At 36.7% G+C, this 51,910-nt stretch overlaps 2 protein-coding genes across 8 annotated transcripts in view; one reads left to right on the forward strand and one right to left on the reverse strand.

Annotated features, from left to right (window-relative positions):
• Positions 1 to 241: 241 nt before the first annotated feature.
• On the reverse strand, positions 242 to 36,900 carry nckap1 (NCK-associated protein 1). 7 transcript variants are annotated; one of them, XM_059358955.1, is made up of 33 exons: positions 36,607 to 36,900; positions 29,912 to 29,929; positions 24,795 to 24,905; positions 21,299 to 21,391; positions 21,135 to 21,191; positions 19,734 to 19,876; positions 19,498 to 19,588; positions 18,385 to 18,522; positions 18,125 to 18,173; positions 17,868 to 18,024; positions 17,101 to 17,157; positions 15,463 to 15,559; positions 14,485 to 14,591; positions 14,214 to 14,346; positions 13,535 to 13,616; positions 13,359 to 13,417; positions 13,036 to 13,181; positions 12,781 to 12,913; positions 12,520 to 12,639; positions 11,194 to 11,333; positions 10,595 to 10,726; positions 9,709 to 9,927; positions 8,820 to 8,950; positions 8,620 to 8,717; positions 8,164 to 8,257; positions 6,859 to 6,941; positions 6,689 to 6,769; positions 6,487 to 6,580; positions 5,495 to 5,554; positions 5,004 to 5,120; positions 3,773 to 3,882; positions 2,708 to 2,797; positions 242 to 2,601 (listed from the first exon to the last, which is right to left on the reverse strand). In XM_059358955.1, exons 1-33 carry the CDS (start codon positions 36,712 to 36,714, stop codon positions 2,485 to 2,487), a joined length of 3,465 nt encoding a protein of 1,154 aa, XP_059214938.1. In that variant the 5' UTR covers positions 36,715 to 36,900; the 3' UTR covers positions 242 to 2,484. The 7 variants fall into 7 exon arrangements, with proteins under 7 accessions (XP_059214938.1, XP_059214939.1, XP_059214940.1 ...); XM_059358956.1 differs by having other exon boundaries at positions 21,299 to 21,385; positions 36,607 to 36,898; XM_059358957.1 differs by lacking the exon at positions 29,912 to 29,929 and having other exon boundaries at positions 36,607 to 36,899.
• A 2,040-nt stretch (positions 36,901 to 38,940) lies between these two features.
• The window catches only part of LOC131958686 (dual specificity protein phosphatase 19-like), a 16,959-nt gene continuing 3,989 nt past the window's right edge, over positions 38,941 to 51,910 (forward strand). Inside the window, exons 1-4 of the mRNA XM_059323839.1 lie at positions 38,941 to 39,116; positions 39,476 to 39,728; positions 48,887 to 48,933; positions 51,648 to 51,800. Coding sequence (XP_059179822.1) covers positions 39,500 to 39,728; positions 48,887 to 48,933; positions 51,648 to 51,800 — 429 coding nt within the window. The 5' untranslated portion in view covers positions 38,941 to 39,116; positions 39,476 to 39,499. The remainder of the gene's footprint in view (positions 39,117 to 39,475; positions 39,729 to 48,886; positions 48,934 to 51,647; positions 51,801 to 51,910) is intronic.

Raw genomic sequence — 51,910 nt, forward strand, 5'->3', positions numbered from 1 at the left:
AACGCTTAATATTTGTGTTATATATTTAAATATCTATATATTTGTTTCTCATTAATTCAGTTTACTTTTAAGTGCCTATCATGACAGCAAGCCAGCCTGTTGACATACAGAATCAAACAGGGTTAAGACTTAATTAAACTGGTCCGTCTGTTCAAATAAAACCGTTGCCACTTACCCGGTTCTCACCTCACAACATCCCAGCCGAGGCCTTGTGCACGAACCAGCGTCACACACTCACAGCTCAGGTCTGACACAGCCCTAAAGTTTATTTTATTCATGTCATTTAAGTTACACGGTGGAATCAGACACAAAAAAAAGGTTAGAAAGAAAAAACAGCAACCATTCCACATCAAATGGCAGAATGAGGCCATGGATCTGTCCTTACATGCTTATAATGCATACTACCGACTACACATACAGTAGAAATAAAGACATGTAATCTACTGTAAAGTGCACACATATCATTTACTAGATTTAAGTGTATTCCTGCTACATACTGTAAATGCTGCTTCCAGATTTTGACAGTCCTAAGTAAGGGTGTAGTCTTGAATAGTATGCACTATGAGCTTTTAGACAGAGCCCTGGTGTTAGTAAAACATTAGCAGCGGGCTGGCATAAAGGGAGCATGGTTTGTGTCTCTATATGTAGCCCTTGCCATGCCTTGACTGAGAGAAAAGATAAAAAATAAATCAGACTGCACTTTGTAAAAGTCGTCCGTCTGTCTGGAGGCCGTCTGTCCTAAAAGGTCCCGTACAACCATCGCGAAAATGTAACTGCTCATATGGAGAGTTTCCCTTTCAACTGCAATTGAAACTAAAATCCAGTGAAAGCATCACCAAGAGTGTATATATATATATATATATACATTTATTTTTGTCTTATTGCAGCTCCAGGTTTTTGTTTCACAGGTGTGAGATCAATTAGGGTTTTTCTCTGTGGAGGTTAAATTTTACTTTAATTACTCCTGTTAAAAGTTAAGACATGTATCTAACCACAGAGTGTACGATGGTGGACCCCAGCTGCTTTAGTAAGGCCTGTTGGTGGCCAGCACTACAAGACTGCAACTGTAAAAAAAAAAAAAAAAAGAGAAAAAAAGAAGAAAAGACAGAAAAGCAAAAATTCCCTCAATAAAGAAAGTTTTGTTATTTTAGAAGCCAGAGGCTGCTGTGTTTTGCAAGAGATCATATAAATTATATTTTGCACTGGCTTTTTAATTTTCTACTTTACACTGTTGGAGAAAAAGAGCAGCACCTACTGGACCTCAATCAGAGAGAGTTGACTAACAACAGCTGAGGAATCTCTGGCAGCAGGATGGGATGCCTGCTTCACGCCTATAATCGTAATTTTACTGCAGTACTTTTTAAAAGTTTGTTCCCACTGTAAAAGTTCTTGTGTGACCCTTTTTTTTTTGTTACCCGCAGAGTCAGGCGGATTGTTTTTGTCCAAACACTTAAAATGGCATTTCACCCATTAATACCCAAACACTCCACCACGTCCAAGCCCTGATACACAACTTTTTTTTCTTTTTTAGTGTCAACACATTTGGCAAATCGTCATCATCATCATTGTCGTCATCATAAAAATAACAAAACATAAACATTAAAAACAGACAAGTTCAGTTCACATCAAAGTAGAATACAGATATTATATCTTTACCCACAAAAAGTTCTCACGACTAGCTTGAAAAAAGAAAGAAAACATCACCATGTTATACAAGAATGTTTGTTTTTGTATGTTTACTACGAAATGTTGAAAGATTAGCGTGTGTAGAGTATCTGCTCGGTATGTCTGTCAGTGTGTGTATTTAAGTGTAAACTTACGTTAACAAGCAACATGTCTTTCATTATCAACACAGGAATCCTCCTCCATAAAAGCAAAAAAACCCACATCACATCAGCATCATTTGCATTCCCAAAGTAAGCATCCAAATCCATCACCACATAGAAGTCATCAGCTGGCCACTAAAAATCTCAAATCTTTCAGTGAAAAAAGAAAAAGAAAATAATAATATTTTAGTGTCAACTATATATATACTATATATTTATATTTTTGTTCTTTTATACCAACCAAACATATGGTATATTACGTGTTGCGATGGTTATGGTCCCTGGCAACATCATGAAAAAGTACAATGATGAAAATAAAGACACTGATCCCCCAACTTCATCCAGCTCATGTGTATGTGTTTTTGTTTCTGTTCATATTTAATTTTCAGTGTTTTTCTTGTGTGCACTGATTTCTGTATGTTCTCTTGGCGTTCAGTGTATTTGTTCTGCATTTAGAGTGAACTTTAGTGTGTCAAAACAATGACGCTTTTTGTCTGAATAGTGCGTTGAGGCATTGTAGGCATAGTTTAGTGTGTTTAGTTTGTATTTAGTGTATGCTGTTAGTGTGTTTTTGTTGCTGTGTATGCATCTATATACGAGCTCTGGCGCTCTGATGGTAGACAGCACGGTAGGCCTTCGCTGTGTGTTCAGTGTGTGTCTATGCGTTAGCACTGATGCTCTGTTTGTAGACGGCGTGGTAGGCGTTTCGCAGCAGGACGTAGGGGAAACAGGACTCCAGCAGATCCATGGTGAGGAAGGGAGACTCCTGCACAATCTAAAACACAGACACACATTTAAGATAATAGAAATAACAGAACTAAATTGCAACACATTTTGTCAGACCAAACGAACAGAACTACAGGTAAGAAAGCGTCTCCCACCATGTCCAGCAGCAGGTAGACAGATTCTCTGTTGCGCGTCGTCATCTTGTCCGTCTCCTGTCCAATCTTCAACAGGCTGGACGAGGCCAGCTACACAAGCAGACAAACAGGTTAGAGAGATTGTCTTCATAGAGAAAATGTAATTTTAATGTGATTCAGTGCATGTCTACATCAACTGTCTTTGTGTTAATGTATTAAAGAGGTTATGACAAGATGATAAAATTAACAAAGGAGCAGTACATCTGATAGATCTCGGCATTTTAGCTTTTTTTTCCTCTCTTTTTTTTTTTTTTTTTTTTTTTTTAAATCAATGGCATTGTCTTTTCAGGTCTGCTGTATGTATTTTAAATGACTTAATTTCATCTGTCATGTCATTCTATGCATCTTTTCAATTTAATAATCTAATTTTTTTTCACTTTTATCAATTTTTTAGTCCATTTTGTTTCTATTTTATGTTTTACTGTTATTTATTCTTTGTTTGTTTTTATCTAATATGTAATGGAGTTAATCATATATTTCTGATTGTTACTATAATTACTCTTCCTATGGCTCTTAACTGTTTATTTTCTTTAATCTTTCCTTTATTTATTATTACATTTTTATATTTTTTTATTGATTTTGTGCATTGGTCTTAAGTTTTTAAATTGGTTTTGACTTTTCTATTTATTTAAAAAAGAAATCTGAATCACTTGTCTTGTCTTGCTATCATCAAATATCTGTAAAGCACTTTAAGCTGTAATAATCAGTATGAAAGGTGTTATATAAATTAAGTTTGGAGTTTATATAAGCTGCTACAGTGACACAGAGGGGAGTGACATGCAACAAAGTGCCCTGATCTGGAATAAAACCAGGAACATGTATCCCTCCAACAACTCTGTCCTTTTTTGATAAAAGTAGATGCATTAAAAATAAAGGTGTTAAATGTCTCCACTACACCTCAGCCATTACCTCAGCTCTTATTGTGAAATTTCAGCTTGCAGCTCAACATGACTTTGCAGATGTATGATAGGAGCAGGATGTAAAACTAACTGTTGGTGATAAAGTGTTTAAATCTTTTCATCTTACAGCCAGGAACTCCTTGAGGCGGTCCTCTATGCTCCCCTTGTGGATGGTGAAGAGAGCAGCAGCGATCTGGTTGATGGCTTTGGCCAGGCAGTGGATGTTGTTACAGTGGCCTGTAGGGGGAAGCAAACACACGCCGTTAGCGAGAGAACAAGAAGACATCATCTGTATTTGAAAATCAATTAACTCCAGTTTAGTTTCTGACATGTGTGGCTCTTTAAGACTTCCACAGCAGAGAGATTCTCCAGAATACAAAAGCGGGAGCTGCAACAGTCCGGTGGGGAAGATATGGATTTCTTTTTTGTATTTCATGCAGATGAACGCCATTAAGAGTGTATGTGAGATGCATAAGAATTACGTGAATATAAAACATGTAATTGTAAGTTCACAAAATGGTTGGTGTGGCTGCAACGGCGCCATGATTTGAGATGTGCTGTCGGAAAACCAATTGCTCGCCAATATGCAGTCTGCATACTAACAATGGTGAAGCCCATTACAACTCATTATCCTTTTCAAATGTCCCTTATTAACAATGGCGCCTCTCATTTCAAGGTTGTTAAGAGGCAATGTCTTGATAATTCATCCTTGAGTGACAAATCTCTTTGATACCTTATCAAAAGCCTCATTTAACTACAGCGATGTGTCTCTGAGGTTTATGTAACTGAACACTTCTCTTTACTGAAATACCTGCAACAAATAAGGTTAAACAGGACACAATGGGTGAGCTGACCTTTAAAAATGTATTTATAATTTAATAATTTAAAAAGTGTAGGTAATGAAGATGATGATATGGCCCTTGTGCACACAAATGAATCAATCTGAGGGCACAAGGTCGATCTCATTTGCATGCAAAACAGTCTTGTGCCACTGATGCAGTAAATTATGTTTCTGATAATGTGTAGTATTCTCCTGCACAGCTTTCAGGCTCTGAACATAGAGCTTGATATTTTCATTATTTGTGAAAGAATAATAAGTTATTAAGGGGAAAATACAATTATGCAAAATAGATTATATTATTGTGGCACAAACATACTGTAGTTTGATATTATAATTGTTGTTTTTGACCAAATCTTTTGTGTTTTTGTCTCCATTTTCACTCCAGAAACTTCCTGTGTGCAATTATTTGAAAAAACAACAACAAAAAGCTGTGTTTAAAAGGAGAAGATAAGTGACATTTAGTCGACATATTCAAAGAAAAATCAAACAAAAACTGAATACCAGCATGGCGGCCTACCTTCTATGGCGGGGCTGTACTGTGACATCACGTTGCTGGCCAGCGTCGGCAAAGAAACCGCCACAAACACCATCAGCAGACAGGCGATCTTATACTCCTCCTCTGGACTGATGTTCTCTGCACACACAGACACAAGCTCTCTTCAGACACGGAGTATGTAACATTGCTGGTTTCATCTATATGTTAAAAAGGTGGCTATTTTTGTCCTTAATGTTCCTTATGAAGTTATTCAAACATGACAGGAAATTTACATAAAGAGCAGAGAAAGAGACAGAAAAAAAGCAGCGAGTCAAAGTCATGATAGCCAATGAGAAGAGAGTTTTTACAATTATACAACACAATTACTGCCAGTACACAAATACTGAATAATAGAAAGTTCAGTTAAGGCTCCTAAAGCATTTTGTCGGGTATTTCATTAAATCATACATGTTGGCTCAAATGAACAGGGAAATACTTAATCTGGTCATATTATTATTGCAAAAGGTTTTTACCCCCAATTCTCTTTGGCCCAGGTTGCAGAGGGAGGGCAAAAATAGTCTTTAGAGATTGATCTGTTATGAGAAGACAGTGTTTAGGTTGAGTGCTTTGGGGCATTCATTCTACCAACCAAATTCTAGTCTATAATTTAACATATTGAAGGTTTCTTTGAATATTTATTAGTTACTTTCTCAAATAATATTCATGAGTTTCTTGTTAAAATCTATATGAACCATTCTTCACATCGGCATAATTGTGATTCACCACACAGCACTAAAAGAAAATATCATTTTTAAAGCACTTCTAGCAAACTTCACAGAGAACAATGAGGGCAACACAGCCTCATCGATCTGCTTTAACTGAATATTCTTACGTCCAGCTCCGCTAAAAAGACATAATATCAAATCCATCCGCACATTAGCTTGTCGTTCACGACCCAGCCTGATTGTACCAGCACACACAATGTTATCTTCGCTTCACTTGTCACTCAGCTTTCGTGGTCAGTGTGCAGCCCCAGTTGATTATAATGGACACGCTGCAGCAGACTTGTCGCGCCACGTTCATGCCCCAAGTATTTCTCCCGAAGCTCCGCAGTCGATTAAACACGAGAGCGGAAGATAATATTAACGATCGTGTGACATCTTAGCAGGGGTGCCCATAATTCTGTAGCGCCGCTTGCCGAATGAATATAGGGGAAACAATGGAAGATCGATCTCCTCACCGCATGGAGATTGTCTCTTTCACAGCGTTTCCTATTTTATTAAACTGATTTTGAGCATAAGAGACAATGGATGAGATATTAAAGTTATAAAAGTTATTCAAGAAGTCAGTTTAAGACATATGCAATCAATCTTTCTCTCATGCAGCCTTTACTTCCATTCACACATTCAATTCAGACTGAATTGAAAGTGATGCAGAAATGCCTTATTCACACACAAGTCTGCATGCACAAAGAAAGTCATCAATAAGAGGTGGGATGTGTGGAAGCTGGATTCGGTTATCTCACCACTTTTCTGCGAGGACAGAGCCACCACCAGAGCCGGGTCGATCTCGCAGGGTAAACCTGCTGCTGATGACAGCTCGTAGACATTCATGGCCACCTGGAAACAGAGGTTCATACATACACATGAGGAGAGAGCGAACACAAGTTAACACCGACATCAGGTTAGGGGTTATTTTATTTTTATGTGTCTAGACGTGCGTTTCACCTTCATGTCCGTCTCTCTGGGAATGTGGTCCTTGAAATCCTCCACTGAGCTGACCAGGAAAGGGATGTGGCAGGATAAGACCTGGAGGGAGCGAGAATGTGATGCAGAATCAGTGCTCTGTAACATATATAACAAAATATAAAAAGTGTGAGTGTTTGTGTGTGTCTTACATCTCTGAGAGCCTCCTGAGCCAGAGAGCGGAAGGACAAGATGACTCCAATGATGGTCATTCTCTTCAACACACTGTCCACTGCTACACACACAAAAATACAGAAATGTGTCATTCAAACTTAAATTGGCAGTCTGACAGGTTGATTGTTAGATCATTTAAATGCAGTATATGTAGTTGACGCTAGTCAATAGTAATTCAGCAGCTTGAAAACTTAATTTGCTCCTCTAATTTGTAAGCAACTGAAGTTTAATTTCATTAGGCTTTTGCTGTGCTAACAGAGTTTGTATTGACTTTGAATTGACTTTTAAGTCAAGTCTGCTTAGCCAACAGGGCATTTTTCACCACTGTCCCAAAAAACTGTTTTAACTAACCTGAAGTACATGGAAACCATCCCAAAATCAAACTGTTGTTTCTTTCCTTTGTTATTATCATCTATAGTTGTCTGTGGCATGATAAAAAAACACCATTAAAAGGTTGAGCACATACATAATCAACTTAAATTTATTTTAAAAAATGGTGTTAAGTATCTGTACTTTTACCTCCAAATTGTACTTCTCTCATCCCAGTGAGCATAACTTTTTTAACAACAGCTGGGGGTTTATTTAACATCAAAATGTCTCAAAGAGCTCAGTAATAAATCTGCCAAATAAAGGTTTAGTTGCTACTTTGTGAGTTCATACAAATAAACCTGATTGTGTTAAATGGGCACATTATATCATCTTATATCATCGCAGGCCTTAATTGAACTGAAAAACAAATCATATAGTGTGTGATTCCAGCAAATATGATTGTTGTCCAAAGAATCTATAAAATATAATGAAAGTTATGATTTTCAGCCAGAGTAACATAAAAAGACTAAGCCAAGTAGTCGTCTCGAGCCCTGTAAGCCACTATTAATGTTATTAGCAGTTTATACCGAATAAAACAAATCTTTAACAAACCAAGAAAAACAGACATGTTTTCTCAAATAAATGCTGTGAAGCTTCACACAGACAGAAAACAAGTCAGGACAGCAGACTGACAGCAGAGTCAACAGAGGAATGTGACTCTTCTCAGAACATGAACGTCGTTAAGCACAAGCTGTCAAGCACACACGCACTATACACCACTGACTTTTTTTTCTTTCTTTGTTTATTTATTTATTGCCTGTTAAGCGTCTTTGAGTGTTTAGAAAAGTGCTACATAAATGCAATGTATTATTAAATCTCCTGAAAACATTTCCAGGCATAGAGAACCAGACCAGACTCAGCTGTGGTGTGAAACTCTACCAAACGTGTGTGTTCAGGTGTGTGTGTAAAATTACAGGTGAGTTTCTTGAAGAGGGCAGCCATGTGGTCGGGTTTGTCAAAGCTCGTCCTCATCTGGGTCAACACCTCCATGTTTTCTACCACCAGTTTCTACATGGAGACAAACAAACAAACAGTTATATTAATAAATTAAAAAGTTGACTTCATGCTTGTACAGTAGGATTATTTTCTTCTTTTCCAATGTTTTATAATAGATTTTAGATAAGTGTTAAGTCATCGTAAGAGATCGCTATATGTTCTATCTTTTTTTCAGTTATAATGCATTGTAATTGCATTGCATTGTAGTTAATTACTGGCGCACATATTGATGAATAGATCAGTTATTAAAAGCCGTAAAGAATAGAAAGTCTTTTACACATCGCTTCAGCTGTCATAAGTTAAGTCTAAATAGTAGTTACTGTGATAAGTTTTATTTTGTAAGTTTGAGTTTCTCTCTGTTATTGTGTGTTTACCTTGAGCTCAGCGACCTGTGATGAGATGTGCCACATCAGACTCTCGCTGAGGAACTTCATACCGTACGGCCCCAACAGCTCAGACAGTGAACGCATCTCTGTGAAAACACACAAATCATTAGGTAAAAAGAACAACAGCAGTCAAACCAGGAACTGCCATCAGAATTATTTACACAGATAGTTTGTGTGCAGGTTGGTACCGGAGATGTCAGAGTATTCCTCAGCGTTGAAAGTCAGCTCGTTCTCTGTGGGCAGGTTGACGAAGGCCTTCATGGCGGGGAAGTAGGCGATGTGTCCGTTACTGACCTGACGGAGCAACGTCTCCAGATACCTAGACACACACAGTATCAGTTACATGTTAAAGTCCTCTCTTTGATGAGTAAGTCCTAATTCCAGCAGGTTTTCTGTACTTTAACAGGAATCGTTTGAACTTCAAGACACTTCTATAAAGATACACAGGACTTTTCAGTTTTTCAAACATATTATGATCTCCATTTGCTGTCTTTCGTTGGGATTCTATCAAAGTCTTTCGGTGACAAATTCCTTTGGCACAAAGATGCACTGATTTCAATTGCTTGTTTTTAAATAATGGTGATTACTGAGAGATGGAAACCCTGTAAATTCCTCTCCCGAACCGTTCTCTCAAATCACATAGAACAAAAACATACCCAAAACCATGAGCTTTAAAGGCCAATGCAAGAACAAAGCGTGTGTGCCCATAGAAGTGAAATCTGGTATTTAGTTGCAAGTGTGTTACCAGTGTTTCCTGCAACGATAAAAATGATCTCCTTCTGTACAGCGATAAAAATGAGAGGGTTTTGTTTAATTAGTAGTTGTGATAAAAGAGTTTTTAACAACTTGCAATCTGTGAACACAGACTCCGGGGAAGAGTTGTTTGAGAGAGACTCAGATTAAATACTGGCACAGCCTGTACAAATACAATGCATAACTCCATGTATGCTTTTATGAATGGCACTTAATTTATCCATTCCTCTTTACTGTCTGATGTTTCATCATTCCAGCTATAATATTTTTGAAGATACTTTTGCTGCATATATTTTTAAACTGTCACTGCTCAAGCAAGCGTACCAGTTTGTGTAGAGACTGGTGATGGTGGGCTCCCCGTGGCTGTCCAGGTGCTGCGTCTGCTGCAGGAGGACGTTGTTGAAGACTCGGGTGATGTCGATAGTGACGTAGTTCTCTATGGACTGAAGCACCGTCATGTAGGCCCGGACGCTGGTCAGCAGCTCGCTGGGCTTGGCTATCTCCTGAGTAGCCTGGTTGTACATGGTCATCCCCACTATAGACCTGGACACAGAGGGAGTAAAGACAAGTTGACTTTAGAGTTCAGAAATAGCACATTTTAAACCTCACAAACATTTCTATAACCCTGACTCCAAAAAAAGTGTGTAAAACAGAAGGCGTCAAATATTAAAAAAATGTTTATTGTTTATCAAAAATGAATTTGCAACTGACTGCAGTCTGTTTTTATGACGCTTTTCACAGTGTCAACTATTTTGGATTCAGGGTTCTAAACTCTCTTGACATTAACAAGAGAAAACTAAATTATTTTAGGCTCATACTTCCTTTCCAATCTCCTACATAGTATTTTGCTAGCAATAGTGTTAGCCATCAAGCTGGTAAAACCTTCGAGTGCATTAAATAGAAATCAGTGCAACCAGCAACTAAGAAATTCAAGGAAGGACTCAGTTTTTAAGTTTTGTTACAATGTGTTCACATATTGACAAATCCAAGTGAATAATATATGTATACATATATGAATATATGTATACCCTGACCTTTGCACTGCTACAAATGGTTGCTTTTCCTGTTTATTGACGGTTAAATGTCTGGTAGTTAATTAGCTTAAAAGGTAGACATAAGGGTACAGCAACCTGTCCCTTTTGTGTCTGAACTGGAAAAATAAGCTTTAAGAGTGAGTCTGTGTGTTTAATCTCCGTTTGTTTATATTTACTTGGTAAATCTGATCTCCAGGTGTGAGGTGAGGTACTCTCTCGGTGTGAACGTGTGCTCCCACACCGCCAGGTTGGGAACATAGTTGATGGAGAAGCAGAGTTCAGATAATGCTGTATGGAGTTTATCCAGACTGGGAATTTAAAAAAAAGAAAGAAAAAACAGTCAAAAGCGACTCAATAAGATATACAGTACAGCAGAGATAAAGTGAAAATAAACAAAGCAGAGTATAACAAGGAAACTAAAAATAAGCAATGTAGAGATGCGGTATATATGCAGATGACAGTGAAAAATCCTCCAGTTGTTTAATAGAAACCACTGATACATATGGCAAATGTTAATAACAGTTTATATGAGGATAAACAGCTAAATATCACTGCTATGATTACTGCTGCATGAGTAAAGATGGATGTTTAATGGTGTTAATGGGAATTCAGTGAAAATAACAATCAAAACAAGGCTATTAATCTATTATTCATCATTATGACTGAGTCAGAAGTAATTACTTATGAACAGACACATAAAGAGACAAAAAAGAACAGAACAAGGAGGAGCTAAAAAGAGAGGAGAAAGGAGATTAAGTTTGCTTATTTAACTAACTTGGTGACCAGTAGTCTGTTCTTCCTCATGCTCTCCACTCCTGGTTTCTCTCTCTCCGGCTCTCCCTTCTTCCCCGTCGCCTTCTTGCTCTTCTTGTTCACGGCCTGGCTGATGGTTTTCGCACAGTGCTTAGGAAGCAACTAAATGGTGGAAAAGTAGAAGAAGATTAAACAGACGGCGGGGAGAGAAAGACAGACCAGCACGGATAAACAAGAGATTGAAGGAAATGAAAGACAGATGGAGAAAGAGAGATTATTCACGGCATGGCTGATTTTCTTAAAACAGTGGCTTTTTAAGAAAGCAAAGAGTGAAAATAGCAGACTGAAAGAGATCAGTTTAAGAAGCTTTTAACGGCATGCATCGACAAAGGACTTCTAACATCAACATGACAGCAGGGAATATTATGCAAATGGCCAGTTGTTTCTGCTCTGCCACAGACTGCCACATTAGAAAAGTTTGTTAGTTTAAGAAAACTTTAAAGACTTTATCAGTGCAAGTTTCTTTGGGATAATTGGTGAAATTGTTAGAAATGTTAATTTCTTTCTACATTTAAATACCAGCTGAGTCCAAATGTGACATTTTAGTGGCGAAACAGACATAACTTTTAACTAATTTGTATTTAGGTCTCGAAAAACCAGGACATTCAGTTCTCACAGAAAATTCAGAGCAGCGTGCTCTCAAAGTTTTCATTCTTAACTCAGTAAATGTATGGATGAAACTATAAAAGCCCATTTCATGCCAGCTAAATAAACAAGTTCATAAATAAGATAGTAAGTAAGGGAAACATAATACTGAGAGTCAATTATGACTAATAAGCTTTCTCAAAAGGTGCTTAGTCATTATTTTCAGAAGCCAAGTCAATATTTTGAGTAAGTTTCTCACTAGAATAATTTACAGGACCCTTTTTGTTTTTTACATCACAGTCAACATACAAGATATAAATTATGCGATTTAGAGGTGCCAGTAGCAGCCTCATATTTTCCATATCGTTTTTTTAAAATTATTGTTCTTTTTTTATTTATATTTATTTGTAACTAATTGTTTGTAATATTTTTTGTGAAATACTAAAAAAATATTAAAAATGATTCTTATTTTACATGAATCCTAGTATTTTTATGTATAATATATTATATTTTGTGTATTTGATAGGAGTTTCTGGAGCTGGCATGAAAACAGTTTCACTGCATATTGTACTATGATTTATTGTGTATGTGACAAATAGAGGCTGATTTGATGTATAGATTCTCTCAGCTAACTCTGAGCACATAGCAAATTTCCCAAAAACTAACAAACTATTACTGTTACACTTTGTGTGTGTGTTCCTACCTGGTCGCTGAGTGTACATTGTTCAGTGCAGATGTCAGTGATCAGGTTTCTGGCCTGTTTGGCCATCTCATCCAGAAACATGTTACACAACGACAGGCTACGATCCCCTATGTGGTGACGCTGCAGAAAGAGAAGCAGAAACACACACACACACGAGGTCACAGACAAAGTCATTATTGTTATCAACATAACATAATTTAATAGCAATAACTGAACAGCAACACAGTTTCTCAGTGCATCTATATACATGTGTGTCTTTACCTCCTCAGGACAGAGCTCATGTGTGCAGGACATGAAGTGTGTGCAGAGCAGAGGGAAGCAGATGGAGTGTCGGCTCTGGGAGGGAAGCTCCAAACACTGCTGGAACATCTTTTCAAACGCACGGCTGTAGAAGCTACAACACACACAAAAAAAGAGCGAAATAGGTGAAATTAAGGCATAAACAGATACTTCATTCCAAGCCAAATGTATTGTCTGAAGTGTGTGTGTGTGTGTGTGTCTGTGTGTGTCTCTCACCAGAAAATGGACAGGTCTGACGTCTCCACAAGCATTTCCACCAGAGAGTCCACCATCTTTGTATGGAAGATGATGGTGTTCATCATTTTACCGAGCTCCTTGTGATCGGCGATACCAAGGCTGGCTTTAGAGACGCTGGTGTAGGCCTACATAGGGGAAAAGCATTCTCATTATTGAGATCATTTTGTACTGATCAGCAGCAAAGTAGTTCTATTTAAAACTCTAGCTGACTGTATTCACACCAACATTCCTCTGGAAGAACATATCCCTGAGGTTTACGTAAATGTTTTTAAGGAATGAAAGCGCTGGATTTGTTTGCACACCTGCAGTCTGAACCAGTCCAGTCTCATGCCTCTGAAGTCAAACACCTCTCCATCCTCCACTGCAACACAAAAGCACAACAATTCACTCAAAATCACACGTTATCTTTAAAACTGGTTCATGACTTAAGCTGTTTTTCTCTCCTACTCCTCTCAGCTTTGGAGAAGGAATGGTTTACCTTGTTTGACACTAAGAGAGGTCATAGTGTTGACAAATGAAGACATGATTATAGACTCATCCTCTGGACACACAGACAGGTTCTATCAGAGAAAGACGGGAGAAAACAGGTTAGAAAGACAAGTGCAGTGTGGGTAAATGTGTCTTCTAAAAGACTGTGTTAGAGTCAGCTTAAGCCGTAATAAATGTGACATTTGAAGGCTTGCAAAACTTCAATTTTGACATGAAAGCTTTAATAAACTGTATTCAAAACAGTGGCCCTTGAAGAGTTTTTGCAGCTTGGATAATATTCCCAAAATGTTTTTGACGTTTCAATGTGTAATATCATAGATTTCCATAATGCAGGCAATAACAGTATATGTGTGTGTACAGGTTCTTTCTCTGGGCAATGAGTACAGTTAACTCTTACAAGGACCAACCTATTAAATATTGTGCAATAATTAAATGTATTCTAGTGCAATAATAACATTAATTCTAGAGCAATGATTTAATTTTACTCTGGTGCAGTAAGTGTGTTTGTTTGCTGAAGTTGTTTTGCTTCTGTGGTGTTTTCCTGTCTTTTTATTATACTGAAGTAGCACTCCTTTAGCTGCATTCTGGAAAATGAAGGCTTTCTATTCTGTTTTATTATTTTTTTCCAGAGCTGTGTGTGTGCATTCAGAGTGTGCATGTGTTCATACCTGCACGAGTTCATTCAGTACCACAGCATCGAACCCGGACAGGTACTGGACATAGTATCGCTGCATCACTGGACCGTACTTCCTGACGTGAGCTCTGAGCTCCTCCATGTAGAAGATCAACTCTGCTATGTGTCTGTAAAACACACACACACAAACACACAGTTAGATGAGCAGACCTGGGACTAAAGCAACACAAGCAGCCAAATAGAAAATAATTCAAGGCTGCCACGATTGTGTTAGTGTGGATAAACAGGTTTGTATGTTCACATACTTGTCTATGAAGTCGTCTGTGCTTTTCTTTTGGATGTTGTCTGCGTGTCGAAGCAGCCAGATGATTTCGTCACGGGCAAATGACAACGCCATGAACACGAACAATGCCTAGCGGGACAGAAAGAGGCAGAAATATGGAGGGAAAGGGGAAGTGGAAATGTCAAAAACTCCCCAAGATAAATACTTCCAAGATATATTACCAAGAGCAGTTGGCAGAGGCCACTTTCTCACAGTCTCTGAACCAAATGAGCAATATGTTTACAGAGTCCGTCTGGCTCAGCAAATAGATTCTGTTACATATTGATGAGGGTCTCCATCTGGCCAAAGGAACCTACAGGGCTTTCTGAAGTACTAAACTGAAAAACTTATGCAGAATTATTTGAAGGGATACTTAAACCTAAAAGATGAGTATTTGTATATTAATTACCCACCCTGTGTTACCTTTAACTCAACAAACAACTGTCTCTTTCACATGCTTTCATGGTGAATGAAGAATACAACAATGTCATAAATCCCTGAGAAATTGGAGGTAATGAGGGACATGTTTAACAGCAAAACTATATCAAAACATATTTAAAATCTCTCACATAACTCGTGCAGTATAATCAAAGTCTCAAGTAGCGAGTCATATGCTCTCAGTACATCCAAAACACATGCATTTTCATATTTTTAGTGATTGACTCTTCGGATTCTCTGTTCACTATGGAAACAAGCAAGAATATCAAGGTTTTATTTCAAGAATTCACAGTAACACTGGGTAAGTAATTGCTATACAATAGGTCTTATTTTAAGGTGGTATTATAGTATTTTAGAAAGTTACTGTTTGAAGAAGAGAGTTGAGTCATAATAAAGAGATATTAGTTATTTAAGATGTAGGTGGAGTTTTCTTTGTTTTGTACTGCTCATTTAGCTCATCTAAAACTGAATCAAAGGTTATTAAAGGGGTAATTGTTGTATTTAAGATGGTATTTTGTATTACCTTAGGACCGAGCAGTCCAGGCTGATCAGCTAAAACAGTAGCCAGCTCCTTCAGAGCTGATCGGAGAAACTTGCGTCTCTCTCTGTGCATTGAGCCTCTGCAGAGAGAGAGAGAGAGAGACAGAGACAGAGAGAGAGAGCGAGAGAGAGAGAACAGATGGAGGAAGTCAGAGCACAGCATCAAAACACACGAGCATCCCGATTAAACGGTATTTTGACACTTTCAGGACAATCCTGCAAGAGGACAAAAGTAAGTAGATGACAGTGACGGCAGAAGAATGAGAATAAAGATAAAAGGGGAAGACGGAATAAGTAATGAGGATAAAAGCTGAGATGAGACAGAGGGGGAGACAGGGGGGGGGGGATAAAACAGGGGGGAAAAACTGAATGAGGGATAAAGAGGGGAAGAAAGGTGATGACTCTGTGTGAGACTCCCTGAGAGAGAGACTAAAGGCTGGGAGCAGAGCTGAAATAATGTTTAAAGAACGGAGGCAGAATCAAAGATAAGATGTGGGAAGTGAAATAACTAATGAAATGTAAATTATATGTACAGTTGAAACCAGAAGTTTACATACACTATATAAAAAGACACATATGCTTTTTTTCCCTCACTGTCTGACATTAAATCAGACAATCATTTTTCCTGTTTTAGGTCCGTTAGGATTACCAAAATTATTTCTATTTGCTAAATGCCAGAATAACGAGAGAAGGATTTTTTTAGACAATTTTTTATTACTTTCTTCAAAGTCAGAAGTTTACATACGCTAACCTTTGAATTTGAATTATGCCTTGAAACAATTTGGGAAAGCCCAGATGATGCTGTCATGTCTTTGGAAGCTTCTGATAGGTTTATTGACAACATTTGAGTTAATTAGAGACACACCTGTGGATGTATTTTAAGGCACACCTGAAACACACTGCTTCTTTGTGTAACATCATGGCAAAGTAAAAAGAAATCAACCAAGATATCAGGAAGAGAATTGTGGACTTGCACAAGTCTGGTTCATCCTTGGGTGCAATTTCCAGATGCCTGAAGGTGCCACATTCATCTGTTCAAATAATTATACCCAAGTATAAACACCATGGGAATGTCCAGCCATCGTAGCGCTCAGGAAGGAGACGGGCTCCGTGTCCCAGAGATGAACGTGCTTTGGTCCAAATGTGCATATCAACCAAAGAACAAAAGCAAAAGACCTTGTGAAGATGCTGGCTGAAGCTGGTAAGAGTGTGTCATTATCCACAGTGAAACGAGTAGTGTACCGACATGGGCTGAAAGGCCACTCTGCCAGGAAGAAGCCATTACTCCAAAAGAAACATAAAACAGCCAGATTACAGTTTTGTCAGACCACAGGACATGTCTCCAAAAATTAAGGTCTTTGTCCCTGTGTGCATTTGCAAACTGTAATCTGGCTTTTGGCAAATACAAATAATTTTGGTAATCCTAACGGACCTAAAACAGGAAAAGTGATTGTCTGATTTCATGTCAGACAGTGAGAAAAAAAGCATATGTGTCTTTTTATATAGTTTCTGGTTTCAACTGTATTTAATATGAGTGTGTGTGAGGAACAAAAAGGTAATATTGGATGAAAATTCCAGCTGGGAAACAATGAAGGGATTAGTAAAAAGGATGAATACGTACGCATGAGACAGGGCCTGTTCCTTGCACTCTCTGATGTCATTAATGCGTTTGTTGTACCTGGAAAAAAACACACAAGTAGAGAGGACACGTTAAAGAGCAAGTATAGACTGAGCAATTGATAAATACAATATGATATTGCATATTGTAGCTCCACAAGAAATACATTTCAGTCGGCATGCAAAAAAAACGTTCATCTTTTGCATCTCTTCAAGCCAAACGAAGGAAAAATTTCCTCCAAACTTTAAGCTATTGATTAAAGGCCGTATAAATCATTAGACAGAGGAAAAATTTGCTATTCTACTTACAAATGTAATGCCATATGGCAACATTTTTAATCTATATAGAAGTAATGAAAGCAACTGATATCGTAGCTTTGAATCATTAACCCCATATGGCATATAGTTTTCTTTTTTATTTATTTGTCATTATTATTATTTTAACTTTATTTTAAATTATAGTTTATTCATTATTTTTTTTTTCCTTTTTTGTCTCAATTCTTGTCAGATTAAATTTATATATATGTACATGTACGCATACATTTAAATCTAATGTTTTAAATGCACTTTCTATACTATCAATGCCAATAATAACAACTTAATTAATTAAAACAGACCAAAAAAACCAGAACGAACTGACAAAGACATGAAACTGATTAAATCAGCTAAACTGCATGTTTCAGAAGCTGTAAACTACAGAAATTTAGATTTTTTTGTGGTTACACTTTTAGAATGTCTCTGCCCATGTGTATCTCACATAGATGCCCTTACCCCCTAATGTTCACAAACAGGTCCTCTGCAGCCTTGTGGATGTGGAAGACTTCATCCCTGAACAAACAGAGGCAGGTGGAGCTCTGCAGAGCCAGCTTCCACAAAGACAAAGCTGCTGCGTCGCTGTTCAGCACCGAATGACACAGGATGAAACCAACTGGAGAGAGAGAGAGAACGGAGAGGAATATATGACTAAGTGCAATCAGAAGAAAAAACAAACATTATTAGACCTGAACTGATGTTGCTCAAGTACTTACAAACAATCCACTTCTCCATTGCATCCAGTGACAGGTATTCACATGGCATCTGAAGACAAAGAGGATCAGATTGTCAGGACATGATTTCACAGTTGGACTTAAACGCATCCTCAAAGCTCTGGCTCAAGCTATTTAACAGGTTTTTTTTTTAAATTATGCATTACTAAATATTGAAACATCAGCAATTTCAAGACATTTTTAAAATATTTTCCTTGGATCACAGATGCAAGCCATTTCAGTGCAGTCTTCATTATACTAACAGTGTCTGACTGTGCAGGGTTGAGCATGGTGGAGGGGGCAGAGATGAGAGAGAGCAGCTGGGCGTTCCTCCACTGGTCGGCGGACAGATTCCTCCTGGGATAGACCATCTGAAGACTGATCAACGCATCTGACAAGGACTGGAGGAAAGGAAAGACATGGGGGAGGAGAAGAAAGGCAAGAGAGAAACAGCAGGAGGGAAAGAAGGAAAAGAAAGGAGAGGAATATACTGAATTAATTACTTTTCATAGTCTTACAGATGAATTATAAAGCAAATTATTGGAACTATCAGAGTATCGTTAGCCATTTCATTCTAGTTGATCACCATGTATCACTGTATTGCATCAGTCTTTCACCACATTACTTTATTTTCTCTTCAATTAATTCAGCTGCCTATGACAGAGCAGGAAATTGTTTCACTCTGACTGACTGATCTAAATGTGGCACTATAGGTTCTATGGCAACTGTGCCTCTCTCCATCACATCTGCAAACTTTAACAACTACTTAGAAGTTCACTCTGAGCCATTTTAATAAGGGAGTCAGTGTGTACAGAAGAAGAGGCAGATGGAAAGCTAGAATTACCACCTCGCGGCTGTATGCCTCCGCCAACCAGGCAAATAGGATGCAGTTTACATCCATGTCTGTCTAGACTTATATAATATATACAGTGAGAAGACTGACGAAATGTAATAAAAAGGTATTAACTTAGATGCGTCAGAGACATCTTAAACCTGGAACTACAGAAGATGTATACAGTCACCACAGTATCAAAGTAATGCCAGAGATAGAATCACCAATTCACTTTCCGACCAAATGGTCACAATCTCTCCTTCTGTTCCAGAGTTTTGCCAATGAATAACAACCAGAAAGGTGTTTTTGTGCAACATTATGATGTGTGGAATTTGTCATAATTATCCTATGAATTCTTGACCAAAAAAATTTGAAGAAATTCCCTCCAGGCATTCCAAGATATTTCATTCATGAGAATAAAACGGACGGATGGACCACCTTTAAACAAAACGCCTCGGGGCCACAACTTTTGCAGGCGTGGAGGCATTAAAAAAAAAAAAAAAAAAAACCACACCACTTCTGAATATTAACACAGTTCTTGTACCTTTCCGTGTGGAACAAACTCCTCCATCAGCTTCTTCAGAGGGTTCTCGTAATCCACGATCATCTGGCCCAGCCTGGGGTACTCCCGGTCACTACGACACACACAGAACCACAGTTACTACCAAGACCATGGCCATCGTTAGATGTTTGAACTATTAAAACTCTGATTGTTTACCCTACAGACGATGAGTCTGAATTGTATGTGAATAAAGTGCTCTAAAGTGCTGTTTCAGTTACCTGGCTCCATGTGTCATCTCATGGGCGTAGTTGTACAGTCCTATGATGGCTTTCCTCTCCTCTATGCGAGACAGTATTGTCATCAGAGTAGTGTAAGTCACCACCAGGTCCAGGTAGTTCTTGGTCAGGTCAAAGTTCACCGTCTGACAGGAAACACAAAGTGACAAAATGCATGCATTAAAGTAAAAAAACGGGAATTGACTGACTGAAATTGTATTTGCGCTTCAGCCAAGTCACATGCAGTGTGTGAAACATGTTCCAGGTTACTTGACACCTGCTTAAGAAATACTAATCCATAAGAATTCAGCACCAAATGCAGCCATCACATTTAAATGCTCAACCAATACTGTTTAACAGGAGGAGGTTTTTAAACAGCTGTTCTATTGCATCTTGCATTTTTTTTGTCTTTTCATTATTTTTTTTTGCAAAGCTTGTCATTACTCTCTAAAATAATCAAGCATCTACATAACTTTTTATTACATGCTTTTATTTTCCTAATTATTTCAAGTAAACCTTTTATATATAAGAAAATAGAAATAAATAAATACATCAACAAACAGCCCCAGGATTAAATAACAATGGGTGCAAATCTCTATAGTGCTTTGTCTTATTAAAAAAAACAACAACAAACAGAACAAGCATCAAACACACATCACCAACTTAGTGATCTTTGTTTGTTTACAACAAGCACTGGACACTCTGAGCACAGTTAGCCATGCCGCTTAATTCACGATCACTACGTTTATGATCAGCGGAGACGCTGTGAATAATTAGCCATGCTGCTTTTGTTTTGCAACAGTTGCGTCTCCCGTGTTTAATCCGTCGCGTATGTGATCACGGATCACGGTAGAAACTGTCGCTAAGTGACTACGATATGATCGAAAACCTCAGGTGACTAACCCTAACCCTTCATTGGAGAAACTTTTAATAAGACAAACAGTAACAGAAGAATGAACATTAAGCATTGGAGACAGGGGACTTTTAAATGATGATCAGTTGGCTATGGAAGATCGCCCACCCTTATGTGAAACTGCATAATTTTAATTGAAAAACATAAAATTTTTGGGGGAGGACCCCTGAAAGCCCCGACAAATTTGTGAACCTAACTCTTAGGGAAAACGGTGTAAATATGCACACACCCAATTAAAAGTGAATTGCTCAAATAAAAGGATGTTCTTGCATTATTATGCCATTTTATTATCATTATATCAGGTCTTACAATGACATTAATATTGTTTACTGCAATTATTTCAGGGATTGATTCAATGGATTCAATGCATTGTTCAGTAATATTTTATTGAGCTATTGTGACAGCTCTACTGTGCTGTTGTGCTGGATTGCATTAGAATTTACAGATTATAAATAATAAATAAGTGTTTTGTCAATGTCTTTCGCACTTACAATATCAAAGAAGACCTGGCAGGCGTCGATAGTGTTCAGCAGCTCACACACGTGGTCCTGTTGATAGAGCAGTTACACCTTTATTACAATCACCACCATATAATATTTTACAGTGTACTGTTAGGTGTGTGTGTGTGTGTGTGTGTGTGGGGGGGGTTTCCTACCTTGAATTCCATGACATCTACGAAGGTAAAATAGTAGAGAGCCAGGTTCTTCAGAATCTCTGACTTCTCCTTCTGCAGCTGAGCCAGCTGTTGCTGTAAACACGGCAGCATACACACAGTTACAAAAAGCCATGAAAGAATCTTCTATTAGTAAACTTCTATTACTACTTCTATTAGTAAAACCTGTTTAATCTGACTGTAGTGATTAAGAGTATCTTTTATAATTTGCAGTATCTCTCTTTTTTGGATTTTTATACATACTTTATGCACCATAAAATTTGTTTTTTTGTGCTTTAAGGCACAAATACTCCCAATACCAGCCCAATGTCTGATCTGCTCGTGCTGAATTTATATTACTTAATGAATTAATTATTCAGCCATATGAGCGGTGCATGAAAAATGCTCATAAGCTATGGCCAGGTTCCACCCAAGTCTGGAAATCAGAATATAAAAAAAAAACTGTAGTGAAAAATATCTGCTATTCTAACACATCTGTCTCTAAAAAACGAAAAGAAAAAGTAATTACTCAGTTTCCCTTCAGGGATCAATACTGTTTATCACATCTTGTTCAAATTAATCACAGTTTCTCTTCATATTGACAAAACTAACAGCAAACTGACACAAATGAAAGTATTGCTAAATTATTTAGTAATATTTGAGCAGGAAGCTCGTCTTACAGAGAGACACTGAAATAACCAGATGCAAAGACATTTTAAAAAAAGACTGTGTTCTTTGTATATAAAGTCATTTTACTTTGGTAGAACATTTCCATTATTTGAATATTTTTGGGACACTGATACAGTAAACTTGGATTTAAATAAAATGTTCCCACAATCTTTATGTTTCAATGCAGTTATTATGCTTGGGAACATAATCAGAATAAAGGTCTGGTATGCACAGACTTTTTCAAAAAGTAGCTATGTTGTTTCGTTTGAAGTTCAAAGTCTCAGCTGAAAAGAACACACAAGAGGATAAAAAATTTCTGACCAAAGTAAAATATGACTTTCTGAATCAAAGCAAAGCCAGACTGTCCACCCTTGATTTGTAGAAGTCAGAGTTTGAAGACGGAAGTGAGAAGGGAAAATTTAATCAGAGAAAAAAAAGCTTAAAAAAAGAAGCTCAACTTGAAAAGATTGTTATATCAATCTTTTAACAAGCAGGGATATTTATATATACACAATGTAAAAAGAAATATATTAAGAAAGGAAGATTTTTTTTTTAAATTTACATAACAGGAATGACTGAATCATACTGTATGTAAATTTAACCAAGCCCCAAAGCTGTATGTGTTTCATTCAGGACTGTAACTTTAACAAGATACAGTGGGAAAGTGTAGGAAATGACAAGTGTGAAGTGTGTGTGACACTACTGCTGCACCAAGGAGTAAAAACATTTATTACTATAAATATTTTTTACATTGTGTTTTTGCCTATATTTCTGCCTTTTTCAGACCTGTACAAACACTGGTCAATCATCCCTAAAAAGTGAAAAAAATGCAGTAAACGGACAAATTCTGTTTCCAGTATTATCTGCTTCATAACACTCCCTGGTGCAGGCAGTCAGCCAGTCACTTAAAACAGCCACTCAATCATCAAGCCCTCTAACCAACTAGCAGTCAAACCAGCCAGCAAACCAGGTTGTTAACCAGTCACTCAGTGAATGATTGAAAGTAAAAATGCTGCCAGCAGAGAGGAGAGAGGAAGAAAAGCAGAGCAAAACAAAAACACACTCCAAAGTAGCTTTTTCAAAACAGGTACAAAAAAATTACATTATTACAAAACTTAAGTACGTGAACTAAAATACAAAAACTTACCAAAAAGCACAAGTCCGGAATAAGCCAAGTTTAGCATGCAAAACACAAACAAACACAGAAACAAAGCAGAAAACAACGTAAGGGACAATTTTTGCACAGTTATACTGAATAAAGCAGTTAGCTTGGCACACACACACTCTCATACCAATCTCACACACACAGAGCTGTTGGCTAAACGACAGTTTGACATGAACACATAGGCCAGAAGCTACGAGCTAAGCTAACGAGTAAAGCTGAAAGAAACATTTGATGAGCAATGACACACACACACACACACACACACACACACACACACACACACACACACACACACACACACACACACACACACACACACACACACACACACACACACACACACACACACACACACACACACACACACACACACACACACACACACACACACACACACACACACACACACACACACACACACACACACACACACACACACACACACACACACACACACACACACACACACAGAGAGAGAGACTGTGCCATGTGCTGGGTCGTGCTGCAGGAAACTGCTGATGCTGATGAGAACAAGTACTTGTGTTTCGCTTTTTACCCTCAAACTTTATAGTAATGATGTTTTCTCCCCCTTCTCACATTGGCGAGAGGCAATGACTCTGTTTTTTTCCCCAGCATCCACTGCCGCAGCCCAAACGCACCACCCCCGATGGGATTTCTTGTGTTTCCGCTGCACTGCAAGATCCGGTCTAAACACAGCCTAAAACTACTTTGACAACCTTGTTTAAGACATTTGTCCAAGCATGACAAACAGTGGTGTATATATAGCAAAACACTGTGTGCTGCATATGAAAATACAAGTAAATGGGAAACACAAATTAGTAGTTAGATTTTTCACCATGCTTACTAGCTGTTGTGATCAGTAAATAAGAATTCTTGTCAAATCTGTCAAAAAAATGAACTGATTTCAATTTTGATCAACCAATTCTTAACAAATGACAAGAGCTTTGATCTCTCACTTATAACACAAATTCAGTATTTTGGTTAGTCAAACTTAACGCATCACTTTCAGGGGTGTCAAACTTTGTGTAATTTTATTTGGCCCGCGAGGCAATACCAAATTATTATATTATTATTGTACTAAAAAACCTGACCCACCGGTAAAAGGTTTATTTGATCAATGTTGGCCCGCGATTTTATTCAAGTTTTACATTTTGGCCCCCCTGTGTATTTCAGTTTGACACCTCTGACTTACAGCTTTGTTTATCTTGTGTGCGGGTGGTTTTTGACATTAAGCAGAACACACAAGTAAATTCTTAATTACATAATTATGGATATAGTTCATTAGTAGCTGCCCTTATATATACTTTTTCTATTTCCAAATTATTATTCAGATCATGCATAAATAAATGCATAAAAAACCTTGAGCTTTCAATAACTACTGGGTGATTTTCTACCTTAAAATAATATAATGTATGTAGTGCAGCAGGTTTTTTCCTATTCATTTTCCAGCTCTGAACCCAGGTTTAAATGCAACAACTTTCCACTTGCCAGGTGCAGAAAAATAAACCGACAGTCTAAATCAGAGATTGGTCATATGTGCTGTTCTACACCTGAAGATAAACAATCACACAGGACATTCATTCATTCTCTTTGCCTTCATGACATACCCGCACAAACTGCAGACAAACATGCAGACGAACTTACGTTATTATTCCGTGTCTCAACAGCAGGGAACTTCCTGACAATAAATTTAACCGCAGACTCCAAGTTCTTATCGACAAGATAGGAGGGCTTAGCCTTGGGATCGCCACATGCCTGGAAAGAAGAGGAGAAGAAGAGGTGAGCAGAGTTTAAACAAAAACTATTGTAAGTACACTGATGCTATTGAAACACCTAGGCTATTAATTATTTTACATCTATTATTCTAACATTTTCTTTCCTCATGGACAGGCATGTTAGATGTGTGGTCATCACCAGGGAAACATTTAGTGCTCACAGTGAAGACTGGCTTATCCTGGTCCAGGAGGTGAGAAAGGGGATCAGGTGGATGAAATATTGACACCACTGACATTAAGTGAAGTTTCCAGACCAGAGGCGTAATCAAAACATGAAAACAAACACACACAAACTTCATAGCAAGTCACCTTGTTTGCCATTAAATTATGTCAATTTAGCAAGATTTGGAAAGTGTTTAACAGCAAACAGGGTAGACTGTGGACTAAGATTCATGGACTAAAGTTTGGACGTCTGTGGTTTTCATGTTTGGATAAACCAGCTTACTGTTGTAAAAGACTGAGCCTGAATTGATCAGTGGTTCTCATCTGCTGAGCTGTGGAGAGACAAAGAGCTGAGCTCGGATAAATACAAATAATACTCTTTACATATTGTAAATGAGCTTATTGCAATCACTTAAAGTCTGGAGTAAACATTTCAAGCATATAATAATTTAGCCTCAATTTCAATCATCCAGAAATGTCAGTTTGCCAAAAAAATATCCACAACACAGAGAGGATGAGAACCACAGAGAGAGTCCCAGGTAATGAGGGTTTCAGCTTCACACTGAAGTGTCTCTGAGCCATCACTGGTTACTACCACTGCATGACGGGCAGAGTGATGGACGACGGGTAAAATGAAGAAGGGGCTGAATGAAACAGAAAAGAAAATAATAATAAGAGAAAGTAAAGAGGGGGAACTTAAGGAAAAGAGGCACACAGAGAAATGACTCAAGAGAAAGGACAGATAAGTGACCAGAGAGAAAGTCCTATTTTAGGCAGCAATATTTTAAATTGTTTCACTAAACCTGCAGAGCTACATTTTTTGTCTTATTAATATTCCTATCTGCTCATTTAAATCAGTATCTGACGATGGCCCTGACTCTGGCAGGAAGCAACAGCGCTCATGCATTATGGGTAGTGACTTAGTGAATGGTGAGGAAGATGTGGTCCATGCATGTGCCATAAACAGAGTGAATGTATAAAGTTTGTTGGCTGCCAACACAGAGGAACAATCCTAGAAGAAGTCAGTGACCATTCTGAGGATTCAGTTCCACGTGCTTTAAGGTCTAAGTTCAGAAAGTGGAAGCACACATTTAGAAAAAGCCATAAAAAGTAACAGGAAGTTACCAAAATGAAATCTACAACACAAAACGCTATGCTATAAATGTAATGTTTTCTACCCGCAAAAGCATTATCACAGCTAATGAACCGACAGGCTTGAAACAGCACCACAACCTTAAACCTGGATTTCAGTTTGCATGGCGCTGAAACATTTCCAGCATGAGCCAGTACAAAATGAAACCATAAAACAGCAACACATGCTGGTTCACACAAGCACAGAAGGTAACTGGCAACCCAGGAATTGTAAAGGGATGAAAACACTGCTTTTGTTGCTTGTAGCAGCTGAAATTTGCTAAAAACCTGCTAAACACTTTTAATTACACATTTGCATTGTAGTCCCAAGTGCAATACACCGCACTGCTGACAATGGGTGTGATATGTGCAACAGACCTGGAAACCTTCAACCCAGTAGAGTGCAAAAATGTCCTTCCTGTCATGGAGGATTTAAAGTTTCATCACTATTTAAATTTAGAGAATAGTTACTACAGAACTGTGGATGTTGCTGGTTTAACTGCAAGTTTAAAAAGGGAAAACACTGATCGGAATCAACTTTGGATCTGCTATAATTCAAAATGGGATGCAAAATGGTGCAGGTGTAAAATATGTTTAATTCATTAGAAAAATCATAAAAGATAGATAAAGGATATCCTACCCTCTGTGCAAAACCAACTAAACACATAGTATCATGCTAGCTACCAAGCAAAAACCCAGTTTAGTTAAAGCTAGTTCACACACTATAACATCAGAAACAAGCATGCTGAGCTCTAGTAGAGCTCTGTCTAAAACACACCCACTACTGCAGGGGCTCGCACACAAAACACTTGGGGAGGGAGTTTGACACAGGAAAACAAACAACACCAACATGATTTCAATACTGATTAATGATACAGACTGGACCTCGAGTCTCAGCTTGTTTCCTTGCGCCCACTTCTCTCACACCTGACCAGGTTTCCAATTTTCAACAGCCAACAATGCTCATAGTCACTGTCACTGTGTGTTTACTCAACAGCAACTGGCCAAAGAAAATCTGTTGAGGTGTGGGAGAGGGAGACTGAATTTTAACTATGTAAAATGAGAAGCAAGGAGTCAAGATGTGACTGTTAAATCCATGCAATTGCAAAAGCACAAGCCTTGCTGTTGTGTTGCTATTAACACAGTGATTCTTCTGATGACAACACACCACTAGCCTCACCCTACACAACAGACTAGTCTCTACATCGACCACTAAAATGTAGTTACCCGTTGACTCACGCCGGGGAACTGCAGAGTGAAAAACACTGGCTGGTTATTTCATAACATTGGTATGCCGACTAAAAAGACAGCACAAGTTTTCCATGTTTCAGCCCAAACTCAAAAACTGTTGTTTTTTGCTGTTGTGGTCCACATGATCTGCAACAGTTTGTTCAAGACATTAAGGTTGGCCAATGATGAAACTTCTCAAAGCTGTCCTGTACAGACAGGCCTGCACTAATCATTTCTGCATATTTTGTTGTTTGTATGCTCCCTTTGTAAATTTGTGATGACTGCTTTAGAAAGGTACTCTACAAATAAACTTTACTGAGTTATTTACTTACTTGTTGGTGCGTTCAAATGATAGTAGGAAGCTCCAACATCCAAGACTTGTGGGTAGGCAACCTTCTATAATGCAGGAAACTACCAAATTCTTATTATTTTGGGCTAAAACATGCAAAGCCCTGTTTCTGCTATGCTACCATATACTAGACACCTAGCTAATTTATTTTTTTAGATATAGCCACGCCATTGCAGCGTTTCACCAGTTTATTTAACTGCTACGATCTAATTAATTATTTTACTTTCAGAAGTAGCTTAGCATCACAGAACAAAAGCATGAAGATTATTGATCATTTTCTGTCATTTACTTGGCGTGGCATTGTCCATTAGTGCTGGTGCTGGCTAGTGAAATACGCTGGCTGGCTGGGTTTTGGGTGGGGTGGGGGCTGATGGAAGGATGGATGGAAAGAGGGGCGCAGTGAATGAAGGGACAGGGCATGGGAATAAGCTGAGAATCAGTTGTGGTCAGGGAGTAAGGGAGCTGCTGCCTGGATACCAGAACAGACCTTAGTCTCGCCTCCACCATTGTCTCTCTACTCCGGTAGCAATTAACAGCTGAGCTTCTCAAAGGATCCCCACACTGCAACATATGGCAGGGGACCCTGGACAAGATAGCACTGGGCTGGAGAAAACTACATCTGAAAACTAATTATGGCTACTAATTACTGGATGAAATATTCCAACGCCCCATGGCACCTTTATAGTGATCCTTCAGAGTCTCCACAAACCACGCAAAACATACTTGTCCTCGCTGAGATTAATTTGTTTTTTGTCTATCATTCCTCAGTTTGAGTGCTCTCATTTTCACTCAAAGAGGGATTAACTGCTGCAGAAAAGAAGGAAAAGAGAGCTCCAAAGAATGCATGGTTTCACGTGATTAGAAACAGAACCACTAGAGAAGCACTACAAGTTGCTAAGAGCTGGCTGACTGCCTGGACTGCCTGCTGGCAAGAGGATAATCTTCACTCATCCGTTTGCATTTGTCTGCATTGCATTTGTACTTGTTCACTAAGAGAATATTTGGAAACATATTCACACGAAAAAAATGATAAGGATTAAAACAGCATCTTTAAAGAGTGCTTAACTGAGTGACAAACAGTGGTGATATGTAATCAAGTACATTTACTCAAGCAATGTACTTTGATGATCTTGTACTTCACATTTTTTAATTTCCTGCTACTTTATACTTGTACTCCAAAACTTTTCAGAGGCAAATATTGTAGTTTTATTCCTCTACATTATCTGACTGCTTAAGTTACTTAGTACTTCTTAAATTTAGGTCAACGACACAAAAAAGATAATATATCAAATAAATATTGATGTATTGCTTTTAATTAACCTACAAACATAAAGCAATTAAAATAAGCCTCACCTTTACCAGCTGTGACAATAAAAAAATTACATATTAATGCATTATTTTTTTTCTTTTAAACCATCTGAATACATCTTCCTTTTAGGAAGTAGTCTAGAAATTAACAGTAGAGGTTAAGTGGTGATTAATTGGTGGTTACTAATTAACAGTACAGAATATTATCCAGATAGACAATATTTCATCTACATAAGAATTATTGCATTATTATTCAATATTTTTTTTACCATTTATTACCATTTCTATGGGCTTACATTCACACTGGAGCCACTCATGATAAAATCTATGCACTCATTTACTTTGGATCAAATTGGCATTTTTAATTGACACACTCATAAGTTAAGACTTATTTATTATACATGTCAGAATAGTATCAAATTAGTTTTGGCTTTTGCTTTGCAGACTAGTAAATAGTTAATGCATCTGCACTAGCAAGATATGAACTTTTTTCCCAAATAAAGCATGGAAAAACAATGTGCATATGAATGCTTGTGTCATAGGCAAATGAATAACACATTGAATTTCTATTGAGGGTTGGTACAACTGACAGTGGATGGAGCTCAGCCTTACTCTCAGCATTACAGATTCAAACATGAAGAGGAGTGAGGCACAAAGGAGAGGACCAACAGATCAGTACAGGTAGCCAGGAGCAGGAGGAGCAGGAGGAGGAGGGGAGGGGAAGGAGGAAGAGGAGGGAGCTGAGGGACGGAGGAAGGGTGAAGGGGGTGGGGTTTCATCAGTGGAAGGTGATAAACTTTGCAAACCTTCCAAACTTGTCCTTGCTGCATAGGAGAGGGGGGAAGCATTGGAACGGAGAGAAGAAGAGAAGAAATCAAAACAAAGAGCCCACCCAGACAAACTGCTGGATCACTGGTCTACACACTCACTCACAAACTCACAAAGACACACACTGACACACACATGCATGTCTTAAAACAGCTGCTCTCATACAGGTGTCTTCTGCATATCATAGAGTTCAGTTAAGGATAGCCGTTCTGGCATTTGTTTTTCAACACAACACATAAAAACCAACACATGCTGCGCCGACATGTGATCATATTAACACTTGTTTCAGCGCACGCTGTCTTCAGAAGTAACACAAAGTGTAGTATCCCCACCCACGCACTCATTGAAAAATAACACATCCATTTTAAGTGTGTGGAAGGGCTGAAATAATATGGCTGACACTCCGGCTGTCAGCAGCACCCCTGTCTTAAACAGTGTGGAGACAAAGTTTGGTCCCTGCAGTTTTTCTGTGGCTGCAATATTTGCTCCACATTTCTGCTCTATGGCTGTTGCTTAGTAACTGACAATGCAGTGGATCCTGATCGCTGAAGCAGGGGTTGCTTCATTGCTCGTGATGATCTGATGTATGTTAGGATTTATCGTGGCATAGATATGTGGACATATAGCAACATGAGTCACTTATTTCTACTGTATTGTACTGCATTTCAGTAGGACTGTGATTGCACTTGCAGAGGAAAGAAGAAGAAAAAAAGCTCTGGTGTTATGGCTCTGGGAGCAAAACTTATGTTGACTGCTAAAGTCTGAGATTGTTAATAATGGTTCTGTTAATTCTACGTAGCGATAAATACCAATAATAGCTTATGTATATTAGTATTGGTGAATATGCCGCCCAATAACTAGAGAAACTGCTGTACATAAATGCCATAAATAGATTTGAGGTTGGCCTCCCCTGTCCCCCAGAGAGCACTCACAAGTTGATTTTTCAACTTTATAATCACCTGTTCATGGTCAAAATTATACATTAAAAAAAAAACATATCAGGGATCTGAATAAAAATGTGTTACATTTAAAAAAAAAAAAAAAACATCATCTAATACTATAACTACAGATTTTTCTTAGTTGATATCAGTATAAACCAATCCAGTGTTGATTGGGCTTATTTTAATGTGCACAAAAATGGACGAAACGCACAATCCAAACCAACTAATAATATATTATACAATACTGCAAAACTATCTGCAGGGGAAGCCAGAACCACTTTGTTCATGTTTTCTTTTTTCCATGGAGGTTAGGACCTTCTTGTTTTACACTTCAATGTATTTGTAATAACTGTAAATAAATTCATATTAAGAAGTTCTAAGTATACCTTTGCAGGTGCATTTGGCTGGTGGTGGGTGTATTTGATCAACCTATCAGGCACAGTGGCTGGATAAACAAATGGGACATCAAGTGCCTTTGTGGATAATTAATAGTTCCACTATCTTTTTTGGGGCGGTGACAGCATTCTCTGGTACCATTCAATTTATTTATCATTATAAATCAGTGATCAGATTTTTGGAACTAAGACTCTAGGTATCTAAAATGTATTTGGGCGGACAAAAACTGTATTGTGCATTGCTATTCTCATCATGTCATCACTTAGTTATCTTGGCATCAGAGCTAGAGCCCCCTATCCTTGGGTGCTACAACCCATAATGAGGGAGTTAAAGCAATCTCTAAATATAGCTATGCAAGTTAAGACTTTCTGGTTTACATGATGTGGTGCTTTAGATTAAACTTAGGTTTGTTGGGGCGACCTGAACCCTACCACCTGACAGGTGTTTTGAGCAGAAAATGACCAGGTAGCTCCAAGATTCATGATCAGTGATTCCAATGAAGCGTTAACTTAACACCTGATAAACTACACATTGTTGATTGGTCCGTTTTCTTTTCCGTTTCTTCTTGGGAAGTAGAAGAAAAAAAAGTAACAAGAACAGTTAAAAAAACAGACAGCAAGACAAAATGTGTGAGGTATTAACACTCCAGTCATCATATTTTACCCACATAATTTCTTCTGAATGCATTTGTCAAATTTGGAATAAAATTGTTTTCATTTGATCCCCTTCTACAGTGTATTCAATATTGACTTTTCTTGTGATTAACCAGCTCTGCTTTAAACCAACTGGCTCTTTGTGTATTTCAAATAGTAAATATTACATAATAGAAATCTCTCTGCATTTATGTGTTGACAGACTGCATGAAAAAAGGGAATCCCTCAGAAAACATTTCTACAACAGCACACATTTAAAAGTTTGCTCCCATTTAAACCACCAATGTGCAGTAATGCCATAGAGGGGCTACAGTCTGCAGGTTTCTGTCCAAAACAAACACTACCTCAGGTGATTTCACTGATTCATCCAAAAGGAAGGACTACACACCTGGTGAAGTATTCACTTTAAAAGAACACTCACATACTCACAGCGCTCAATGGCACGACTGCACATTTGTTACCCAGGTCACTTCAACTTTTGTCTCCTCACATCAAATAGAATAAATAAAATATTAAATGTGCCAACAGTCTGATGAAATTCCCTTTGTACTGCATTTTCCCAGGGGAACATGCCTTTCAGATCATGATACATTTATGGAGTTCTTGGGCAATATCCCCTTAACATGTCCTTGAAATTAAAAATTAGGGGTAAAAATGCCCCAAGTAATCAGGGGTGCCCTACATTAAATGTCAACCTGTAATTATTTTTCCCAGTAGGTAATTATTCATGTGTGACTGCAGCTACTGTCCCCTCAGATCCACCATAGGTTAGCCTATTGCCAGGCTACTCTTTCTAGTGTATTCTGGGCAACAAAAAAGAGCAGATTTTGTTGATCAGAAAACAGCTGCTGTAAAGTGTGCAGTGTGAAGCAGTAGGAAATGTTGGCATCTCATAGCCAGTAGAAGAAGAAAATCCTGATCTCACACAAACCATTGCATCATCAAAAAACAAAACTATCTGTATTGTAAAAAAAACTTGCAAACAGTGGAGACTGAACTGGTTAGATGTAGAGAGAGGGCTGAGTGTCCAGCTAAATAGAATAAATATCCTTTATGTAGTGGCTTGTAAGGTCCTTATATGCAATGCAAATAAAAACATCATAGTCAAGATAATCATTTATTTTGTATTTTTGTATATCTAAAATTCCTCTAAACATGTGTCAGAGGTGAATTTCGTTTAACTAAATTGTACTTTTGTAATAATTTTTAAAGAAAGCAGCACAAGCCCCAGGCTTAAATAAACATCCATTAAACACTTTAAATAAAAAAACTTTTTTATTTTACACGGGTGGTTTCTGTTGCAGGGCTTTTACACCAAACTGCATTATATTTTACTGGTGTTCATGATGTTGTTGCATTCTTCCGATAAATAATTATGGTGCTACAGTAGATTGTACTACTAGTAGTTCAAAAATATTGAGTCTTGTTTCTATAAATATTTCACTGTGTCTAACTTTACATCCTACACACTGGACTATGCAGTTCTTGTTTTACAGTAGTCATGATACATTTAGAAGTGTATATTTCAAACTAACTGCACACTATCTTAGGGGACTATGGGGGGTTACCTGAGTGTAAGCAAGGTTAGGGAAAATAAATACCCAGTAAGCGCTGTGTGCAAGAAAAAATATGATGTTAGAAGGTCCACTGGCTGAAAGATAAGCACAGCAAATAAAAACTTTAATGCCACTCAGCCAAGATTAATTAAGGTGACTGTTACGGAAAATTTAAGGAAACAGATTTTAATTTTTTTGCAGCTAGTCAATGGTGTGTAATGAGTGAATATGCTTCAAATGGAAAAGAACATTGCTGTGATTTTAGATGGTATTATTATCGTTAGTGAGCATGAATTACTCTCTCCCAAAGGTAGAAACAAGACAACCAAGTCTGTTCACCTGTGTTTTTATTCATAAACATAATTAAGCTAGTCCACTGGCAATAAATTAGAGGCCAATTTTTGAGCATTTCAGCTGGGATTTCTGTGGGAGTTTAAGAAATAAAAAGATTATTGCTTTAAATTGCTACTGAGTGTCCCTGAATCAGCCCACTAATTTTGATCACAGATTACTGTCCCGGTTCTTTCGTTTCTAGCTTTGGGATGCAGTTGTTATTGGATGCTGCAGAGTTTTCTAATATCACAAGGTAAAAGAAAGCATAAAAAACACATGAGCAGCATTTCAGGGTGGATAATATCCAGAAGTCTTATGGTGAGGCAGATCAGGATAGATATGAAGATGATGGGACAGACAGAAAGAAAAAGGAAGGAAGGAAGGAAGGAGGAAAGGAAGGGCGTACTAAGAAGAGTAATCAGCAGCAAAATCTCAGTGATTGTGTCTGACTGCTCATACTGTCTTAACACTTACTGAGAATAAAAATACTGATGTGTTCTCCATGTAAAAAGTTTCCATGTTACTATGTTTTTTCTGCTGATTACAAATCAGCTCACATTTTATGAAATATATGATTAACAAAGACCACCAACATTATTTCTGGTACTTTAGGAATATAGGGCAACTCAAATGGCAATAAACAGGAAACAGTATGGGCTTTCAGACAGTAACTTCTACTCTAAACTGAAACTTTGTTGTTAGGATATGACTGACCTCTTTCTCCTCTCCGTCTTTTTTAAAATTTTATTCAGCATACATACCCAGGCACGAAGGCTTGTCCCACACAAACAGACCCACTACTCTTTAACTCCCACACACAAACCATTGGTGTAATACTTGAGCAACACAGTTAGATTCAAAAACATTAGTACATGTGTTATATTTTATATTACCGAGTCTTTTGCATTGTAATAGTGTATGCAAAAAGCTGCAGATGTTAATGTCACTGAGGGGGTTGTAAAATATATAATGCTATATACAATATATGTGTGGAAACAATTGCATGATCCATTAAATTTACTAGTTAACTGAAGTTCATTAAGTATTCGACATAAATGAAGCCTGCTACATGAAAGAATAGCTGCTTGCCCTTGTGTTATATTTTGATATAATGCACCGATTTACATGTGTTTTTTGACTGTTTGTGAGATAATGTGAGCAGTTTTTGGAAATTACATTAGACTCTGATGTTGTGCTGAGTATTTGTTTATCCCATAAGAACCCATGGTGACACCCGTGTAACAAACACTTTAAATCTTCTAGAAACTCCCATATTCAGCTTTATGCTTCACCTTAACTCATTAAATCCCTAAGTGAGGTATACTCAACAACCTGGTGTAGTGGTCATGTGACTTTGACAAGAAGTGACTTCTCCAAAATATGTGTGTGGCTGGAAACAGAAATGTGAAAAAGTAGCTCATTTCAAAAAGCTTATTTTTTTATTACGAGGCTCAGTTTAAACCTATTTAACAATTCTAATCCGTTAATAGGGTGTCCTGTATTGCATTTATCTTGTACTGACCATATTTCCTGAACAAATTAAAGTCAAAATTTTGATATATGTTATGGAGATGCAAACAAAAAGGCAAATGGTTATTTGTTTTTATCTATTAATATTTTGTTACTTAAAAACAAATCTGAAAAATAATTTATTCTTAAACAGCACTATTAATGTCACATTTTTAATATATATTGTGGAGATGCAAAGAAAAAGGCAAATTTGTGTTTCTTTAAGCAGAATATTCTATTTTTTTTTTTTTTTTAAATATATGATAATATGATATTTAAAATATCATAAACACTAATACCATAAACGCCCATTGTATCGTATATGTCACATCACAGATCTTTGACATTTAGGGGTAGATTTAAAAAAAAACCCCATCAGAAATGTGTTCTATGTGGTCCACTTGGTCTGTGGTATATTCCCCATAATTTTCCTTCAAGGATAAATAGGTCTGGGTTCTTATGGGTTATATTTTTGGACAGCTATTTGAATAATTGATCGAATAAACGAATAAAATATTCGACAAAAAAATCAGGATTTGCTTGTTATTCGCTTCATTTTCTTACATTTTATTCAGCAAGCTAAATGTAGCTAACTAGCAGCTTGGGTATAGAATACACATAATTATATATGACTGGCTGGTTTTCAATAATAGTTTTTAGCATCAAATCGCAGCTGTGTTTTGGTGTTCTAAATGTGCTTCGTGTTTTGGCTTTTGGCTGAGCAGAGACGACGCCCGATGCTAGCTTAGCCTAGCTTATTTAGCTTAGCCAGCAGCCGCCATTACCAGCCGATGTTAGCTAGCCTTTTAACGCTACTGCAGGCCGGAATATTTGCCGATATCACCTAGGGGAGCTTAAATTAGCAGTTTACAATCAAGTTATTCGATACACAGGTAGTATATGGTTAATACATAGTCAATATTTCTTTTTTAATCCGACTGAAAATCAGTTAACATCGTAAATCCAACGGGCCACTTTACCGCAAGCTAACGCGACAGCTTGTGGCTAGCAGCTGCTTCCAGGGATGCTAAGGGGACATTTGGGATAATGGAAGTGTCTATTTGTACACATTTACAGGTTTAAAATGGGCATTGATAACAGTGACTAACATACAAGATATCAGTGGTAAATTTAACGCTAGAGTAGCCGTCGATGCTAGCTAATAGAGCATTCATACGGTCTCCGGCGGTTATATTGACTCGTTTGGTGTCGATATTCTTCATTTAATGGATCTATTAGCAGCCCTAAAGGGTTAATGAGGGTTTGATTGTGTGTGTGTGCGAACCTTTTTGATATTGTAAACACGGGTCAACATCCCGATGCCTCTGTCGTTGAGGATGGTGAGCTTCTCTGCCAGTTTCTGCTGGCTGGGCTGGATCACTCCCCGAGACATCTTCTGTCCGTTTGTCTTTCAATCAATCCAGAATAAAAATACCACAGATCTCCGCAGCCTTTGGTTCGTAAACAGGGAAGAAAGAAAGAAGTTGTGATTTATGCCAGGTTGTGTTTAGATTTCGCCCATGTTCAGATATACGGGTCAGCAGCTTCCTGTACTCCACCCCACCGTCTCCTGCCTGGTGTTTTTTTTTTTTTTCGGTTTCAGGGATGAGGAGGTGTCCTGGTTTTCACAACGAGGCTGGATCCTGCTGCGTTCAGGGACCCTCGTTTATAGTACACTCATCACGATTCAATTGTATATCAAATATGGGCAATATGGGCAGTGGTCTGTACTTAATTTTGTTTAGTAGTATGCTATGATCATTTTTACTCCACTACATCAATTTGACCATTCAGTTACTTTTCAGTGTTACCCATTAAAAATCAAGTGATTTAATTTTATGCTACTTTATTCAGCCCTACAAAGTTTAACTGCAGTAACTACGCAAAAGGTAAAACTGAGAACAACTGCTGTAAAGTTTTTTTTAAAAAACATTTTTTAACTGGCCAGCCAAATTGGTTATAGGTAGGTAAGTGATATCACACTTATTTCTACATGTATTGATGATGTAATTCTTATGCTAAAAAATCATGACGATTTATTTGACCTTTGACCCTAAAAGCGTAGTTACGGCATTGCTGTAAAAGGTTCTAATAGTAATGCAAAAACAGAGTGCAGTAACTAAAGTGTTGTCGTCTTCTTTCAGTTTTTATATTTTGTTTTCAGTGAATAAACATTTTCAAATTAATTTTTTTGAAGTGTATTTAAAATTGTTTAACAACTCCATTCAAAGATTTGTGTATTTTAGACTTAATATCAAAGTAATGTTATATTTTAGTCTTAATATAATTTTTATCTCACTTTTTTTTTTACTTCATCACTATCTAGATAATAATTTCCCTTTCAAATAAACTTATATTTCTATTATTTTAATGTTTAAATTAGTATATATGTTCAAAGCAGACCGTGGTAAGTGCAATTACTGCTTGGTTTTGAGTTGGATTTTGTGGTTTTTATATAATTATTTCTCTGAAATAAAGCAAAATCAAAATCTAAAATTTTGTCACAAGATAAAACAGGACTTCAAGGAGTTCATTTTTAGTTATAACTCAATTTTGACCAAAAATGTAGTTACTGCAGTTAGGCTTTGTAGGGCAGTATAATATGATCATTTTTACTCCACTACATTAATTCGACCATTCAGTTACTTTTCAGTGTTACTCATTAAAACTCGAGTGATTTAATTTTATGCTACTTTATTCTGCATTACATTTCTGAGGGAAAACAAACAAAACAAATATGAATATTAAGTTCTTTTGTTTAGGTAAAGGAAAAAAGACTACATTGTTGAAATATTCAGTCACAATGATTTACTCTATAGATGTATTTAAGTAATTTTTTTAGTTAACTCTACTTTACTTGAGTATTTCCATGTTTTGCTACATTATACCTTTACTGTACTACAATTCAGAAGGAAATAATCGTAGTTTTTTTTCTTACTACATTCATTTGAGAACTTCAGTGCAGAATCTAAATAATAATCTAAAATATAATCAACATTAAATTATTATTATTATTATTATTATTATTATTATTATTATTATTATTATTATTATTGCAAATGACCAATTCTGCAAAATGGGTACATTTACTTATGGGAATGTAATGTACTTAACATGCTAAAAAAAAAAGCACTTATTATGCAGAATCAAATATATTATATTGCTGGATTATAAATTGCAATACAATCATGTGAACATCACTGTAATGTTGCAGCTGGTAAAGGTGGGGTTCATTTTAATTTCTGAATTTCCTGCAGAGTAGTTTAAGCTACAATAATACATAATCATTTATTAGTTGATTCATATTATTATTAAAAGTCTAAAAAGTAATGAGTAGCTAAAGCTATCAGTTTAATGTAGTGCAGTAAAAGTACAATTTACCTCTATAATTTAGATTAAATGTTCTTAGTTGCATTTAACCACTGGCTGCAATATATTTCCAGAAGCTTACTAAAAAGAGATATGCAAATAAGGATCAATGTATATAGATAGATAGCTCAATAAATGAACAAAAATTGACAGCATGATCAGCCACACCCTGAGCACAGATCTTACTAAAGTTTTGAAATTAACAATTTTACAGTGAACATTTGAACGCATCAGATTGTTGACGCAGCTTCCGACTCAGCTGTCAGTTCTGTTGTTAAAGCCTTCAATGCTGCTGCACTGGCTCTGCTTCTCACACGCTTTTATCCTTTAATCAACACCGTAGCTGCAGTAATGTTATGGACAGGCTTAAAGCAGAGATGATCTGACTGCCGGGATTTTCAGTAGAATTCAATACATTTAGACCAGGTGGGTACAGGAAGCAGGAACCCAAATGATAAATGCTCCGTGATTTCGTGCAGAATCAGACATTATCTGAACATATTATACACCTAAATGCACACTTTTCAGTTCAAGGTTTCACAGTTTGCACATAGTTTAACTGCTTAACTGAGTAAATGCACCATAAAGGTTAATTTTACATACTTTTCTTGCGCTTTTAGTGTGTACTAAAACTGTAAAATACTGGCAAAGTAACAAAGCGTGTGGTTAAGACACGATTCTTTTAAATCACTGCCCCACTAAAAAAAGACCTCCCGTCATTTATTTTACCTCTTTATTTCCTAGATAAACACAAATCATCTTCCTGTCTTTGTTTTTTTTTCCAGCTTAGTCCTGAAAACCCTGGTGAGATGCATTCACTGTCTCAGGAGATCCAGGGCTTCTCCAAAGCCCGTCTGAAGAAACAGTGCACACATGTTACCACTGTGACAGGCAGGAAGCTGCTGGAGAGGAGAGGAGGTGATGGAGGAGAGGGAGAGGTGGAGGTTGAGGAGCTGAAGGAGGGAGGCGGATATGGATTTGTAGAAGATAATAGTCTGGATCTACGAGTTGGTGTCGTCAGACCCTTCCTACTGCTGGGTAATGTGCCCCATTAATACTTACACTACGCCTATTGTTTTAACCTTTATTTACCAAGGGTAGACTCCCTGCTTAACATGTATGTTCTTACACTTATACTTTTACATGTGCCTTTATTGTTGCTGTCTGCTACTTCCACCTACTCCATGTTCTGCAAGTATTAATAGTATTGAAATGTTGTCTGATTTGAGGAAAAGTGAAGTATTTAGGCCACAGCAAGAGTGATTTTCAAGATAAAAAGGTCATCATGAGATCAAATTAAATCTTATGAGCATGGGGAGTTTTCTCAAGTGAGTGAAATGTTTTGTTTTTTAGGATGTTGTGGGTGATATTTGAAAATAGAGTGAACCCAGTATCTTATTTGAATGAATGAATGAATGAATGAATGAATGCTTTATTTCGGTTACAAAAAACAACAAAAAAAACAACAACAACAAACAAAACAAAGACAACAAAATAAAATCATGTTTTTTACAAAAGAATCCATCAGACAGCAACCGAAAAAGGAATAGGCTGAAGCCCCAAGGCTTATTTTTGCCTCTCCTGTACCATCTACATGCAAATACATTACATTATATACATTACATTAACTGAGTAATTCACATTGTTACAAAACACATGATACCTTAAACTGAAAAATCAAATTCAATCAAATTTCATTGTAACCCTTGATAATTTTAGATTTTAAAGTCTTCTTGAAAACTAACATAGAATTACACATCTTTATTTCATCATTTAGTCCATTCCATAATTTTACACCCAAAACTGACACACATCTGTATTTGAGATTAGTTCTGACTTTCTGAGTTTCAAACATTAGCAACCCCCTTAAGTTATAAATCCCCTGCCTTAATTTAATTTTTTTTTTAATACAAACAGGAATTGACATGTTTGCCACTCGAAACATAATTTCTAATGTTTTTGAATATACAATGTCCTTAAATTTCAACGTGTGTGATCTTATAAAAAGCTGATTTGTAGAATCACGGTATCCAACTTAATTTATTATTCTGATAGCTCTTTTCTGCAGTTTAATTATTGGATCTAGGTTTGTTTTATATGCATTTCCCCAAATTTCAACACAGTATGTCATATAAGGCAACACAAGTGAAAAGTACAGCAAATGAAGGCAGTTCTTATTCAGTAGATCTCTTGTTTTGTAAAGGATAGAAATAGACTTGGATAATTTCTGTTTTATATATTTTAGGTGAGGCTTCCAACAAATTTTATCATCTATTATTACTCCCAAAAACTTTGTTTCATATACTCTTTCAATTTCAACATTATTTAGATTTATTTTTACCTCAGTGTTAGTCCTTTTACCACCAAACAACATAAATTTGGTTTTACTTTCATTTAGCGACAGCTTATTTAAAGCAAACCATTTGTTTAATTTCGTCAATTCCATTTCTACAGTTTTTAACTAACTACATTTCCTTTGATACTCTCTGCCAAATGTCATACTTTTATGACTATCTATGTAATTTTAGTGCCTTTATTATTTGCATTTACATCATTTCACCAGAAAAATGCTTTGACAACAGATGATTGTATGTCTTTTTATACTTTAGATTATAATTACCGGTAGTTGCTTTCGGCTTCTGGCTGCCACACTGCTACCTGTTACAACCCCAATTCCAAAAACGTTGCTGTGAAAAACATAATAAGAACCATTCAGATGCATAGAAATCTTTAACTTGGACAAAGAAAACCCAGCATTTTATATACACAGAATTTATTATTTGTAAATTAGATATATTTTACATTATAACATGATATATCAACATTCAAAATATAAATAACATTGCATACACTTCTTATAGTCTATTTGTTGTTTTATTATATTGATAAAAACATTTTTGTCAATGTAAAAATTACTTAACTCAATTGGATGGAATTTTTTATGCTATTAAAATAGGTAAACCAGAAAAAACAGACCACACATTTTCGTTGAGTGAGTACATCTTGGTCATTTAATTCCGCCAACTCTAAAACGTGAAATATGCTAAATGGATTTTAGCTGCTGTAAAAATGTTTGACAGAAAAAATAATATTTGTGACGGTAAAATTCTTCCATTTTTTAGTATAGGGTGCAGCTTTTTCTGTGTTTGATTTGAAAGTTAAAGTAATACGTATTTAGATTACATCACATTTACATTGACATTTATTTCTCCAACCCTACTTATAGGAACTTTAGTATTCCATACAACAAAAGCGCTGTGTCTTGAGTTTCCTAATAATATATCTTTATTAATATATACCTTGATTGTTCCCCTTTTTTCCTGCAAGTCGTTTTGGATAAAAGCATCTGCTAAATGACTAAATGTAAATAATATATTAAATAAATAAAATCCTAATAAGGAATAAATCAGTGTAATCAATTCTGACATCAGGGAGCTTGGTGCTGGAGGATGCAGTGTGTGTGTCTCCGTCCTGCTGATGTCTCCTTGAGCCTAACATTGACTCCCCTCATAGCTCGGGGAAGCTCTTCACTTCAGCTTTGCTTTGACCTCGCTACAGGAGAGACAATCTCTCAGCAGAGATCAATAAAATATTACATCTGTTAGGCTATACAGTGGGTCAGCACTAATGTCATTAAACGCTTCATTTCCTTGTAATAACACTTTACAGGATCAGATCTTTGCAGTGCAGCATCTTGTTTTTATCCAATATATTAAAATGCTTCTTTATCTTTGAGACTCTCCGACAGTGGGACAATAGAGACGCTTTTTGATTTGCTTGTTTTATGTCTTTAGTCCAAGCACATATCCAGCTATCATTCCACTTAGCAGCCAGTGTTTTGTCACAGTTGTCACATTATGTATATACATATATGGCCTGTGAGACGGAGGTGATTTCCTCTCTGTGTACTTTGTGCCCCCTCAGCTCTCTTTAGCTCTGTGATTTCAGTGTCTGTAATATTTATAATTATACTGTCATCCTTTGGTAATGCCAGTGATGATTATTACCTTTGTCTACAGATGGGCTCAAAGTGCAGACACCACAAATTACCTAATAATAACCGCACTGACAGTCAGTTTAACAGCATATCCATAAATTGCTAATAAAGCATCCTACCAGTGTCCAGAGCTTTCTTGCTGAGAGTTAGATGAGAATATTGATATCCCTCTTATTTCTGCTTAAATGCATATATTGTAATTTTCGATAAGATAACAAAAGACGGAGTTTGGTGACTTTTTGAAATAGCATTGGATCATGGGAGTTGTTGTCTTTACCAAAATTTCCATCATTGCAGTCCATTTCTCCCGGTTAAGATTCCTTCAGGAGGGTTTTACTGAGAGTCGAGTGATGCTCAGCTAATGAAAACCAGTAAACACAAAATAAAGAAGTTTTACATTTAAAATCAGTGTTTCAGCCGACGTTTATTCAGTTTGTTTCTTTGATAATTTGAGATCAAGACTTCTTATGACTAAAGTCCCTTATCTAGTTAAAATATGAAGTAAAAAAAAAAAGCAAGATCTAAAAATTGTATGAAGAGAGTCATCAACTTGATGAAAATTATGTATTTCTCTAGTTTTGGAAATTGTTGGGAACAAAATAAGTGAAACATTAAAGTATATCAGTACAAACCGACTTGAATGGCCAAATGAAAGACAGCAAAACAGTCATAAAATACACAAAAAATCTCTCTGATAATCACTGTGCAGCATTATTATAAATGTTTTGTATCTATTTGTGGACTCATGGAAATCCAAACGCAACTATTTTGTATTTCAATACATGTTCAATACATGTTTATGAAATTGTGGCTTAAAACTGGATAAAATGTAAATTTACCATTTATTGGTGACCGAATGAAACAGATTGTTACCTTGTTTGAAATGACAAACTTCTCTAGGTTTGAAAAGGGTTGGAAACACTGGGGTTAATGAAAGAACACAACTCAACAAATCTATAATTTAGGTTTAGTTGGTCTTAGACACTTCAATGCATAAAAGTTACAACTCAAACCTTTAATTATCAAGCTACTGCCACTGCATATGTGTAGGCTATACAGTACATACTTTTGACTAAAGTCTGATCAATATTTTTGAGACCGATGCCGATACTGATTTTAGAGCGAGAAAATTCATCAATACCCGATATGACGGCAAATATCATAATTTTTTGAGCTTGAATGATAAAAGAGCTTTTTTATGTGGATTGCACACTGATTTTCACCATTCTGCAAATGTATCCAGGGAGCTATACTTATTCAAACATCAAACTTTATTAAATAATATTCAAGATTTGGAGAATAAATAGGAATAAAATAAATACTAAATAAACATTACTGTTCAGTGTCAGTCAATTGCAGACTTAAAAAATAAGTTCTCTGAATAAGGTAGGTCTTAGACCTACATTTGTTAGCTTGATTTGTACTGTGGTGTGCTTTTATGAAATTTTGTACTTGAATGGGTGATGTGTGAAGTACAGTTATTGCTGTAGGCTATTATATATTTTTTCTATCCTTGAAATGTTTTTTTCTTTATTGTTTTTCTATTTATGCTGTTGTTTTGAGACATGTCTATGGTGAAACCAAAGAGGAATTCCCACTCAGTGGATAATAAAGTTGTTGTATTTGTATTAATTAGTTGCTTATTAGCATGCAAATAAGTAACATATTGACTCTTAATTAGTCATTATTAAGTAGTTATTAATGCCTTGTTCTGCATGGCCTTATCATACAACCAGTAAGCCATTAACTAAGAGTTTTCCCTCAATAACCTCAGAATTATTGCTAATTAGTAGTAAGTAAGGAAGAGTGAATAGCTTTCACCATTTCTAAATCACGCCAAGCATAATTTCCTGCATTACATATTGTGTAAAATATAGAATATAGGTCGATACAGATACACTTTTGATAATATCTGTCAGCCGATACATCTGTCTTTGGGTGGTTGACGTGAAAAGTGAAAAACAGAATAATTCAAAAAATATATGTCAAATGACATATAATTATATTCCCTTATATGTGAATAATTCAAAAAAAATATATGTCAAATGACATATAATTATATTCCCTTATATGTGAATAATTCAAAACTGAATGTGTCCATTTCTAATTCTTCATATATTTAGCATATTATTAACTTTTTGGTGTGGTAGTCCTAAAATGTGTCCACCGGTGCAACAAAATAAAGAATGTAATTTTTTAATTCAGAGAATGTTGGACAGATAAGAAAGATAAGCCCAAGGCATATTAGTTATGAACATTTTTATCAATTTACATTATTTTCAATGATCAATCAATGTAAATTGATAAAAATATTCAGATCAATACTTAAACTGCGTTGTACCAAAGGACTACCTTAAGACGACCTGTTCCAACACTGCATGGAAATAGTAATATTATGAAAATATTTGAGACAGAACTGATCTTGTGTGCAGTCCACCTGCTCCAGAGATGTCTTCTGTCTTTCCTGATTCTGGAAGGACCCCTCTCAGTAATGGGATGGTCACATTAATGCCTGTTTTATATCTACATAATGGCGTTGCTCCAGGAGGACACCAGTTTTGCAGACAAAATGTAATGTGTCATAATAACTCTACATAGGGACCTTAACACTTATATCCTCTAGATTCATTAAGTAAACACTCGTATGACATGCATTCAAGTATTTTAATGTATTTAGATTAATTTTTCATTAAATTAGTTGTTTTAAGAGAAGTAATGCTACCTAGGACAGTTGCACCGGTGGACAAATGTCATGTTCAAAACAAAATATTTGCATAGTTGAAGAACGATACTCATTGTTTGCAGATGGATTAGATGTAGAAGAATGAACTGCATATTAAAACATTAATTTAATGAAATATTATCAAATTTTAGTAATATTTGTCACTGGGAACACAAAAATTGAGCGTCACGTCAACCACCCCTTTACAACCTTGCTATAAAGAATAGTTTCATATCTAACTATAGAAATGAAAAGAAACTTTAAACAACATTTGCTGCTCAGTACCACTGAGATGTGCTCTGTGTTGTTGAGCAGATTGAATTTGGTCCCGTGTCACACTCGTGTTTAGAAATCCTGGCATTCCTGCTTCTGCTCGCAGATGTGTCAGTTCAAATCTTTCCCTTCAACACTGATGAGACATATGGGCTGGAGCTGGCTTATATCCAAAGACGCTCTATCTGTTGGATTTAGATTTACTTCTCCACACCATGAATTTGGCATTATGTGAAAGTGGCTTTGGCTACTGCAGAGAGTGCAAATAGTGCTACTTTGAAGGCAGAGAGCCTCTGCAGAGAATCCACTGGAGGAAGCCCTGCCATCATACTCTGTTTCCTGCCCATATGTCTCTTTCACATAATTACCCAGCTCCTGCTATTCACAAAGGGTTTTATTTGACAAATTCAAAAAGACAGTTGCTCATTCTGTTTTAACTTCACTGATTATCTGCTTTTTCTCGGCTCAAACAGTCGTTGGGGCGGCTCCATTAGTCTTTGACCTGCTTCCTCTGCTGCTTTCAGCATTCAGACTCTTCCTGTAATGATGGCTGTTGTAATGAAAACACCTTTGCTCGCTCTTTTCATGAAAATCATATAACTTCTTTTTCTGCAGCTCTAAGATAATATTGAATGTTTATTTCAGCAGCTTTTAAGCCTGGCGCTACTAAACAACTCATCTTATTCCTGTGGCTGTCTCTTTATTTCTGTAGCCGTAAGCCTTTTCACTGTTGGTTCTGCTGACTGATATCTTCCCTCCTCGCTGCTGCAGCTGTTCAGAAAAGGTTTTTTGTTTGAATGTTTTGCTACTAAGTGATATAGGTGCTGATATCCTGCAGCATTTGCTTAAACCAAATACACGGCGGAGTTTACTGTTTGCTTTTAACAACTCTGTATTTATGTGAGGTCTCTTTGCCTTCTTTGTTACTCACTGCTTGTTTCCTGGTTTATATTATCCGGAATAATAATAATAAAACTTTATTCATACAGCACCTTTCACGCAGGGGGTGTAGCTCAAAGTGCTTTACTTTAATAAAGTGAAGAAACGAGCGAATGAATAAAAAGAGGCACATTAAAACAACTGCAAACACTGCACACACATAAAAAGCAAGCAACCAAATGAATTAAACAACAAAAGAGGCAGCAAATTGCAAGATGCTATGGGAAAGTTAGAAATAAAACAAAGGAAGAGTAACAGAAAAAGGCGATGATTTTATTTATTCAGCGTTGCATTTGTCGCAGAACTGGCATCTCTCAGAGCCTTGAGTCGGTCATTACATAGTTTTTGCAGTTGAAAAAAGAGCTGCCTATTTTCTTATTTGTGTGATAGTTTGTATGTAAAAAACACAACAGAAGAGGATCTTTAAGGCCTTGAAGGATTCTTAACGACAGAGAAATGAATAATTTAGTCTGGCTCCAAACCATTTAGAGCCTTGAAAACAAGTAAAAGGACTTTAAAATCATCCTAAAAGAGACTGTGAGTCAGTGCAGGTCAGCTGAAGCTGGACTGATATGTTCTCTCTGTCCTGTTTTTGTTAAAGGCAGCAGAGCTTTGAACTAATTGTAGTTTATCAATGGAAAGATCAATAAAGAAAGAATTAGTCTATTTGAATTAATGCACATTTTCAGCATCTTGCTGGGATTGGGATAACTGTAAAGTCTCAGTCAAGGATAATGTCCAGGCTCATAACTTCTGATTTATCTTGCAGGGTGTATATACAATGTCAACAAAAAAAATGGAAAAATGCCTTCAAATTTTACCAAATCCCTGGGTGACATTTTCAGATCACTTGATTTGTCTAAAACCAAGAAATATTCAACAAGGAACTAGAACTAACAAAAAAGAAAAAGGGAAAATTATCAAATTTTAGATGCTGAAGCCAGTGATTATTTGGAACTTTCTTTTGATAAATAACTTCAAAGATTTAAGCTGACAGATATATATTTCAACCAATAGTGTTGGCTGATATTTGCCTATCACAGGAATTACAGTATGTATTGGTGTCAGTGTATACACTGTAATAAATTATTCTGTAGTCATTTCATTTTACTTAATATATTTGATAAAATATATTAAATATAAATGTGTCCTTGATTTTGAGGCAGTTGTTTAAGTGACTTTAATATAAAAATGTTTGAGATAGAATCTACTTATTTTGATCACGTTAAATATAATTTTGTATTGTATGTAATTCTAAATCAAGAGAATTTTAAATGGATCCAACACAATAGAATTTGTCCATTTTTAATTGACACTTAACACTTCCTGTTAAGTTGTTATTAACTCAACTTGTAACATAGTTAGCTTTAAATAATATTGTGTGCAATCTGTTGCCTCAATTTTATTTAGAAGCTTTTGTTTATCTTTTTTTACAGTGTATGTTGTCTGATATGCACCAATGGAAAACTTTTTTACACAATAATGCCGAAAACGATGCTTGGGGTGATTAAGAAGTGTGTTTGCTATTAATTTTTATTTTATTTAATATCAGTAATTGACTGATACTGAACATGAAGTATTGATGTTTCTTCATCTATTTATTATATTTATTATTTATTCTGTATTTAAATGGTCAGTAATGAACCCGTACAGTACATACAATACTGATGTTTTTCTAGCTATTTATTTATTTTTTTTATTTATTATTTTTTTCCACAAGTTACCATTTCTGGAAATTGGTGTATAATGTAATAACTTGTATGTATAATTTATAAAATAATAAACAAATAATGCAAAATACTATTTTATAAAGTACTTTATATATTTATATAAGTCAAATGTTTTATTATTTACTTTTGCAGAGTCATATTGGTGCAAAATAGAAATCCCAGCTCACACATTCACTCTATCGGTTTTTTTCACCTCTAAAATTCTTCTCGTTATCAGCACCAGACATCCCGTATCGGTCAGGCTTTATAAAAGATGAATCAGTGTTTACCGTTTTAACCAAACCAGCACCATCGTCCTCACACTGATGTTACTGCACAGCTGAATTAAGTGCAACATTTTGTCTCTCTCACGTAAAAATAAACAAGGCTGATGCTGATAAATATTCATGTGAACATGGAGGGGGGGAAGTGGCATTCGATAATTTTCTAACTGAGCAATTATTGTCAGCCTGCAGGAAGCATTTCTTTAAATAGATAAGTTTTGGCATGCCCTCCGGTCTGTCTTCTCATGTCGTTTTTTTTTCTGCCTTTTCAGCCTCTCAGGATGCAGCGCATGACATTGACACCCTGCAGAGACATAAGGTCAGTGTGGAGGGATCAATAGAGCGGGCATGCCCTTGCCTTGTTGAGATAGCATGTGTAGTGACATGAGATTAGAGGCAGCCGTGTAGGTGTAGCTGCCCTGTGGCTTGGCCACAGCCAGCCAATAGCCAGAGGAGCTTCATGACTCGTGCAGTGACAGTTTAGCTCAGCAGAGGGAGTAAATGATTACAGTAAGTCTCCACATCACAGAAATGTGACTACTCCTCTCTGCAGTGGCTGCTCCCGGGCACGAGCATATTGCTGCCTGTGCAGTCTCCGGATGATGAATTGGAGAGATTACAAATACCTTCACTTCCTGTTGCTGGGATGAAACCTTGACTGCCAAATTTTAATAACAAGAAACCAAGCAGGGTTTCACAGCTAGCTAATAAAGCTCAGATATGACAGCGGGCTCAAAGGATAATTGATGAAATGAGCACTTAAAAACATCCACTGGTATCTCAATAAAAAGACCTCAGGAAATGTGCAATAACTGTGTTTACTTATTGTAAGATAAAGGTTTATCTCGTCTTAGATGCATTGTAAAAATTTGTTCTAGATTCTAATCATTTTAAACCTATAATATTTACATGGAACACAGAGAAACCTGTTTTTATTTATCTTCCTGATTCTAATATTATCCAGGTTTCTGAGTTTGGCTTCTGCATGTCCACCATCTGTCTCTTAACAGTTGAGGATGAACCCAGTTTTGAGTTTCTGGCTGCCTAAACTTTGCTGCATTTGCCACTCTGCTGGATTCAACTTCTCTATCAAATGTTTAGTAATGGATGAAAAGAGTAAAGGAGGAAAAAAAACCCTACCATCTGCACCACTGAAGTCAGAAATTCACTTTTATTTCAGCAGGTGGGCCCAAATTACATCATCAATCATTATATTTTTTGCTTGGCTGACTAATTACTACATAACTTGATTTGAGAACGCACCTGTGAACATGGCAGCGGATGATCAGAAACATGGTGAAGGTTAATATTTCACAGTGGCGCTTTTAGGGCACTGCAGCGAGAAGGTTTCCCCAAATCTAGAGTTGATATATATGTAAGAATTTATTATATTTGTATCATTATTGCATATATAAAGATTTTGAGTGATAGACATTGAGATACAGATGGGAAATGCAGGGTATTTTTATGATCAAAAAGTGTTTTTCCTGTCAAACTTGCAAATAAATAATCGTATAATAAGGGTTTTCTAAAAGCATGATCATAACCAGGATAAAAGTGTGCATGTAAACACACTCACTTGATGAAATATGCTCTGTACCAGCTTGTGTTCCACAAAAGTGGCAGTGCATGACTTCCGAATGACGTCACGACATAAGTACTGACTCGGAACTCCATGCCAGTTTTTGGAGATAAGATCAAATATATTTAGTATAAAACATTTTAAATTCTTCATTGAGCATGAATGTGTTTTGAAAGTTAGAAAAAAATAAAAATCCAATTTTATGTTATTGTTTCTTTTGGGTTCAAAATCTTGATCCAGTAAGTCAAAGTGAAAAACTGAAGTATCAGGTCATATAGGCGAGGTGCTGAAATAAATGATACCAACATGGCATGGTAAACATTTTTTTTAAGTAGCAGAATTAAAAGTATTCAAAAACGGGAAAAAAATCCAAAAGGGTCAAAGAGGGAGGCTGCAAGTATTCCTTATTTTTATGTGAACAAATCCCACAAAACACCAAAAACCAACCAAAACGTATAGTTTTTTTAAATGCTCAGTAGTTTCCTAGAGTACAGTTTCCAAACCGTACATTTTTTGAGAGAAGTTATGCGTGGAATAAACATTTTTAAGCCTGACTTTGTCTTTTAAACCTTTACCTGTAGTTTTGGCGCCTAACCTTAACCAAAGTGTTTTAGTATTTTTCAGTAATCAACATTTTTGCAGCATAGTTTAGGCAACCATGAGAACATGCTGCAGCGGTTCAAATTTTCTTAATCAATGTATTTTTGGTTAAAAATGTAGACATGTAATGCTATCTTTGGTTTGCAGAAGTGTACACTGCCAACATTTATTCTGGAGAGTGGTTTGCATAAAAGTGGGCTTTTCTTTTGGGCATATATCTCTACACCAAGCTATGCAGCTATTGGCTTATTCCTAATGCCCTGAATATGTGTCCAAAGAATTCTCTAATACCTGAATAATATCAGCATATCCCACATGTCTTAATCAGAAAATGCTCATTAATGTTTTAATAGGATTCTGACAACAATGGAGCTCAGAGGAATACCTGCATGAGGCTTTAAATATTTGTTTGTGGATCAGTTTACTGCAGGTTTTGGCCTTTTTATCGATTTGTTGACAATGAAAAATCTATATTACCACCAGACCTGTCCTTTGACTTGAATAAAAGGATGTAAGATTTTACAAGCAGTCCAGAAACAGATGTAGAGGAGGAGAGGTTTGAGCCCTCTGAGGTAAGCTAAATTTAAGTGAGAGTAGACAGATACTGCAAAATGAATTGGAGCCATCTGTCTTCTTTCCCCTCCTCCTCCTCCCTTTCTACCTCTTTTTTACCCTCTTTCCTCTTCATCTTTCTTTGTCAACTAGTCTCTCTGCCCTCTCACTCAGTCACATTCAGGTTGTGTCATGTCATCAATATGGCTGACAGAATATCTCTCTTTTCTCCTTTAAAAACAAGTCAATGCTCAGGGGTCATTTGCTCAAGGAGCGTCGTGTCTCTTTCTCTCTGTCAGGTGTCTCATGTGCTGAATGTGGCCTACGGAGTGACTAACCTGTTCCCAGATCAGTTGATTTATAAGACGCTGCAGATCCTCGACCTCCCAGACACAGACATCACTTCGTATCTTGGGGAATGCAGCTCCTTCATTGATCAGGCACAAGAACAGGTACAAAACACACATTAAAGCTTGGCCTATTTGACCTAAAAAAAGAAAAGAAAATGTCATTGTTTTACACACGTGTATATTGTAAAAGCTACAACCTAATATTAAGTGAG

Source organism: Centropristis striata, chromosome 20, assembly GCF_030273125.1.
Source record: "Centropristis striata isolate RG_2023a ecotype Rhode Island chromosome 20, C.striata_1.0, whole genome shotgun sequence".
NCBI classification, from domain to species: domain Eukaryota; kingdom Metazoa; phylum Chordata; class Actinopteri; order Perciformes; family Serranidae; genus Centropristis; species Centropristis striata.

What these genes read in the sequence shown, in the direction of transcription:
- nckap1 (XM_059358955.1), bottom strand. Translation starts at nt 36,714, where the DNA reads ATGTCTCGGGGAGTGATCCAGCCCAGCCAGCAGAAACTGGCAGAGAAG. An exon ending in TAGATGTCATGGAATTCAAG is followed by an intron (nt 21,192 to 21,298) that starts GTAGGAAACCCC and finishes CTCTATCAACAG; the next exon opens with GACCACGTGTGTGAGCTGCT. An exon ending in AATGTACACTCAGCGACCAG is followed by an intron (nt 11,334 to 12,519) that starts GTAGGAACACAC and finishes TCCACCATTTAG; the next exon opens with TTGCTTCCTAAGCACTGTGC.